Raw genomic sequence first — 67,017 nt, 5'->3', positions numbered from 1 at the left:
GTCTGCTGTTGAGTGAAATAAAAATTTTCGAAACCCTTTCTATTATTTAGATGTAATATTAGTGTACATTTAATTTGGATTAAAAGATAAATTTACATTTTATGTTTGCATGTGTATGTTTATAATTCATTTGCATGTAACGAACACCAGTTTCTTTTGTAACAAAATGTAAACTAATGGTTTGTAATGAATGTAATTAACTTTAAGATGATTTTCTTTCAATCTGCTGTTTGTTTCATCTAGTATTACCAAAGCTAAAGCATCAGAAACGTCAGAATAGAAATAATTTAGATAGGGAATAAAAGTATAACTAATGTAATCATGTCTAAGATTACTATAAGCGTCATTAAGTACAAACTATCAATATTTAAGAGTACTTTAAATCATCATTACATTTTTTAAACATTTTTTGTTTTTCAAATCATGTAATAAAACGTTTGTGCAGAACAAAATGTCACATGTTATGAACATGATTGTGGGTTAATCGTTTCTTAAATTTCTAAATGTTTATAAGAATGCTAAGAATAATTTAGTATTCACTTTAGTGTGTGTATTATCTCTACAATGCTAGTATAAATGACAATTATTGTATGACGAAGCATAGGTAGTGTTTATAGATGTAATATTTTCATACAAGGTCATGATCTGTCACGATCAACTTTAAGCAAGAACTGCTATAGTTAAGAAACAAATTTATTAAATTTAATTCAAATTGTCTACTATGTTTGTAATGGAAAGCTGACATGTTTATATTTCGCACAAATGACTTAAGTGACATTGAATGATTTGATTATCTAGACTTAATTAACTTTTAGATAACTTTCGATTTAATGTTATTAAGTACTCTAGTAGGATTAATCTAGAGGAGTTATTGTTATTCGAAATTTTATACAATTGTACGTTCATACTATCTTTTAACAGTAAATTGTTTGTAATATAGGGAAATTAAATAGCTTACAGAGAATTACAGCTTTTTATTTAAAAAAACTGTTTTCTCTCGGTATGAAAAGGTCTTATCGATTAGAATGCTGAACACAATCAAACGTTCTTTAATATTTCATAAGTACTACCGGGAATTTCAGCGATTCTAAACGATAAGGTTTTTTCATAAAGAGAGTTAATGATAAAAAATATTAAAATTACTAAAAAAACCACCTGGTGGGGGGTAGGGAGACTAATAATCGACAGCAGCGACGCCTGCTGTCCCGGGCTCTAACTAAAGCAAAAATAAAAATGAGAGTTGCGCATCTATCTCAAATATATTAAGTGTATAATCTATGACATGGATGCTTAAAAACGTACCTTAAACAAATCCTAGTGATTTATTTATTAGTAAATTGCAAAAAACAATGCATCCGCTACTCAATACCGTCGAAACAATTTTAATTTGATTGTTTAAAAAATTACTGCAAAATAGGAACTAACGGCGAAAATAAATTTCATTTTGAAGGTTAGGTGCGATATATATTGAGAAATGAATAGGGGTGGTCGGTGGAATCGTAAAAAGAGTGGAAGATTCAGTACAGGTGGTAGAGGTCGCGGCGGTCATGGATTCGATAGAGGAAATCGTAATTTTGTCAAGGGTGGCCCCCCAAACCAATGGAAAAAGATAAAAAGAGACATACCAGGTCCGAGGATTTCAGAATCAGAAATAGGAATTACAGAATATATAAGTGACCATAAAGGATTTATTGGTATTATTAAATGGCGGTAAGTTTTTTTTATGGTCGTAAAGTCTGGTCACCATATTTCACAGCACACTTGATAAAGGGATTCTTAATCTCATAGACTTTAACATATAAGTCGCAACAAATACTATATTGTTACAGTTGCATTTGAATTCTAATCTTGTCAAACTTTTGTGTTGATGCATTTTTTATTGATACATAGAAGTATAAGGCAGGATGGTTTCCCAGTCTGATGAGTTCATGATGATGCGCTAGTAAACTGAGTGTTTGCGCATGTATAAAACATAAATTATATCGTAACTAAAAAAGAACTTAACCATTTTCATGAATGTATTCACACCATAATGATATGATGTTACAGGTACTCTGACTTTCAAGTATCAGAAATCAATGAAGATGGTGTTATAGCGAAATTAACAGATCTTAAGCCACCTGAACCCCCAGAAGATGAAGTTATAGATGACGATGAAAGCCTCTTATTGAATAAATATAACTTGGAAATTCTTCCTATGGAGATATGGGATAAAATTAATGTTCTATCTTTAGGTAGTAAAACAACTACTGAAAGTGTTGAAGTAAGAGAAAAGTAGTTTTTTTTTTTTTCAATGATTACTTAATAATTAAAAATTTGCAGCTGAAGATAACTTTGTTTAGTAAAAATACTGAATTTTGCTTGAAGATTCAAGCAAAAAAGCAGGATTTTATGTTGATTTATAAAATAAAGAAATATTGAGGATTTCTTCCAGATTCCAGATTCAAACCACTTTGCGAAACACCAATTTTATAGATAACTATTGGAATATTGTTAGTGAATAATTTGTGGCTACAAAATTGATTGTTGTTTATTAAATATATATTTTTAAACAGTTGTTATCCATTTTGTGTAAAGTGGGTACTGGAGAATATTGCTGTTGATTCCAGAATGTGTAACAATCTAAAAACTTCATAAAAATAGTGTCCACTTCAGGATTTGTTCTAGTCAAAATTAAATCTCAATAAAATAACAATTACAGAGGATATGTACCGCCCGCCACCGCCTGCCACCGGAGTAGAGTTCATCCATACTACCTGGAGTCACTGCGGTCATCCACAGTGCATTTCCAGAGATCTCTTTTGCCATGTACCATCCGGCTATGGAATGAGCTCCCCTCCACGGTGTTTCCCGAGCGCTATGACATGTCCTTCTTCAAACGAGGCTTGTGGAGAGTATTAAGCGGTAGGCAGCGGCTTGGCTCTGCCCCTGGCATTGCTGAAATCCATGGGCGACGGTAACCACTCACCATCAGGTGGGCCGTATGCTCGTCTGCCTACAAGGGCAATAAAAAAAGAAAAAGAAATATATATATGTCAGCTGTCCCACATATTAATTAATTTCAACAGATGTACAATATTGAATTTTTAGATAGATGCAAATGATATATCAAAAGAAGAACGAACAAAAATGCATGATGCTGTAAAGAAGGCTTTTGGGGACAGTATTGTAAGCAGTACTGTCAATATAGATGGAAAAAAGTTCATGAGATTTGAAAAATACCGAAAAGGAGGTAATTTATGTTCTGGCTTAAATTTATATCATTCTTACAAACCAGATAAATTAAACTCATGTAGCATGTAAACGTTTGAAAGCAGAAAACTTCAAATTTTTAAACGTTTAATGCTAAAATAAGGTTCATACATCCTGCTTGTATAAAAGAATAACCTTAAATTTTGAAAACTGACATGATTTGTGAGGCTATAACTTGATGATACTATGTTTTACCTAATAGCTGTCACTAGTATTAATAATTAGTTCCATAGGACTATTTGCCAACAGTGAAGTAATAATACCTTAAGCAACATCACTTGGTTAAATTCCATTGTTTTTAGTATATGTCGACAGAAGGATAAAGTGGGTGTGGCCAGAAGAATATGTACATTTTATAGTACATAAAGAAAATTGTGACACAATGGAGGCTGCTGGCAAGATAGCTGCTAGGCTAAGACTCAAGTGAGTTAACGGTTTAGATAGTTACAACATACTACATACACATCTTAAAATGATGATGGATTGAATTTATTTGAAAGTAGCTTCATTTACAAGAATGTTGTTAAGAGTGAAATTTCAAGGGCTATGTTCTGTAATTAATTAAACAATCATAAGACAATGTACTAAAAATGAGTTTTTCATTCATTCATTTTCTACTTTGCTCTGTGCTTTCTTCAGCATATTGCTTAGCATGAGGTGGCTTGTTGGACCACTGATGTCATTATGTCTTGATGTAATATGTGTCTGTGGCCAATATCAGAAACAGTGCCTCAGTTTGTGTGTAAGCTTATAAATCATATATAATTATGTTCAGTTGATTTTGATTGATTATCAAAACAACAAATTAATTTAGCAATAAAATTAATCAGTTGGAAGGAAACATATTGCCAGATTTTTCAGTCACATAATGTTAGTTTGATTCCAGCGTGAAGCCCACGATGTTGGGATATGCCGGTACCAAGGATCGTCGCGCAAAGACGTCGCAGTGGTTTAGCATGCGCAAGGTGGATCCTCGCAAGATTGTGGCAGCGTGTCAGGATCTCAGAGAAATACACGTCGGGAACTTTACTTTCAGTCCTAAACACATTAAACTTGGCATGCTGAAGGGCAATAGGTAATGTTGATAATCGTTAGTTTTGCGTATAAAATTCCAAGGTGGTTTGCCTTACTGGCTCACTTTGTGATGTGACCCACCCATTCTGAACTAGTTAGTGATAGTACTAACGTGACCCGGGACAGGTTCCGCATCGCCATCCGCAACGTGGAGGACGGGGCGGGCGCGCGGGCGGCGTGCGAGCTGGTGTGCCGGCGCGGGTTCATCAACTACTTCGGCTTGCAGAGGTTCGGCACGCAGGCCGACATGCCCACCTACCACATCGGTCGGTTCTTGCTGCAAGGGGAGTACCAGAAGGTAATTTTATAAAGCGCCCTATACATCAACATGTGTACTTTTATAATCAGTTTATAAGAAAATCAAATCAAGAGCGTGCGACACCAACTTGTGGCAGTTTATTTGGTGATTAAACTCATTAGTGTTCAATTGTTTTATGCTTAATAATAAGTACTTTACAATAATTACTGGTGGTAAGACCTCTTGTTTGCACGGGTAGGCATCACCACCCTGCCTATTGCTGCTGTGAAGCAGTAATGTGTTTCGGTTTGAAGGATGAGACAGCCGTTGTAACTATATTGATAACTTAGAAATCATAACTCAAGATGGGTGGCGGCATTTACGTTGTGGATGTCTATGCGCTCCGGTAACTACTTAACACCAGATGAGCCATGAGCTCGTCCATCCATCTAAGCAATAAAAAAAAAGTAATTCATTTGACGGATACAACCTAGCTACGGATGCTTGTGGACTTCAATAATTTCAGGGCACAGTGGAGCTGCCATGATTCTTTGCACTTTGTTTTAAGAAACATATATCATAATGTACAGGAACAACCGGATATAGCTCATGATTCACCTAGTGTTAAGTTACCAACTTCCATAGTGAATGCTTTGAGACACAGGAAAAAAGTCAATATAAAATGGCTGTCCATATCTTTGGATCAAGATAATGACCTAAAGGCAACTTATATCTGCACCACCAGAAGTGAAGTTGATGAACTTGTGTGAATCCAGGCCATAGACGGCATCCTGTCCGTCCGCGAGGGGCCCCTGGAGCACGCGCTGCGGCTGTACGCGGAGGGCGCGGGGGCCGGGGGGGCCTGCGCCGCCGTGCCCGCCCGCGCCGCCGCGCTGCCCGAGGCGCGCCTGCTGCGGGCGCTCGCCGACACCCCCACCGACCTCGTCGCCGCGCTCGAGCGGGTACGTACGCACTCTGCAGGCGCCGCCCCCCCGCCCCGCGCCCCGCCCCGCGCCCGCCCGCGCCGCCGCGCTGCCCGAGGCGCGCCTGCTGCGGGCGCTCGCCGACACCCCCACCGACCTCGTCGCCGCGCTCGAGCGGGTACGTACGCACTCTGCAGGCGCCGCCCCCCCGCCCCGCGCCCCGCCCCGCGCCCGCCCGCGCCGCCGCGCTGCCCGAGGCGCGCCTGCTGCGGGCGCTCGCCGACACCCCCACCGACCTCGTCGCCGCGCTCGAGCGGGTACGTACGCACTCTGCAGGCGCCGCCCCCCCGCCCCGCGCCCCGCCCCGCGCCCGCCCGCGCCGCCGCGCTGCCCGAGGCGCGCCTGCTGCGGGCGCTCGCCGACACCCCCACCGACCTCGTCGCCGCGCTCGAGCGGGTACGTACGCACTCTGCAGGCGCCGCCCCCCCGCCCCGCGCCCCGCCCCGCGCCCGCCCGCGCCGCCGCGCTGCCCGAGGCGCGCCTGCTGCGGGCGCTCGCCGACACCCCCACCGACCTCGTCGCCGCGCTCGAGCGGGTACGTACGCACTCTGCAGGCGCCGCCCCCCCGCCCCGCGCCCCGCCCCGCGCCCGCCCGCGCCGCCGCGCTGCCCGAGGCGCGCCTGCTGCGGGCGCTCGCCGACACCCCCACCGACCTCGTCGCCGCGCTCGAGCGGGTACGTACGCACTCTGCAGGCGCCGCCCCCCCGCCCCGCGCCCCGCCCCGCGCCCGCCCGCGCCGCCGCGCTGCCCGAGGCGCGCCTGCTGCGGGCGCTCGCCGACACCCCCACCGACCTCGTCGCCGCGCTCGAGCGGGTACGTACGCACTCTGCAGGCGCCGCCCCCCCGCCCCGCGCCCCGCCCCGCGCCCGCCCGCGCCGCCGCGCTGCCCGAGGCGCGCCTGCTGCGGGCGCTCGCCGACACCCCCACCGACCTCGTCGCCGCGCTCGAGCGGGTACGTACGCACTCTGCAGGCGCCGCCCCCCCCGCCCCGCGCCCCGCCCCGCGCCCGCCCGCGCCGCCGCGCTGCCCGAGGCGCGCCTGCTGCGGGCGCTCGCCGACACCCCCACCGACCTCGTCGCCGCGCTCGAGCGGGTACGTACGCACTCTGCAGGCGCCGCCCCCCCGCCCCGCGCCCCGCCCCGCGCCCGCCCGCGCCGCCGCGCTGCCCGAGGCGCGCCTGCTGCGGGCGCTCGCCGACACCCCCACCGACCTCGTCGCCGCGCTCGAGCGGGTACGTACGCACTCTGCAGGCGCCGCCCCCCCGCCCCGCGCCCCGCCCCGCGCCCGCCCGCGCCGCCGCGCTGCCCGAGGCGCGCCTGCTGCGGGCGCTCGCCGACACCCCCACCGACCTCGTCGCCGCGCTCGAGCGGGTACGTACGCACTCTGCAGGCGCCGCCCCCCCGCCCCGCGCCCCGCCCCGCGCCGCCGCGCTGCCCGAGGCGCGCCTGCTGCGGGCGCTCGCCGACACCCCCACCGACCTCGTCGCCGCGCTCGAGCGGGTACGTACGCACTCTGCAGGCGCCGCCCCCCCGCCCCGCGCCCCGCCCCGCGCCCGCCCGCGCCGCCGCGCTGCCCGAGGCGCGCCTGCTGCGGGCGCTCGCCGACACCCCCACCGACCTCGTCGCCGCGCTCGAGCGGGTACGTACGCACTCTGCAGGCGCCGCCCCCCCGCCCCGCGCCCCGCCCCGCGCCCGCCCGCGCCGCCGCGCTGCCCGAGGCGCGCCTGCTGCGGGCGCTCGCCGACACCCCCACCGACCTCGTCGCCGCGCTCGAGCGGGTACGTACGCACTCTGCAGGCGCCGCCCCCCCGCCCCGCGCCCCGCCCCGCGCCCGCCCGCGCCGCCGCGCTGCCCGAGGCGCGCCTGCTGCGGGCGCTCGCCGACACCCCCACCGACCTCGTCGCCGCGCTCGAGCGGGTACGTACGCACTCTGCAGGCGCCGCCCCCCCGCCCCGCGCCCCGCCCCGCGCCCGCCCGCGCCGCCGCGCTGCCCGAGGCGCGCCTGCTGCGGGCGCTCGCCGACACCCCCACCGACCTCGTCGCCGCGCTCGAGCGGGTACGTACGCACTCTGCAGGCGCCGCCCCCCCGCCCCGCGCCCCGCCCCGCGCCCGCCCGCGCCGCCGCGCTGCCCGAGGCGCGCCTGCTGCGGGCGCTCGCCGACACCCCCACCGACCTCGTCGCCGCGCTCGAGCGGGTACGTACGCACTCTGCAGGCGCCGCCCCCCCGCCCCGCGCCCCGCCCCGCGCCCGCCCGCGCCGCCGCGCTGCCCGAGGCGCGCCTGCTGCGGGCGCTCGCCGACACCCCCACCGACCTCGTCGCCGCGCTCGAGCGGGTACGTACGCACTCTGCAGGCGCCGCCCCCCCCGCCCCGCGCCCCGCCCCGCGCCCGCCCGCGCCGCCGCGCTGCCCGAGGCGCGCCTGCTGCGGGCGCTCGCCGACACCCCCACCGACCTCGTCGCCGCGCTCGAGCGGGTACGTACGCACTCTGCAGGCGCCGCCCCCCCGCCCCGCGCCCCGCCCCGCGCCCGCCCGCGCCGCCGCGCTGCCCGAGGCGCGCCTGCTGCGGGCGCTCGCCGACACCCCCACCGACCTCGTCGCCGCGCTCGAGCGGGTACGTACGCACTCTGCAGGCGCCGCCCCCCCGCCCCGCGCCCCGCCCCGCGCCCGCCCGCGCCGCCGCGCTGCCCGAGGCGCGCCTGCTGCGGGCGCTCGCCGACACCCCCACCGACCTCGTCGCCGCGCTCGAGCGGGTACGTACGCACTCTGCAGGCGCCGCCCCCCCCGCCCCGCGCCCCGCCCCGCGCCCGCCCGCGCCGCCGCGCTGCCCGAGGCGCGCCTGCTGCGGGCGCTCGCCGACACCCCCACCGACCTCGTCGCCGCGCTCGAGCGGGTACGTACGCACTCTGCAGGCGCCGCCCCCCCCGCCCCGCGCCCCGCCCCGCGCCCGCCCGCGCCGCCGCGCTGCCCGAGGCGCGCCTGCTGCGGGCGCTCGCCGACACCCCCACCGACCTCGTCGCCGCGCTCGAGCGGGTACGTACGCACTCTGCAGGCGCCGCCCCCCCGCCCCGCGCCCCGCCCCGCGCCCGCCCGCGCCGCCGCGCTGCCCGAGGCGCGCCTGCTGCGGGCGCTCGCCGACACCCCCACCGACCTCGTCGCCGCGCTCGAGCGGGTACGTACGCACTCTGCAGGCGCCGCCCCCCCCGCCCCGCGCCCCGCCCCGCGCCCGCCCGCGCCGCCGCGCTGCCCGAGGCGCGCCTGCTGCGGGCGCTCGCCGACACCCCCACCGACCTCGTCGCCGCGCTCGAGCGGGTACGTACGCACTCTGCAGGCGCCGCCCCCCCGCCCCGCGCCCCGCCCCGCGCCCGCCCGCGCCGCCGCGCTGCCCGAGGCGCGCCTGCTGCGGGCGCTCGCCGACACCCCCACCGACCTCGTCGCCGCGCTCGAGCGGGTACGTACGCACTCTGCAGGCGCCGCCCCCCCGCCCCGCGCCCCGCGATGTGTGGGGCAACAGCGTTAGCAGCAGAGAGGCTGGCTTCGCTTCGTTACATGTCGTCACTACAAGGATGCTTGTTGGCACAGATCCCGCGCAACGCTCGGCTGCTGTACATCCACTCGTACCAGTCGTACGTGTGGAACCACGCGGCCTCGGAGCGCGTGCGGCGCCTGGGCCTGCGCCCCGCCGCCGGGGACCTGGTGCCGCGCACGGCCCCGCGCCCCGACGGTCAGTCTCCTAATAAAATGAGTGATTTCCAAATTTAGTAACTTTTTCAGTAAATTACATTGAAAAACAATGTTACAGACCTCTGCGACGACAACTTCCATTTAGAAGTAACCGAGGGCAACGAGGGGGATGCGGAGGACGCGGACCCGCCGCGGGGGGGCGGGGCACAACCTGGCGATCAAGCGAAAGATGAATCTTCCGAAAGCACAGTAGATATTCGAAAATTAGACGTCAAAGCTCTAACACAGGAAGATATAGATTCATCTCGTTACACCATCTTCGATGTCGTATTGCCGCTCCCGGGGTACAGCGTGGAGTACCCGGACAACATGAAGGGATATTATGAGGAATTCTTAGAAAAAGACGGATTGGACATCAAGTTGAAGAACCGTGTCAAGTGAGTGGCAAGCGATCCCTTCGCTGCTTCGCTTATCGAATATAACAGATTATTAACTGCCTTCCTGTCGTTTCTGCAATGTTTTTATAGTCAACACGACACCTCTACAGCTACCGAAAGCAATCCCGGCAAGATCAGTCGTTCCGATATATGTTTCAGCTATTTCATAATAGATGGCGTTGCACTTCTCGAACGTTCTCAATATTACTAGCTCTTTTGATATTTGTTTCTGCTGTTTGATGATAGATGGCGTTACTCTTAGCGGTGTAACAATATACTTGACTACGCTGAACTCCCGGCAGGACGTACAGCGCGCGCGGCGCCGTGCGGCGGCTGGTGCAGCGGCCGCACGCTGCCAGCTGGGCGCTGCACCGCTACTCGCGCGCCGACGCCGACCTGCTCGCCTCCGACCTGGACGAGCTGGCAGCGCGCGCGCCGCCCGCCCCGCAAGAAGGTTTGCATCATTCCCGCAGCGCCCACTGAAACCAGCTTACTCAAAAATTATAATAGTACTAGCTGACCCGGCAAACGTTGTGTTGCCTTAAATAAGATTTCTAGGGAAATTCTACTGAGAAAAAAAAACCTCACTTAACCACATAATACCTCATTATAAACAAAAAAAATATCCAAAAAATTAAAATAAAAAGTAAATGTTTGGGGTAGACCACCCTTTTCACTTAGGGGTATGAAAAATAGATAGTAGCCGATTCTCAGACCTACTGAACATACTATTGATACACAAATAAAACCAATAAAACATGGCTGAAAAATGTATAGTATTGTATAGCTCTCAAATATATTAAGTGTATAATCTATGATGTATAGTGAGTAAGTAAGACAGGAGACCGGCTTCGTTCTCATCCCTACTACGTGATGTTTGCTGGATGAGTGGTGACATCTGGCGGGGATAGCTGATCGATTGATAGTTGATCAGTAGTCGACCGGCGAGGGCGGGAGACCAAATTCAATTTAAAAAAATCATAATTAAAGGAACTTGAAATTATAAACTCTGAATAAGAATTTATCGTACTACAATTATAATATTTGATTGCCATCTTGCAACCTTATTGCGGATCTGTCCATAGAATAAAAAAAATGTTAATCGGGATGGAAAAATAGGGGTTGATCGTATAAGAGTGAAAATTGAGAGTAATATGATTTTTTTTATTTTAAGTCATGACAAAACAAAATAAAAAACTTGCCAAAAAAATTTAAGTTTATAATTAACAAATAAAAAATAGGGGTTGATCATAGAGGGATAAAAAATTATGAGTAACATCAGAATTTTTATTTTAATTCATGACAAAATAAAAATAAAAATGAAAATCTTGCCAAAAAAATTAAAGTTTATTAATAAATAAATAGCAAATAAAAAATAAGGGTTGATTGTAGAAATGTGAAAATTTAGGGTTGTATGTATTTTTGTATGTTGTATCATAAAAAAATAAAAACAAAAATTTTCGTCTAAAAAATAACAAATAAAATTTAGGGGTGGACCACCCTTAACATTTAGGGGGATGAAAAATAGATGTTGATCGATTCTCAACCCTGACCGATATGCACGTTAAGATTCACGAAAATCGGTCGAGCCGTTTCGGAGGAGTATGGCAACGAAAACTGTGACACGAGAATTTTATATATTAGAAATAAATCTACTAGAGAAATTGCAGCATAAAAGTATTGCTTAGATTTTTAAGACAGCGCCATCTATTGGATACCCGCTCGACACTAACCCCAAAGTATCACAAAGATATAAACGAATCGCTTAGACTATATATTACAGCGCCATCTGTCAGACAGATGATCAAACTCTCAAACTCATGTTGATAATTTAACTTATACTGCCATCTTTTGAAAATTTACAGAACTCACAGAACTTTTTGGCGGGAACACGAAGAGTGAAGTTGTGTGATTTGTTTTATTTTGTCTATTTAGTGTTTCTTCTGGTTTAAATGTGTAAAATAACGATGGTTTATTTACTGTTTAGTATCTATGAAAGTGCACAAATGTGGGAAAATGAAACAAAGACACTGAACGTAGCTTCTCGGGATCCTCCAAAAAGTCCACAGAAAAAATCTTAGTAAATGACCACCATTTTACTGACATTATATTTCATTTTATTTCATTCCAGTTGATTAATGTCTCAAATTAATCATCTTCATTTCATTTCATTTCACTCCATATAAAATAAGAATATAAATTAAAATAAGACATAACTTAAAGGTTAGTACTTAGTAGACAAGTTGTGTCAGCTTTAGAAAGCTTCCCACGTCGTAGCATTTAGAATTTTTAGTAGTTGCACTCCTGTCTGCCCAAGCATTGACCCGTCAGACGTCACACCCGTCTGATCGCAAGCAAAACTACAAGAACGTACTAAACACGTGTCGTAGATTTTGTCTCCAAGACCGGGTTAATTAACATTAAGTAAACCGTTGTGTGTGCAGGGTATAAGAAATAATTAGAAAGAAATTGAATAGTATTAGTTTTTTGTATATCCTGGCCACGTCCAAGGAGTATCTAACATTAACGATCATAAAATATTTTCTTTCGCAGATGGTAAATATGAAGCGTTATTACTGACAATGACATTGCCACCCAGTTGCTACGCCACAATGATGTTGCGCGAACTGATGAAGACGGACACCTCGTCGAGGGCTCAGGCCCTACTCTCTCATCCGCTGAAGAGGACGGCGTCCCCCGACCCTCCCGGGGCCGCGCAATGAACGTTACATAAATAATAAATGTTTTGTAATTAAATGCCTTATCATTACAATCTTGACAAATGTAAAGTGCGAGGGGACCTCAGCGAGCGTGCGGCGGACACCATGCTCACGGCAGCAGTAGGGTATCGGCAGCATGAACGTCTCGCGCCCACGGGCCTGCCCGGGCTGGTCGCTCGAGCAATCGGGTCCCCGGGCCACATTCCCGACGCACTCATACTGTCTATTCCAGTACTTAATCATATTTTTACTATACATAATATTTAATAATTTTGTTTACACTGCACGCAATGTAACACGAAGTAATCAGTAGGCAGGTGTGAGCTCAACGCCCTCACAATCTGGTTCGACGCACGCAACTGGCCGGGCTCGTCCACTTGTGATGTTTTTTTTATTGCGTAGATGGGTGGACGAGCTCACAGCCCACCCGGTGTTAAGTGATTACTGGAGCCCATAGACATCTACAACGTAAATGCGCCACCCACCTTGAGATATGAGTTCTAAGGTCTCAGTATAGTTACAACGGCTGTCTCCCCTTCGAACCGAAACGCATTACTGCTTCACGGCAGAAATAGGCAAGTGGTGGTACCTACCCGCGCGGACGGACCCACAAGAGGTCCTACCACCAGTAAAAAACGCAATAAAAGGATGTGTAGGATATCATTGTTTCTACCTTGATAATAGTTCTTTGTTCACTTCTGTTGTGGGCAAATAAAACGGCGCAATGTAGGGTACGGTTTATTTATATCCATTAGTGAGTAGTGTGGCGTGGCGCGCGTGCGCGGCGGCGTGCGCGCGCAGCTCGCCCGGCGTGGGGTAGGAGCGCGGGCACCACGCGCACTTGTGCGGCTTGCTCTGGGGACACACCCGCAGCTCAGTGGGGACACCCGCCACACCATCCCATACGTCCTCGTAGCAATTTATACTACCTGGAGCCACCGCGGTCATCCACAGTGCGTTTCCAGAGATCTTTTTTGCCACCTACCAACCGGCTTTGAAATGAGCTCCCCTCCACGGTGTTTCCCTAGCGCCATGACATATCCTTTCTTCAAACGAGCCTTGTGGAGAGTACTTAACGGTAGGCAGCAGATTGGCTCTGCCCCTGGCATTGCTGAAGTCCATGGGCGACGGTAACCACTCACCATCGGGTGGGCCGTATCCTCGTCTGCCTACCAGGACAATAAAAAAAAACACACACACACACTTGTATAACGGTCATAAATAAGTAATAATTGAGGCCTAAAGGATCGCCCGGTGTACTCGTACCAAGCGATGCCCTGATGTTCGAATCCCGCAAGCGGGTGCCAACTTTTGTAATGAAATACGTACTTGACAAATGTTGAAGGTATAATATCGTGTAATTTAAATCAAATGCGCAAAATTATAATTTGCGTAATTACTGGTGGTAGGACGTCTTGTGAGTCCGCGCGGGTAGGTACCACCACTCCGCCTATTTCTGTCGTGAAGCAGTAATGCGTTTCGGTTTGAAGGGCGGGCCAGCCGTCGTAACTACTGAAACCTTGGAAGTCATGTCTCAAGATGGGTGGCGGCATTTGCGTTGTGGATGTCTGTGGGCTCCGGTAACCACTTAACACCAGGTGGGCGATAAAGTCATCCACCCATTTAAGTAGGTAATAAAAAAAAACTTTAAAATAATGATTTTCTCTTCAAGCAAATGTGCCATCCAGTATGGTTTAATTTAAATGATTAGAGTCTGTATCGACATCAGCTGCAGAACTATGCACAGTTGGACTCTGTTCGGTCCACGGACCACACCCCATGACTCCCTGCTTACTACAAAGAGCTTACCTTGGTGTGCGTCATGCGATGATAGTAAAGGTTGGAACTGGCTGTAAAACATTTTCCACATTCCGGACACTTGTGAGGCTTTTCACCTGAAATTGTGCATTTTATGGCCTCATTAGATATACGAACAAACGGTCCAACTGGCATGGATATGAGCAAGGCCAAAGGGAAAGCCAAGCCGCTGACTACCATGTAGTATTTTTTTATTACCTAATTGTTTAGTCGGATCAACAAGTTCACGGCACATCCGGTGTTAAGTGGTTAACGGAGCTAATAAACAACAAGAAAAACGCCGCCACCTTGAGACGTGAATTCTAAGTCTGAGTTCACCCTTCAAACAAACATGAACACTCGTCTGTCTACAGCGGCAATATTTTGTTGATGGGTTTTGTTCATGACTAGTGGTAAATGTACCTACATCATCCCTCTCTCTGTCGTTACCGGGTATTGGATTCAGGAATGAAAGAAACTGTCGTTTATATTTTATTTTTATTACCCTTTTAAGCAGACGAGCATACGGCCCACCTGTGGTGAGTTACCGTCGCCCATGGGCTTCAGCAATGCCAGGGGCAGAGCCAAGCCGCTGCCTACCGTCGTGACGTCCATGTAACTGTGCTAACGTCAGGTTATATAGTGAAGCAATCGCATCTCACCAGTGTGTATCCTGCGGTGCGTGTTCAACGAGCTGGACGTGCTAAAGCCTTTGCTGCACACATTACAGATGTGTGGCTTTTCTCCTGAAACAAACGGGCAGCAGTTAATTGTGTGCTGCCTGCAATAGCACCGGCCCTCTCCTGTAGTCGGTGTCGCATAGGTCCACCAACGGAGCACGGTCGTGAGCGACTATTATTGGTGGTCAGGGCCTATTGTGGGACTGCCCGCGCCCTTACCAGCGAGAACGATTACAACCTTATCCAACATTTGCTTCTTAATTTTTTTGTTAAAATTTGTCGATATTTAAACTATCGTGTGATTAAACTTTTGCCTTAACAGTGTCGTTAATAATGTCCTTATCATGGTCTATTTAAGCATTTTTAACTATTGACTATTAAAACGTTTCGATTACAATGGTGTATTGATTCCGCAGTATATTCTATCTATTGTACTCATTACCTGTGTGTGTTCTCATGTGTCTTTTCAATAAGGAAGGCCTATCAAAGGTCTTGAAGCAAATGTGACAGGGCAATATGTTCTTGACACCACTCCTGTGGGACACAAACTGTTTGTCTCTCCCACAGACTGAGTGTGAGCTCTCAAATAATTTTACTAAATGACTGTTCAGTCCCGTCAGGAACTTGTAGTCCGTTAAATAGATTGCAGAGTTTTGCTGCTTTGATTTAGTTGATAAATCAAGAGGCTCCGTTTGGTTTTCCATTGTCATTGGGATTCTCAAGAAGTGTCTTGATTGTGAACAACGATTAATTCATTGGTCTAATCATTGCAAAATTTAAAGTAGGAACCGAACACGTTGCGACGATTGTTTAAAAAAAGTATTTTGCTATTGTTTTAGAATATTATTGGTCTCTTGTTGGTAACTAGAATTTCACTACTTATCAGGAAATACAAAACAACTTTTTTTAAAATAAGATGCCAATTCGTATGATTTTCACACGATTTTTCACAGGTAACTGCGTTAATTTTTCCGTACAGCCCTCTTAAATAGTAGGGGTTGAGGGGTACAAATGACACGGTTATATTTGGATTGTGTAACACGTTGAACACCGTTCAGTATTGTTGGCGAACGACAATCAGTTTTGTGAAGCATCGACCACTAATCGACGTGAATCGACTATTTTGGAGTTTACCTTGGAGCTACTGTTTCTGCTGAATGTGGTATCATAAGAATGTACACGTATAAGGTTTTTTTTTTGAAAAGTTTTATGATTAATGCTTTTATTGAAACTAAAACAACATTGTGTGTTACGAAAATGGCCTGACGGCATGATTGCTTTAAAGCAGCTTGTTGATACGCAGCTTGGCCTACCCTGGCAAACTTACAACTTGTCTTATCACCAGTACCTTAAATCATAATTAGAGGTAAGATATCAGGGAAGTAGTATCGATAGCTGTGAGAGTATGAGGTCATAACTTGGCGGAGATTAATATCCGGATAGACTATTATCACGAAAGCTAATAAATGGACAGAGTAGCCAATTAAATACTTATTTTTGGAATTTTGAAGACACTGCTACCATTAATTCAAACGATTGTTCTTGCCACATCCTCTTTTTAAGTACCGATGTTTTGTATTGAAGAAAACGTAATCGTCCATAGAGGTGACAGTGCAAATCGCTCCGATTCCCAAGCATTGTGCGGCAAATACCACAAAACGCCCGAAACGGGGGAAATCGACGCGATATTTATGTTTATTCAATGGAGCACGGACATTAGCAGCATGATTGACTGATCACAATAAATATTTTGTCAAAGGAATTTATTTTGAAGTATCTCGAACCAAGTTGGATATATTTCATGGAGTATTTTTTGAATCGATTTATAGTTAACGGCAACAACGGGGAGCTCTTCCACCGAGAGGATGCTTTTGTACAGCAGACGGTTCCAATGTTGTCGTTAGGTATTATATAATCGTATAAATGTAATAATATTTTAACATGTCGTTCCCATGATTCCGATGTTTACCAAATTACCTTTATTCGGTAACAGCTACATTCTTGTAAACTCACGGCCCACCTGGTGTTAGGTGGTTACCGGAGCCTATAGACATGTACAACGTAAATGTCGCCACCCACCTTGAGACAAGAGTTCTAAGGTCGAGTATAGTTACGATGGCTGCCCCACCCTTCAAACCAAAACGCATTACTGCTTCAGGGCAGAAATAGGCAGGGCGGTGGTACCTACACGTGCGGATTACTCAATACGAATGCACCGGGTCTCATATCCTTAAGGCTGCGACGTTTTCCGTAACGTGGTAGGTACCGCAGATTCTAGGATTATTTTTTATATTTTCAGGGCATATATAATGTATCATCTGTGAGATTATGACTAGTATTTTATAAAAGTACTCCATGGTTTTTCTTGAATGACAATTTAACATCGATTTCATTTCCGAAACCACGATGATTATTGAAGGCCCAGAAGAAGAGGGAAACATGACGAGAAGCAGGGCAGGTAGCATAGGTTTTACTTTCCAAAAATAATGACTCCATTACCAAAATTAAAATACGAAAGTACAGACAGCAATTAGGCTAAAAGTTCGCATGGTGACAAAACCAATATGCTTTGTATCAGCTCATTTCTCGGATCGAGGAAATGATGTGGCATTTTCATTATTTGTATGTGGTATTGTAATCCACAATATTATTATAAGGCGACACGTACTTTCAATACGAATTTGAATAATATTCAGGAAATATTCACACCTAAAGCGGTATTGTTAATATTTATTTACACTTCATGATTTACATAAAGAATACCTTATAAAAATACACTGAAAGCAATAAATTTTCAAAAAGCCCGTCTTAGTATTCAAATTCAAGTTCACGCAAAGAGCCATGGAACGGGCTATGTTAAGCATTTCTCTACGGGATAGGATGCGCGATACCGAAATCCTCAGAAGAATTGCTTTGACTGACATAGCCAAAGCGATTGTTCGGAGAAAATGGAAGTGGGCCGGCCATATATTATGCCGTCGCACTGATAATCGGTGGGGTACAAAAGTACTGAAATGGAGACCTCGTACTGGACGTCGTAATGTGGGCAGGCAACCAATGATGTAGGCCGACGAGCTGGTCGAAATAGCTGGTAGGGACTGGATGCGAAAGGCAACAAACCAAAGGAAATGGAGTGCATGTGAAGAGAACTAAACTCAGCATTGGGTGGACACGGGTATATACTACTTTTTCCCCTACCTATGCTGATAGTCTTGAGGCCGTTTCAGCTTCTCTTTGACGTGAAAGTGAGATCACGTGGCTCAAATTGGAGTGTTGCTAACACTAGCAAGAGCAGTGCTTCGCAGAATCTACCACCGGATCGGAAACGCGACCCACTGAGAAGATCCGGCGAGAAACTCAGTGGGCTGTCTGTGGGTTAATTTACTCGTCGAACCCTTCATCGCAAGCGACGGGTTCGGGAGGACGGTGGCCAATGCTCGAGGTACCTAAAAGCACCGTTAATGAATCAGAAGGATCCGTAATGACGTGATATACTACTGTGATCGCGAATACGACCTGGTTCTGTCGCGAATTGTAGTCAAAGTGCTATCCGCTTTACGTTCATTACTTTATACGTTATAGGCTGTGTTCGGTACAAGGTGGTGCTTACTTCGTTCCGTAACAGTTTAATTATGTTTTTCCATTAGCTATTGTTAGTTGTGTGCCGCATGCTTTTATACTGTAGGAAGTCAGTTTCATCTTTTTAATTTTAAACATGGTTTTAATTATTTTTATCGTTGTAACTTTATGCTTTTTTGCAGAAATACATCATAAATGTATTTCTGTAAAAAATATATAAATATTATACCCGTATTTTATTTTATATTCGCATATCTGCTTGGACAACAAAATATAATCCATTAAATAAGCACCAAAACCAAGGTGAGTCGGAATATGTTAATTAATTTTAATTGGCTTTTTGTTTCTATTATTTGTTATATTATTATACTATGTTAGTTGGCTGTTGGTTCTCCTTGTATTATATAAATAAATAATGAAATAAATAAATTTTACATAAGAGACCAGTACCCTATTAAATCCTCAATTTCCATCGTACAATAAGATATTCAAATGCGGCTTAGCATTAAGAAAAGAATTTTGTACCGGTAACGCTGTGTTAACGAAACATTACCCTAACAAAGGTAAAAATAAATAAAAAAGAAAAGTAAGACAAGTCTTCTTTAACGAAAGGAGCAGCGAATCCGATTTGCGAGTACATTTGAATAAGTCGGAGGAACTCGGGCGTCTTTGTGTTCTTAAATTTAGGGAAATCTTATTTACTTCCTACACAACTTTTCTTTTAAGTTTAGTGTGGAACGCTTCGTGAAATGCAGTCGTATTTACCTGGAAAAGCACTAGCGAAGACGCTTTTAATGGCTCCACAACTTTTCTTCCTAGTTTCGATCGCATCTATTCGCTAGAATTGATTTTGTTTATCACGCGCAACCATTTTATTAGTTAACGTAATTTACAAATGGAGTTATCTCATCACCTTCCATTTTATCATTAATAGCAAAAAAACAATTTAAGCTGTATGTATGTAATGTGTAGTTGAAAATGAAAATATTTATATACATATCTAAAATTCTGGTTATCCTGGTCATGATATTAGGCCAAAATAATAAAGATATTGCGTTGTTTTTGGTCCTTGAAACGTCTGCAAATTTTCCTTGACTTAAACTCTTGTTGAAATATTCCTATAGGTAGGTAGATAGATACAGGTCAAATGACCAAAATATGAAAAACTTTCGTATTGTCAGAAATAATCCGTTTGGAGTTTCTGGATTTACGAGCATACCACCCAGTGGTCTGTTTGGTATATTGCATGGAAAATTCTGTTTCGTCTTTTACCGTCACGCCACCGATTTTCCCCCAATCTATTGGCTGGTATCCTAAGGGGCTATTCCAGCTATGCCCGGACGGGTAGATGATCTCACGGGCTCAACCTGAGAGACTTTGCCAATACTAGCCCCAGCAAGAGTCACCGATGATCGGTACTTACGACCATTCCTTTTCATGTCATTATTACGAATTTTATTATTATTTATGATTTCATGTTATTAGGACCATACGATCGATCTCCCGGTTACTAACGTGGCTGTAATAATAATTACAGGATTTAAAAATGTTCAACAGTCCATTCGACTCATGAAGGATGAACTTGTAAGATTGTTCCGCATCGTTGGCAACATAAAATGCAGTTAAATATAATTATATTTTTCAGACACGCAAGAAACTTTGCCCCAAAATAGGATATTCTGTACTACGGGTACCAGAGACTGATACTTACTTATATATATTTAAATATTATGACGATATTTACAGGTTACAGATAATAATCCCCCAGACAAAGAACAAATAAACCTGTTCACCGCCATGATGTTTGTGGGAATTGAATCTCTTGGCGAAACAGTCAGGAGCGCTAACTTGTGCAACATCGAATCAGTCAAAGCTGCGGCTTTGCGCGCAAAAAGCGGCTTGCACACGCTATTATTTAATGCGTCCTTACTCCTTATTTTCGCATTTGATGAGTTCCCGTTATTTAGGCGTGTGACAAGCGTCGCGGCGTCGTTACGTAATAGTGCGTGTAATATAGCCTCGCGTATTTTAAATTAAACCTGTCAAATTTATGCATGACTAGCGGACCCGACAGACGTTGTCCTGCAAAAATTCATTCAAGTCGATTCAGCCGCTTAGTTGTAGTATAGATAAATAACCTAGATACCGACCGCAGCGCCATCTACCGAGCTGATTTGTGAATCTATACCATCCAGGGCGCCACCCAAACGCATACAAAAAAAATTGTTCAAATCGGTCCAGCCGCTTAGGAAGAGTTCAGTGACAAACACACGCACAGAAGAAATTTTTTTTTTTATTGCCTTGGTACGCAGACGGGCATACGGCCCACCTGATGGTGAGTGGTTACCGTCGCCCATGGACTTCAGCAATGCCAGGGGCAGAGCCAAGCCGCTGCCTACCGCTTATATAATATAAAGTTATATAATATAAATTAAATTAAAAAATTTTTTAATAAAATTATTAATAAAATTTTTAACAAAAATTTTTTAATAAAATTAAAAAAAATTATATAATATAAATATAAAGATTAGTCATGTTAATGGGAGTGGCACAAGTAGCTACCACAATCCTACCTATATCTGTCGTGAAGCAGTCGATGCCTTTAGGTTTCAAGGGCTACAGAACCGCTAAAACAAAGAAATGAGATTTTCAACCTTTCGTGTTGGGAGATTTAAGTTGTGGGTTCCAATGACCAATTAAATCAGATGGGCTGATAGCTTAATTCGTTATTTTGGCAATAAAAACAATCGCTTCGAACACACAATACTGTACATTATAGACCTTGCCTTAAGTATTATAATAAAAGTAAAAAGAACCTTAACTTTGTAAGGTGCATGAAAATATACTTAAGAGTATGATAAAGATAACAAAGTAAGAAATAAAATACAGTTTCTCACAATATTTCGCGAAATTACTCTCAGTATCGATCTGGCTCGTCGGCTGATGCATAAATGCATTAGTCTGAAGGTAGGCACCTCACAGTATCCATGTCTCAATTCAGAAGCGATAGCGGAAGCGGCAACGAGTGTATTTAAAAATATATATAGGTAACTATGCGCTTTGATCAAACGTTTGAAACATATAATAAGAAACTGTCAAACTACAATAAAGGACATATAAAAATATTATACTTATGAATTTTATTATTTCACTGATCGTTTATAAATAAATGTCCAAGGTAGTTTTGAAACTTCATTTTTATGAGTGTGGTTTCACCGTATGACGAAATTTAATATTCTAATTCTAAATAATATTTTCAAGCAAAATTTTGTAGTTAAAATCTGGAAAAAAATCAATATCAATTTGCTACAATAGTGTAACATTTTTTAGAATTATATTTAGTAAAATTTTTTTTTTTGTTTAGATGGGTGGACGAATTCACAGCCCACCTGATGTTAGGTGGTCACTGGAGCCCATAGACATCCACAACGTAAATGCGCCACCCACCTTGAGAATAAGTTCTAAGGTCTCAAGTATAGTTAAAGTAAAATCTCCATTCGCTTTCAACAACGACCATACGCAATCCGCTTCGTCCGCCCTAAATTTATTCTTAATAAAGCGCGGAGAGGCCGCTCGATGTATTTTTTGATATCTCTCGCTTTGTCGAGACCCTCTACTGTTTTTACTCGGGCTGTTTGGGTAAGTGGTAACCACTTGATAGATCTATAGGGAGTAAACTGACCCGACGATATTTTAAGATTCAATTCGGGGGCAGTTTGGTTTTATTTTATTGCTTCAAAGGAAGGCTGCTTGCGTTTTGATAGATTTCGATAGGCTATTCTAAGTTATTCGAGAATATTCCAATGGGGTGATCAGGGACAGAAACTCTTAAAATCATTGGAATATTACCGTGCCGTGCGCATGTCGTGGACCAATCACTCAGTTATTGCCACTAATATGTCGATATCTAACGATGGTGACTAAACATATTCTTAGAAATTTTTGTTCAAGGCTAAATCCATCTTAAGCTGGACTACCTTCCTTAGATAGATCTTCTAAGCCATTTCGGGGCAGAGCTCGTTTCCGTTGTTTTACTATCTGAGGAGTTTTTTTTAACGATTTTACCTTAGTAATCGTTTAGCATATGTAATGTTGTCACCTTTCTCCTCTCCCCCTACGGACTGGAGCTATTAGGATATGTCCCGCTCTTGTGTGTGTTAATGCAATCAAATATCTCTCGTAGAATCATATTACTATGGTCGCCACGCTCAATGTATTGACGACTGATTGTTCAGGAAGAATATAACATAAAAACGGCTAAGTGGTATAAAGTAGTCACTAGAGTCCGTACATATCCTAATATGAATGTGGCATTCATCCACAACGAGGTTTGGTTGGATCGCACACGCTTTAGTGTCAGTTGTTATATGGTGGTGGTAGGGTATGGTTGCGGTGCGCCGTGTGGTTGGTGATTATTAGCCATACCCGATCCGGTGGACCGAATGGTAAACAGTCAACGTCGCCCTCTCGATCCATTAACGGTGCTTTTAGGTACCTCAAGCACCGGTCTCCATCCCCACCGAACCCGTCGCTTGCGATGAAGGGCTCGACGTGTACCGACGTGACCCATAGACACAGCCCACTGAGTTTCTCGCCGGATCTGCTCAGTAGGTTGCTTGTCCGATCCGGTGTAGATTCTGCAAAGCACTGCTATTGCTAGGGCCAGTGTTAGCAACTCCTCCGGTTTGAGCCCCATGAGCTCACCTACACGTTAGGGTGAAGCTGAAATAGCCTCTCAAGGCTATCAGCAAAGGTAGGGAAAAAAGAAAAAGAAAATTATTAGCTAAATAACAGAAGCTAACTTTTTATTGTTGTAGATGAGCGACGGATCTCAGAGCCTACCTTATTTTAGACAGTATAGACTCTGTGGACAGTATAAATGCCGTTGCCTACCTTAGGATATAAAATCGAAGTCATAATTAAAATAGGCAAGTGGGCTACTTGTGCCGGCTAGCAATCTATCACGAATAAAACTCTCCGATCCGAATAGACTCCGATCTCATGTCTTAAGATGGATGATGAGATGGGTGTCCTTGAACTGTGGTAACAATTGTATACCAGGTTAGCCGGAGCTGGTTTATCCTTATGTACTAATAAATTTGGACTTTTTCTTCATTTCACTTCACAATTTCAAACAGGAACAGGTTGTATTAGTATTACAAGAACTTGTTTTAACGGAATTCAAATTTATCAGGATTCTTCTGTGAGGCGATACTGGTCCTAGTCTGCAGTAAATCGAGACTCAGCCTTCAGATTCTACGTTTGGGGTTCCATCCAAGGGTTCTGGTGGCTCTAGCAGGCTGATGAGGTAGTCATGATGAATGGCATAGGACCAAGAGCTGTGGTAATCGGATTTGTGATTAAGTAAGTTTATCGCACTGTTGATGTAAGTGTGAAGGTTGCAGGTTTTCCATAGCAAGTCATTAATTTGGAGGAAATGGGGGAATTTCGTTAGACAGCGGCATGTCTTTGCCTCCGGCATTGCTGTTGTCCATGAGCGACTTTAAGCACTTACTATCACATGGTCCGTATGTTCCTTTGTCTATTGGGGTAATAAAAATAAATAAATAAATGACAGAAGGCACTGAGCGAGCTACGTTGCTCGGTAGGCTGTTGCCGACGGCTCCAATGCTGTTGATCGGATCTTGTATCTAGTCAAACAAATCTTGAATTTATCGTCAGTGCGATTTGGGTTACCTACTGCTACTGGCGCCTAAATGTCCTGTATTTAGAAATACACATTGGGAAATTTGGATTTTTTGATATCATATTTGATCGTTTCATGAATAGAAGTATGCTAATCATGTTTACAATAACAATGGAGACGTTAAGTTATCCATAGAAAACAGAAGTCTGGTAGTTGTGTTTTTGCAACTGATTCAATTGTTATAAAATACTTCTACATGGGGATTCCTATCCGATGGACGGAAATCTATTTAGGTTTCATTTTGTGAGACCTAATTTCATTAAATTCAATTCTAATCTGTAAAACTTTGACAACAGAAGCCAGAAGTTTTGAACTACTTACAAAAATACTTGCAAGCGGTTTCGAGTGTGATTTTTTAGTCTTTTTTTTTGAGATTTAATTTGTGTCTAGTTTAGGAATACTCGAATTTTTAATACTAAAAGAAACGTTATCCTAAAGTTCGTCTGCACATATTTTTAAAATTAACAATGTTCAATTTGTAAAGTTGAAATTGAACATACAACTTTATGTCTCTAATGACAAGAAATAACAAAGACGAGTTGAGCTTTAATTAATCTTATTGTAGCCCTCCAGAAAATACAGCAAAAACAAAGACAATAATTCTCTGAAGTAGATGCCATAAAGTGAGGATATCTCCAAGGAGGGTGGGCGTGCCGAGGGGCGTGGGGAGCCAGGAGGCGACAAAAACAGCACAAACGACGCCCACTTACTCTAAATTACTTCAGCTTCACCGCAACACAGTCTTAACCAACAAAAGGCAGATACGACCTTCTTGCCACATCAGCTGGTTCTATCCATTACACTGTCACGAAAAAGGCGTAAGTCACAAAAACTTTTAGGTGGTTTTTTGGTTGTATTAACATAAATGGCTCCAGCAGAAGACCATAATGGACCGGTCTATAGTTTATGTAGGTTTGGTCCTCATTCCGTATACAATTTTCTTATTTTAATGAGGGGAAATGTTGGGTTTTCCTTAACTTTATTTTCGTAGTTGATTTTATTTGAAAATTGTATAGATTATATCTTTTTATTGGGTTAATTTGTTAAGTACAGATATTATTATACCAGTCTATTGAATTACTATATATCAAGCGTGAAATATTTGGAAGAAAATTCCCGCTTCCCTAAGAGCAGATGTTGTTTTTAGTTCTGAGAACCCATAGACAGAGCCCACTAAATTTCTCGCCGGATTTTCTCAGTGGGTCGCGATTCCAATCCGGTGGTGCATTCTTCGAAGCACTGCTCTTGCTAGGGCCAGTGTTAGCAACGTCCTCAGGTTGGAGCCCCTTGAGCTCACGGCACCAGAGTATTAAGCGGTAGGCAGCGGCTTGGCTCTGCCCCTGGCATTCCTGAAGTCCATGGGCGACGGTAACCACTCACCATCAGGTGGGCCGTATGCTCGTCTGAAGGAAATAAAAAAAAGTCCTAGGTTTTCCAAAGTTTCATCTTTCGATGCTAAGTTGCGGATTAAAATGTTGATATGTAGTAAAAAAATATCGTAAGAAAATTCCATTATTTTAAATTTATTTAGGCGTATTGAATTTGATTTTTAACGCAATGAATATTACGGCTTTATATAATCTCAGAATGATAAAAAGACATGGTATTTTAGATTGTTTCTAATTTACATCGCGAAATTGGTTTATTAAATTTAAATTTAGCTTAAGCTTAGGTAGAAAATTTAATGTATAATATGAATGGAAAAGTGCTTCGGAATAAGTTTTGTTCTTGAAAAAAACTTAAGTGTTAAACTATCTTCTGCTGTTTACGAACCGTCGGGGTACACCGGTTCCTCGCGGGCTGGGTGGGCTGCGACCGACGACGCCTCAACTTCTAGCTGACACAGGTGCTTACTGACCACAGTTGTTTCGGCCCGTACCTATAGCATGTCGCTGGTTGAAAACCGAAGGCACAGTGCCACTAGTGCGACGACCGCGACGACACCCACGAACATACATACATTGGCGAGCTGTTCTGGATTTCGGGAATAACGCACCGACCCCGTCGCAGTCGTGGAAGAGGACCTGTCACCGATTAACCTGGCTGCGATGCCCGGCAACGATGCGTCCTGGCAGGCAATACTTGACTTCTGCGAGTTTATCATCTCGCAGAAGAAGTCAGCGGAGAGAAGGAGAGTTCTTCCCTCTCCGCACCGACTGTCGCTGTCGAGCCGAGGGTCAGAGGAGACAGTACGTGTGTATGCTCCGGCCTAATGTAGACGGCCTCGTCTCCACGGTGAAGGTCACGGGGTGAGCAAATAAAATAGCATTGAGCGACACAAAAAAAGGCGTCAATGTAATGACTGCCTAACAGAGTGAACAATTAAAATCGTTTTTAGCTAAAAGCTACGCCAGTGATTATCAAAACCATATATTTGGAATTACAGCGTGCAAGGTTAATATTGTTTCCGATATGAACTCCAAGGTGGCATCAGACGAAGAACAATATAAAGTTTTCTGCCCATGAAAGCGTATCACATGCTAGCTGGATGTAACATTTTCATTATGGTTTGGCGACAAAAAACCTTCTCTTCGTGAAGGAACAAAACGTAATTCTTTCAATTTGATCATGTTTATTTAAATGAGGTTTGTATTACAGAGTGGCTGTGAGCGGGAGGTAAGTGGGGGCTGGGGGGGCGCGTCTTAATATGTACGAGAACATTCTTATTATCTTGCCCTATACACATATCCATTATACCACGAGATGAAAACGTAGAAAAGCTTCGCTTGAATATTTACATATAATTTATTATTACATATTGCCGATTGATCCTACTACGGTAGTGGACTATAAGTTTTGAGATAAAAAAAAACATAGTTTTGTTTCCCTTTTGGAATAATGATCCCGATTTAATTCTAAATGATACTGCAAATTCAACTCACAGCAAAAACTACAACGGCCAGAGTATGTAGATCCTAGTGTATAGGAAGCCATCAACAAATAATTAACAAATAAAGAATTAGTAATGAAGGTTGAAAATATATACAACAAAGTAATGGAAAAACATCAAAGCTACTCACTGCGTTGGTGCAGCGACTAGAATTAGATCTTCGTGTCCCACACTAAAAACTAGATGAAGCTAGATGAAATCGTTTTTCTTTTTATCGATTGATGGGCGATATATTAGGCGTTTAGTAGCTTTGGACTATTAAATTTTAACTGAATTTTAATATTATATTAATCATTTTAACTAAATATTCGGGAATTGCTAAAAAAATATCATTGACATATTATTTCTTTCGGAACTCCAAATGTTAATAATGATTGGCCCTACCCGTCGAACTAGAACACATTGTCGTAGAAATATACTAATGGCGGGACTTATTAATCTGTCGGGGCTACAAGGAAACATGATTAAAAAACCCATAAGCCGTGTAAATCATAAACAGTTTTTCTTGATATCAATGGAAACACCCTCCTCGTTCATCGCTCGGTACTTTTTTCCAATTTCACCGTCGGCGACGTGTCGGGAAATATTCTCTTTTGATTTATTTTTTAATTCGCAGTCTCATTTCAATTTATGAACGACGGTATGACTCTGTAAAGGCATTTGTACCTGTCTCTTGTACTTTACATGGTAATGCGCCCTCTAATCGAGTTATACGAGCGTTTTAAAAAGTGCTTAAATTTTGTTTGTTGAGAATTTTAAAGTTTATTAGATTTAGTAGACATTTTATTTTATCAATGTGGGTAGGAATGCTAAATTGATTTCTAGGTATTCCTTTAATCCATTTGGTTGGATAGAGGGTTCATATTTATCTTTAATTAAAAAAAAAAGGTGGTAGGACGTCTTGTGAGTCCACGACGGTAGGTACCACCACCCCGCCTATTTTTATATCGTGTAACAGTGATATGTTTCGGTTTGAAGGGTGGGGCAGCTGTTGTATTGTACTGAGACATTACTTACAACTCATATCTCAAGGTAGATGGCGGCATTTACGTTGTAGATGTCTATGGGCTCCAGTAACCACTTAACACCACGTGGGCCGTGAGCTCGTTCACCCATTTAAGCAATAAAAAAAAGAATTATATAATAAAATTTATAGTAATTTCATAGTATTTGTTATTATGTGTTTTACAATGGTTGTGATAGAAATAGACGTGAATAATCGTACAATTATAGATACAAAACTTATTGATAATGGTATTGATGCTCTCCGTTATCCTAGAACAAATAGTATTCAATGCTGCGCGCAAATTTAACTCAATCAGAGCCAGGAAGTAAGCCAAAAGCTAGGAGATGCCACACCTCTAGTTTCTACTCCATTAGGATTGATACAACTGTCGTTAGGGCATAATGTGCGTAAGAGTAGGTAGGTACCGCCATCCTGCCCATCTCCGTCCCGAAGCATTGATGCATCCTGTTTTAAAATGATTAACAGCCGTTACACAAAACAATTGAGACTTCGACCTCAAAGAGGGTAGGCAGATGGTTAACGGTTCATGGTTCACGTTCGTGTGATATCTATGGAATCTGGTAACCACTCAAAAATGGATGCGTCGTGAGCACATAAATCCAAGTATGCGAATAAAAAAATATTAAATGCAAAATTTTACAAAAAAAATGTTTTCTTTTACAGTTTCGTAATATAAAAGCTTTTGTAAAAAGGTAAGTTTAGAAAAATATTTAGGTAGGACAAGATGGTGCGAGCTTTGGCAAAAAGCTCGTAAAGTAACAGATGATCTTCATTTAAATATTTTCGGGGGACAGCCGAGGACCGAACTCGTGGAAAAACAAGTCCGAACCACACGGTGTTATTATTTTATTAATAAATATATTTTGATAAATTTTTTGTGCTTTATTTTTTTAATGCCTTTTTAGACAGACCAGCATATAAATAATAAATATAAATAAATAAATAAATATAAATATTTACTAACAATCACGCCACGTTAACTAGTCCCGTGCTAAGTTCGTAAAGAACTTGTGTTACAAGTACCAGATAACGGAAATAAATATAATATTTTTATTATACACATACATATATTTAATATACACCCATAACCCTGGAAAGACATTTATATTTCTCATACAAATATCTTCCCTTGGCGGGATTCGAACCCGCGACCCCCTTGTGTAGTGACCATGTCACTTACCACTACACCAGACAGCCGTTATACATATGAATGATGATGAGTGGTTACCGTCGCCCATGGACTTCAGCAATGCTAGGGGCAGAGCCAGGCCGCTACAAATAGATATAATTATAAAAAGAATAAAGCAATCTCACTAAATTACTTGAATACCTCGACTAACCATCAGTAGACGCTCATCTCGTCGAGGGACCAGAATGGTCACGAAATGAGTGAAGATAAGGCTTTCGTTCTCACCCCCATCACGCTCGCCACTGGAGCAAACTCCCTTCCTACCCAGAGCCACTGCGTTCTCCCAGAGTGTGCTTCTACTTATATTTTTTGCCGTCCGTGTCTGGAATGAACTCCCCTCTACGGTGTGTCTTTAGTGCTAAAGCATGTCCTTCTTCAAGCGAGAGGTTTGCGGAGAGTATTCAAGTGTAGGCAACGGTTTGGCTGTGCCACTGGCATTGCTGACGCTCATGGGCCACGATAACTACTGGTCATTGGGTGGCTCGTCTGCATACAAGGGCAACAATAAGAGCGCAGTCTTTTTTTGATGAAACCGATACTTAAAACGCGTGGTATTCGAAGCCTATAAACATTGTTGCAGCGAAATAAAATACAATAAGGGCGCTCGTGCACGAGTCTCTGATATATAAAAAAAAATAACACGAGGAAAGATCGTCCAGTGTGTTCAGTGCAAATGAGATACGGTTCAGAGTCAATATCGCGGGATCAAAGGCGCCGGCACGAGACACTTAGGGGCGATATTAGCGCCTCTACAGCACCCAGTAATGTTTACTCAATACTCAAATCCTACAATCTAAATAATGTCAGTTTTATTAACATTAAATATAGTTTATTTTATCAAATAATGTGAGACTTCTTGAAAGAATTGGCATTATCTATATGTTAATACGTGAAGCAAAAACTTTTTACCCCTTTTTACGAAAATTGCGCGGACGGAGGAGTATGAAATTTCACTTGTATTTGACACACACACACATACTCTGTTTATTGTCAAACTTTTGTTATTGCTTAAAGCTTATAGTCAAATTGAGAAAGGTTAAAATTATAGTCTAATTTCGACTACTGCGGGAACACTAGTGTATATAATTATACTTGGTTATCCAAATCTATGCTTTAGTCTAGTGTTCGGGCTTAATGTTATTTGCTTTTTTTGGTCTCCTTTTACGATGAACAAAGGGGAAGGGGAGTCCGAAGAGAAATAAACTACTATATTCTGGGCGGGTAAATAAAACTGGTATTTTAAGAAAAAAATGTATTTAAAAATAATATGAAAAAGTAAGGTTTTAAACTTATACGTAACAAAAACACTCTCAGAATATAAACTTAAATTAAAACAACAACAAAAGATAAAGGTTTCGCTCTTATATACTGGATTTGCTGACTGTTGCGAATGAAAATTACATTTTAATTAAAAAATAAACAGTAAAACTACAATTAAGTCTTAAATGCTAAACGTTTGACAAGGAATGCTAACTTATTATCGCGTAGATCTTGATATTTAACTTGCTCCCAGAACAAGAATTCAAAACAAAAAAACATTCTAAAGTAACGGAAAAGTATTGGCGATGAGTTTACAAGTGAACTTACTCGCGACTCTGCCAGCCATGCCTAAAACTAAGATCGATTGACATATCACTATGAACTTAACTTAAACTACATGCAAATATACCGCTATAAAGATGTTATATGTAACTAAAGAGGTTGTCAATGCGTGCAATGTTTAAAAGTTCGACGAATGACGCGATGGGAATTTTTAACACGACGTCGTTTGATGAATGGCCATAGGATAGGAGATTAATAAACAACTATAATAATATCATCAAGTCATATTGTTAGTTGTCTTAACATTTATTTACGTTAATTCGTCATTTACCACATAATCCAGAGTTCAAAATCTGAAAATAGAAATGGCAATATTAAAATAAGATTGTGCAGAAATTAAGTGGTGAATGTAATATTTATTTATAAGTGAGAAAGTTTCTAAGAACAGGCCACACGGGTTTTGATTGACTGCCGTGACTATAGAATCAGTATAGCATGCGATCGGCAGCGGATCTATTGTAGTCTCTCTTACGGCACTGTCCTCAAACCGAGAAGTACTTTAGAATATTTTACTGGTGGTAGGACCTCTTGTGAGTCAACGGGGGCAGGTACCACCGCCCTGCCTATTTCTGCCGTTAAGCAGTAATGCGATTCGGTTTGAAGGGCGGGGCAGCCGTTGTAACTATACTGAGATCTTAGAACTTGCAGATCATCCACTCGTCTACCAAGCAATAAATAAATGGATATAGTCACAAAAATGTCTTACAAAGTCCCCCATTATGGATATGCGCGTTTGTCTGGTCGCGAGTCGTCGAGGCGAGTCACGTCAGTAGCGCGGCCAGTCCAGAGGCCGAGCGACGTCGCTGGACGCCGCCGGCCGTCGCACCGGGCCCACGCGACCCCAGCCACTATGGAAATGACAAATGTTATGATTAGAATTATACTCTGGTGGTAGGACCTCTAAGTCCGCACGGGTAGGTATCACCGCCCCCACTATTTCTGTCGTGAAGCTGTAATGCGTTTCGGTTTGAAGGGTGGGGCAACCGTTAGATGCCTATGGGCTCCAGTGACCACTTAACACCAGTTGGGCTGTGAGCTTGTCCACGCATTTAAGCAATAAGAAAAAAAAATATTAAAAATTTCATCATCATCATCTCAGCCTGTCCACTGTCCACTGCTGAACGTAGGCCTCTCCAACTGATGTCCAGCGCGGCCGGTCCGTTGGCACCTGCATCCAACGTGACCCAGCGATCACCAGGTCGTAGATCCATCTGATAGGTGACCGTCCCACAGGCCATCATACAATTTAGCTGGATTGATTACTGGTTGGCTAACAGAGCCAGAGTAGTCTTGATAGTCTTAACTATGTAAGTAATGGCTCAAAGTAGGTTCAAAGTATCGATCGCAGCTCCAATAAAGGATATTGCTTTTAAAATAAATAAATAAAAATTAAAAAATATAATATTTGTATGCGTGGCTTAGAAAATAACCTAATATCTTTGAGAGGGTAGACAGCTATTAAAATGCGGCTAAAACATTCACCAGAGAATAGACAGCGTGGCGTTGTTCTTCGAATAATATAACGTACTGCGATTGCCAGGTGTCTACTGCTGGTAGATTGTATTGATAAACCGCTCGAGTAGGTACAAACATTTTCCAGTTTCTGTTGCAAAGTACTCTCGCATTCCGGTTTAAAAGGTCATACAATACAATTGAGACTTCGACCAGACATGTCACTAGTCCTGTTCGAGGTACTCGTATTGTAATGACCATGAGCCATGAGTTGCCACTTTACATCATGAGGGCCGCCGAGATAATTCTTCGGCACGGCTTCTACACATGCACAGCTTAAAACCTTTCAAACAGTATGCACGCGCGTCACATATCAGAGAAAAGGCTACCTACAATAATTTATATGTTATGCAAGATAAGTTACTTGAATTAAATTTAAAAAGACGACAACATCTTGCACCATTTTCTAGAAAGTTCCTTTGGCACGATGATTTCTTTGAGAACTTTTAAGTTTTATTCAAAATATTTTCATTACACTTATCGAAGTATACACACACACTGTACCTAACGTAAATCGAACACAAAGACAATTTATTATTGAACCTGCTCGCTTGAAAAAAATAATACGGACGGTATAAACTTCACTCCTAAAATGCTCGATCTTTTCCGTAGGTGGGGTGGGTATTATTTAGTGTATAATGTGTTTAGTGAAATCATAAGAAAATAATTGTAATGCATAGAAAGAAAATAAAGTAAGGACTCACCATGTTGGGGCGGTCGCGTTGCACGCGGGTACCCTGGCACACTGCGGAAACAACAAAAATTAATTAATTAAAGATGAATCATATAAAATTATCCTGCCAACAATAGCTGACCAGTCCACCCGATAGTAATTAGTCACCAATGTTTGTGGATATTGGGAATGTCTGAGGAACATTATAAGGCTTACAGAGAAGAGAAACAGCTTGGCTTTTTATCACCACATATAATCAGATGGACTCTCATTGATAGTCTTTGACGAGGATGATTCTAGAATGATGTAATGTAATTGCAGAAACAAACTTTGAGGGTAGGAGAATAAATTTGTTAGGTTCGAATAGCAGAACGCACGATTGTAATAAATAATTAAAATTTCGTATTTGTGGTTTACGGTGGGTGCAAAAATATCAAAAGTACTCGGTTTCTAGAACATTCGAGCAACTTCGCCCTCATTACATAAATATGTAAAAACAAAATCACACGATAGTACATTACACCTAATACACTTTTAGTACGTATCCGATAAATATATGCAATAAACTATAGCAATAAACTATGAATATCTTAATGACATCTTATTATAAAACATAATTTAATGAATATTTTTAAAAGCGGCATAATGTAGTTAACCAAAACGAAAGAATAAAAATATATACAGCAGAATAAAAAAACATTTTTTTCAGCAATCAGAAATTTAGAGAGTACCATATAAATTGAAGAGGATATTAGTAATAATAAAGTTTACTCACGTCCCGCTGCGCTGCCCGAGTGCGCAAAATGAACGCGCACTTTTTAATTTATACACAACAATCGCGCTGGACGCATAAGGCGGTCAATAGAAATTAGTAATCTCTACTCGAGAGTCATTATAGTAGTATCGTATTAATAGTCTTTCTTTTCATAGGTATTTATAATAACAAAATTTATCATACTCATTCAAGCCAGGCTGTTTGGAGTTGCTGCTAATTCTAGCCTTTAACTTGTCCCACTAGAAGTATCTTCATACAAATTGCCTACCGAAGTTGTTGTCTTGTCTATTTAGAAGCAAAGCAATCATCAGCTCCATCAAATGCTTTATTATAAAGCAATTGAGGCTTCAATAACAAGGCTTTTTTATTGCCCTTGTAGGCACATGAGAATACGGCTCACCTGATGGTGAGGGGTTACCGTTGCCCATGGGCTGCAGCAATGCCGGGGCAGAACCAAACCGCTGTCTACCGGTAAGGCTGGCAACGACATCTACGCTGTGATGGGTATGGGCTCCGGTAACCGCTTAAAACCAGGTGAGTCATGAGCACTAACTATAGGTAGGAATATGATTGCATCTCTGATATATACTGTACCAATGACCGACCGTAGCAGTAATATCATTAAACAATGAAAACAAATATGTAAAAAATGTAACTTTGAAAGTTTCATAATTACTTCTGTTTGAAAGGTTGCCTGCAAGAACCTCCTTAAAAGTACATTTAAAACTATTTTTTCAGTGTATTCTATCTCGCATTTATTGTTTTTATTTTAGTTTAACTGCCGTTTCGAATAGTCTACAGTTTCTTGGTCGCGGATGATTGAGCTGTAAGACATTTGACGAACACGACACTAAATACTGTCCACGGCTCGCAAACACCGAAGAAAACATCTTAAAGTGTTACTGTTTCTTTATTCTGTACAAGGAGCATCGCTGCTCACGTATGATCATATGCAAATTTATGGTCAGGTCCAAACACAAATATAATTATAATCTAAGTTTTTTTTAAATTATAATGTCAACAAGTATTGGCTCATATATTGCACGAACGAATATCGAAAAAATCACGTAGATTGGCCTAACTATTCCGCAAAAGACAAATTAACAGACTGCTGTAACAAAAATATTAAGAATCAAAACTTAATTTCACATTGGTAATTTGAAGTTAAAAAAACATGGAAAGACAAACCCACTAACTAGCTATTTAATATAAATCTTAATGACATCGATTCAACGAATTGTTTAAGCGAACTTGAAATAAATCATTAAATTAATTAAAACAAAGTTATGAATTTTATTTGCCACTTTTTTAAGATTACATTCTAATGTAAGCCTACCCGAAATTGAAATCAATCGCTAATTTATATTAAACGTTTTTTATTACGACAAGACGAAAACCAAAGTCTTAAAGAATGAACACGTGTCCCTTATTTAAGATTAACATTAAATGACTGGTGGTAGGACCTCTTGTGAGTCCGCGCGGGTAGGTACCACCACCCTGCCTATTTCTGCCGTGGAGCAGTAATGCGTTTCGGTTTGAAGGGTGGGGCAGCCGTTGTAACTATAGTTGAGACCTTAGAACTTATATCTCAAGGTGGGTAGCGCATTTACGTTGTAGATGTCTATGGGCTCCAGTAACACCAGGTAGGCTGTGAGCTCGTCCACCCATCTAAGCAATAACAAAAAAAAAAAAACATTAAATGAGTTTACGTGTTGGTTCTAATCTTATATTTGATATTGATTGAAGTGAATATAAAAATATCATTTAAAAACCGGCCTTGTATTTTACAAAATTACCCTCTCCGATGTCAATGTTGATGGTAGATGGACAAAATTGTTCATGTTATTACTATGTACCTACTCATTTAAAAATATATTGCGATGATGCTAACAATAAAACATTTATTTCAGAACTAGCGACCCGCCCTCGCTTCGCTTCGGAAACATTAAAACACACATGAAACAAAAAAAAAAAAAAAAAGTAGCCTATGCTCATCAGGGACAATGTCAGCTTCTAATGGAAAAAGAATTTTTCAAATCGGTCCAGTAGTTTCGGAGCCTATTCGAAACAAACAAACAAACAAATCTTTCCTCTTTATAATATTATTATAGTATAGACAACTAAAATGTTCTATATGTATTTTTTAATGGGTGAACGTGCTACGGCCTACTTAGTCCTAAGTGGCTGCCGGAGCCTATATGTACCACAACCCGCATGCCGCCCCACACTTTAAGACTTAAGGTCTTTGGTTCAATTCCATTATTGTAATTACGTAAACTAAAACTTTGGTGGGTTTGATTTTTATTACCCGATGTTCCTTCATCGTGGAAGTGAATCGTGAACATTTGTTAAGTACGTATTTCATTAGAAAAAAATTGTAACCGCCGGTTGAAATTGAACATCGTCATAGCCGTATCGCTGGATACGAGTACACCGGACATTTTATTCTTTACAAGCTACACAACGGATATTGTGAAATGAGCATTTGATTAAGCTCTAAATGTATTTATTCAGTACATGAAACCTGCATTATGTAATCTGTAGCGTTACATAAACAATTCCGCCATTTAGGATGGCGGAGCTCCAGTAAATTTAATAACCCGGGAGAGCTTGTCAAAGACAAATGTCCACCCCACACCCCGGGACAATATTACGTAAGTTTCTTAAAATATAAAAGACAATTTTCAGGTTGGGCGGGACGTTGGGCGGAGTCGGATCACGCCCAGCCCGGTGGGCGGCTGCTGGTTCTGTTTGAATAACTTTCCCACGGATAATTCCTTTGAAGCAGTTTTACTTCTCCACGATCTATGTTTTATATATGTATAAAATCGATAAATGTGGTTCTCTGCGGGCTACTACGAATATATTCGCATGTAGTGGATTGCACTAAGTATTGATACCGTAGCTGGTCAAATTGTATGTGATATTTCTAGAGGATACTTTTCATTAGTAGCAGAGCGTATTATGAGAAAGAGAGCATGAAGATATTATCAGGCACGTTTTGAGGCAGAAATATCTAGTAGTCGTGCACTCCGTTCTGTAAGGTAGTACAACCGTAATGTAATAATTGATCCTTCTTCTGCATAGACGCATTGTTGATGGCTTGGAGGTCTTAATAACAGTACAAACATGGAGGACCGAATTCAAGGACTTAGCTGGAAGGGAGGGGAGGGAGGGAGATCACCTTTCGTGATATAATTTTTTTTTCAGAATCTGTACATATTTTCATCAAAGTGTGAAGTGCTTACTATCCGGAAAGTATTTATTTATAAAACAACATTCCATATGTATCTACAATCGTAATTTGGTTCAGAGGCGACGCAATCATAATTTCTGTAAAAGTATTCCCTAACCAAATTAATCAATAGATTCTTGTACTTTTTAGGTCCCGCTCTTTACAATAAAATTAAAACACCTTAATATTATATCCCCTAAACAAGAAGAAATACAAATCTTCTATCTTTGATTGATTGCAAATTTTAAACTTTATAAGGACACTGAAACTGTATTAAATTTACTTTAAATATTTTTGGTTACACCCACATACATCCTCTTACATTCACTCATGCACACACTGAGTACACACAGAGGGTAAATTAACACATTATTAGAACACCTAAACAACAAAGCTAAAACGCTCGCCATTTTCCTCGATCTATCAAAGGCGTTTGACACTGTATCTGTACCTATATTGCTGAGTAAACTGGAAGTCATTGGTATCAGGGGACACTCACTCAAAATATTTCAAAGCTATCTGTCTAACCGCTCACAAATAGTCACCATTGATAATACCACCAGTGAAGAAGCGTCTGTCACTTACGGTGTCCCGCAAGGCAGTGTCCTTGGGCCTACCCTATTTCTTCTGTACATAAGCGAGCTTTGCTTGTTAAAAATTAAAAATACAAATATCGTTACATACGCTGATGACACAGCTGTAGTTGTTCATGGTGATAACTGGATAGAGACGCGTTTATGTGCAGAGGAAGCGCTGGCGACAGTATCTGATTGGCTTAAAACTAACTTGTTGACCCTTAATATGGAAAAAACTAGATTTGTTACCTTCTCTCCGAGGAATGTATCGCAGCCACCGCTTTCCTTTTCCTTGACTGTTCATCAATGCCATTCAGAAACGAACACACATGATCTTTGTCCAAAAATTTCACGAACTAATGCTGTAAAATATCTTGGTCTAAAAATTGACGGCACCCTATCTTGGCAAGAGCATATAAATGATTTGGTTGGAAAAGTACGAAAGCTTATCTTTGTCTTTCGGAAGCTAAGAACATCAAGCGATCTCCACATACTGAAAATGGTTTATTATGCTTTGGCACACTCTGTCATAACCTATTGCATTGTCGTTTGGGGAGGCTGTAGGAAAGGATTATTACTTAGATTGGAAAGAGCACAGAGAGCCGTGCTTAAAGTAATATCTAAAAAACCAATAAGGTTTCCAACGGAGGAATTGTATGATATCTGCAAAGTGCCTCGAGTTAGACAATCTTTTATTAGGAGCACATTGTTACGTAAACATTTGGAACTCGTTTTTGACCCTAATATCTGTTCGCAAACTCGTCGTCAGGGCAGAGTGTGCAAAATCTATGTAGCAAATTATAATGTAGTCAGGTCTCACTATAGGTATTTAAGCTCTATTCTGTACAACAAGATAAATAAATTACTAAATATTTACCCACTTATTTCTAAAGAAGTTAAAATTATCATTGATAGATGGCTTTTCTCCCTTACATACGAAGATATGGAAGAATTACTGGAGTAGATTACACATTTTGGTAATGAGCAATTTATATATTAGGTATTAACACGCATCTACACATACACTCAGACATACACCCACACACACACACACACACACGCACACACACACACACACACACGCACGCACACATACACACACACACACACACACACACACACACACACACATACACTAATAAAATTGTACTTCTAGATTTTGAAATAATATTGTATTGATTTGATAATTGTATTTAAAATTAATTATTATAATGTGTTTATGAAATATTTAAATTTATATGTTATTGTTCGTTGTGTGTAGGGGTTGGCGTTGTTATCTGCAACACAGTCTATGACTACAGCAGATAACATCGTTTCAATATTTGTTATTATGATTAAAATTGTATGTTTTTGTAATAAATAAATAAATAAATTAATTTCATTATTACACTTTTGTTAATCGGTTTAATTTTTGTCTAGTAATTTTGAACTTTTATGTAAGTACCTAAAGCTGTTGTGTTCTTTGTAGGAGGAGCACTTCTGCTTTAGATACAAGTTTTATCACCTAGTTCAAGGACAGATGAAAATTATGATCGTGTTTCTACTTCTATTCTAACAATAAATAAATTACTGGAGGAGGACCGAGCTCCGCTCGGCTTTTTTTTTGATAAATTGTGCTTTTTAGAAATTATATTTAAATACTAATTGCATATTGATAAAATGACGAAATATGAATAATATTTCTCGATTTTACCGAGAGAATAAAAAAAAAATGAACAGGCTATTTAAAGAAAAAATCAAAAATTATCGATAAAGTTGATTATTTAAAACACGAATAAAACAACATTTTTTGAAAATAAATCGTAGTTAGATCGATTTATCGCCCCCGAAATCCCCTGTATACAAAATTTTATGAAAATCGTTGGAGCCGTTTCCGAGATTCAGATTATAAATATAATTTATATACAAGAATTGCTCGGTTAACAGTATTAGATAAAATCATTTTAGAAACAAAATTGTATTCATGTGTAGTTCAATTTTTTTTACATTGGTGGCCTATGAATGGATTACTGAATGGAGTTCCGAAGTACTTAAATGATACCACAGGCGTAATAACGAGAACGCTACTCTTTCGACACAGGTCGGTGTTCAGTTGTGCATAATGCCAACTATTTTTTTAAAGGACCTGCCCTTGACGTTAAGTCCCGGCGTAGTCGCATCGCTTAGTACGAAAAAACCCACTGTTGTATTAAACATGTCTTGTCCAATTCACTAAATCCACTCTCAGTGCTTTTAGGTCCCTCGGATCCGGCCAATCACCGTACTCGTCGAAATCGTTGGTTGGGATGAAAAGTTCGAAACTCACTCATAGACACAGCCCACTGAGTTTTTTTTTTATAGCTTAGATGGGTAGTCGAGCTCACGGCCCATCTGGTGTTTACGTGGTTACTGAAGCCCATAGACATCTACAATGTAAATGCACCACCCACCTTGAGATATAAGTTCTAAAGTCTCAGTATAGTTACAACGGTTGCCCCACCCTTCAAACCGAAACGTATTACTGCTTCACGGCAAAAATAGGCAGGATGGTGGTACCTACCCGTGCGGACTCATGCGCGGTCCTACCACCAGTAATAAGCCGGTAATAATAATAAGTAGCCAGTAATAAGTAATAAGCCGGTTCTTCTCAGTGGGTCGTAATTTCGATCCGGTGCTAGATTCTACGAAGCATTGCTAGGGCTCTAGTGTTAGCAAATTCTCTCAGGTTCATCCCGTGAGCTTACTCACCCGTCCATGCGCCAGCTAAAATAATCCCTTAGGCTACCGGCAAATAGATAGGGAAAATATATTTAAAAAAAAGCCGTACCTGCACCTACCTAAGAAAGACAGATAGATAGGTATATTTTTTAATGCATTGAAACAAATAGTTTGGAAACTTTAAGTCTTCATTATGACAAAAAATTACGTCTAATACAATCTGTTTGTGTCGTTTCTGGTTTATTTAAGACATTTTGTGATAAAGAACGTACTAAAACTAACCTCATACTGTCACGTTTCATTAAATGTTTTTGAACATATTAGGTATATGAATCTTAAATGCGTATCTTCATTCGAAAACCGAATGCGTTTAATAACTGCAAAATTATATTGTTGAACACAAAAACGTGTGTATAGCTTTGTAGCTTTCGTGAAAGCAGAGCTTTTATCAAATTACCCATTTTAAGGGTAAAATAAAAGCCGAACAAATTAATGGGCTCGCTTCAAGCTGAAACAATGCAAGGGACCTCAAGAATGCTAATTTTTAACAACTAAACATTTTCGGTACGGAAAGTATCTAATGTATACACTTCAGTGCAAGTAAAGGGAACACCTCTATAACAAATATAATTATGTTGTTCATAATTTTGAGATAAAAACTAATCAAATTACTAATTTAATGATTCTTGTTATTGAAATTCTTGATTTGTATAGTTAAACGTTAAGTCATAAATCACTATCTTGATAATGGGAATTACATTGTTACTTGCTACACAAAATCCCAGTTACGTATGAGAAAGTGTTGGTTCATTGTAATTATTGTCAAATCGAATTTAATCAATTACATAATAATTGTTATCGGGATTCAAATTCATTTAAACTGTATTGCCTCTGCTATTTACAAACTAGGCTAAAAGTGGCAAGGGCTTCATTTGACAGGACGACCCTTTTTGTGGTTGCACACATACAGTACATAGTACTTGAATAGCTAATGTTTGTTTTTTTCTTATTGCTTTGATGGGTGGACGAGATTACGCTCCACCTGGTGTTAAGTGGTTACCGGAGGATGTACAACGTAAATGCTGCCATTCACCTTGAGACTTCAGTTCTAAAGTCTCCGTTTTTGCAGTACAACGGTTGGACCCATCCTTCAAACCCAAGCGCATTACTGCTTCACGGCAGACTCTAATTAATCGCTGTACTCTTGCCATTGTCAATATTCCTGAGCGATGGGAGCCAATCATAATCAGGTGTACCATAGGCCAATATACACACCTTCAATGCCTATTATATTTTGAACAAAAGGTCAGCCGCTCCTCGCCTAAATTTATCTTTTAAAAGACAAATTTCTCATTATATAACTCCATAGTTCATAGCTATAAATTTAATATTTCTATTCTCATCCACCAAATTAGTCTCAAGTGTACAAAATTTTACCCCTCGAACGCTTAACTAAATAGAAAAATAAAAAGCAACAGACAAAAGAAAAGTAAGTGCATCAGGAAACGGGGAAAAAAAGGACAATCTCCACCCAGTTCCTGTTTTTTGTTTCAGAAACACACATATTTTATTTACTAAGTGGCTATTTTGAATAAAAATGCGGTTTCCTTAGCGTTGGGGCCGTTAAAAAGTACAAAATTGTACACTCTCTCTCTTTTTAGATTTATGTCATTCAGCGTCGCCCGTTACGCGGCTCCGGCAGGTTTCGTTCGAATTACACCGTGAAATACTTCTACAAGTATCTCTGCTTGTGTAGATATTACTAGATTTATTTACGTAAAGTATCTGTTCACCGTCAACTGTGTACACAAGACTGACCGCTTATATTTAGATGGTTTTGGTTTAGTTAGTTTATCGATATTAAAAACCTAGTCACAGTCTATATTTTGGTGTGGCATTTGTTGACAAAACTAGGCAAAAACATCTTAATTATTATCTGCCGCCAAACATTACTGAGTTCAGGCTATAGGAGCAGGAAACTGTATAGTCCTCAATATAAGACAATTGTTTGTGACAAGGGCAATAGAAAAGTGTGATATCACGGCTGGCACACAATTCAGTACCAGTTAGACCCGGTAACCATTTAGCACTGCGTGGGCCGAAAGATCTGCAACTGATCAAAGCTCGTAGAAAATTTCTGGGTAATAGACATTATTTCTTTTTTTTTTGTTCTTTGTCCCAGAAGGATAACCTGGATGTTACTACGTGCAGCTAAAGCTAGATAGGCCAGCCACTATACCAACACAATGAAGACTTCTATCTAACATCTCAAGATGAATAACGCCACCAAAAAAATACACTTAAAAGTCCAGTAAGAAGTTATGAAGAGCTTGTCCATCAATCAGAGCCTTTAAAATGTGGTCCCGGTGAGATTCCTTACTTGAGAGTCGTGATCGAGAAGTCGCTACTCGATAATAACGCTCTCTGCAAACAGACGATCCAATGATCACGAGCTAACTACTGATATTTGACATACGGGTGGTTACATTGTTTTATATAATTGGATTTTAAAAATTATTTCAATTTACTCCACTTTTAATCGCCTAGTTGATCAAGTGGTTAGTGGTGGTACCTAGTCTTACTGGTGATAGGACATCTTGTGAGTCCGCGCGGGTAGGTACCACCACCCTGCCTATTTTTTCCGTAAAGCAGTAATGCGTTTCAGTTCGAAGACTGGGCAGTCGCTGTAACTATGCTTGAGGCCTTAGAATTTATATCTCGAAGTGGGTGGCGCATTTACGTTGTAGATATCTATGGGCTCTAGTAACCACTTAACACCAGGTGGTCTGTGAGCCCGTCCACCAATCTAAGCAATAAATAAAATAAAATAAAAAACCTTACTATCCGGATTTGGAATGAGCTTCCCTCTACGGTTTTTCCCGAATGCTGTGACGTTATCCCCTTCTTCAAACGACGCTTGTGAAGAATGCTTAACGGTAGGCAGCAGCTTAGCTCTGCCCATGGCATCGCTGGCGTCCATGGGCTATGGTAACCACTCAGGATCAGTTGAGACGTATGCTCGTCTGCCTCCCAGGGCAATAAAGAAAAATAAAGACACGGTGTGATAAGGACCACCTTCCAGCTATTGCAGTATACCCTTCAAATCGAAACGCATTACTGCTTCACGGCAGAAATAGGCAGGGTGGTGGTTCCTACCCGCGCGGACTCACAAGAGGTCCTGCCACTACTAATAGCAATAGCAAGTGGCAAAAACGTGGTACGTTCTTATAATCTTTAGTTATAATTCGAATTAATGGATGTAAGAAAAACTTGCAGTAAGACAATTCGCAAACCCCCTGTACGTGTTAATGACCGTGGGATCCACTCGTCGGGAGCGGTCGATCACTGGCTCGAGGCGCGGCGCCACACCACACTTGCGATTTATTCGTTCAACTGAATTATCTGTCGTAAAGCCCCAGTAAAGGAGTAGGTAGTGTGGCTTGTTGTCGTTCTATACGTAACTAACAGTTTTAGCTTATCGAGGTCTATATTACTTCTCTATCAATTATTCAATTGTCGATCAAAAGACCAAAAAATAGGTTATTGCTCTCATCGTCATTTATGATTGTTAGGTATTTTCTGAAAATTATACCAAAGTCAGATAATACCTAGCAAATAATAGGTCGTGGAAATGCACTGTCGAAGGAGTATTATTAACTATATTTATTATTTAACTATAGTGAGAACTTAGAACTCATATCTCATGGTGTGTGGCAAATTTACGTTGTAGATGTCTATGGGCTCCAGTAACCACTTAACACCAGGTGGGCTGTGAGCTCATCCACCCATCTAAGGAAAAAAAACATAAAATTTTGTTTTTAGGTATGCATTTTTACTTGTTTCAGATATTTGAAGGCACTTTGTCACTTTAAACAATTGAAAACGAAAAAATATTTAATTTTATCGTATCTCTATTAATATTAGTCACAGAAACTTAACCCTAAATATGCCGGTGACTATTTTCGTGGCACGTTAGCTCTGCATCTGCGGATATGCGCTAGTGCGGAAAATGACATGTCAGGCGCGTGACATATCCCAGTGACGTCATGTTAACACGAGTCAGGTATTGCAGGCGACGTTCCGGAAATATTGAATTATAGTTCAGATTTTAAATATTTGACTAGAGATTCACGGCTGATATTTACGCTAATATTCATATATTAAAGCAAGTTCTACTTTTCTAAATACTTTCACTAAAATTCACTCACTCCATAATAACTTTATTTTCTAAACTAAAGTTTATTTAAATTATAATAAAACGTATTAAATTTTAAGCTTCAACATTGTAATTTTACAAGTCCCTCGCTTCAAAACAGAATAAAGGATAAAACTTTGTAGATTCGATGCAAAAATATTCAAAACAGCCGTGTTTTGGCGGCCATATTACCGTGAGACAACGCGACACGCACGCCGCCTAGTGGACGGGACCACACATCGCGCTGACAGCAACCGCAAAATGGCCGACGAGACGCACTCAACCCGCGCATTAACACCGACTATCACCCGCGATAAGCACTGCACCTTCACAACTACAGTAAAACATTCATTTACATAAAGTATTACTCATAAAGATTCACTGTACCAAACTTCACCAACGTTCGCGACATCAAATTAATTCAATAAAAACAAACTGATACTACGAATAGTATTATTTAAATGCGAATGAATAGATAATTACGTGTGACGTTACTAATTATCGCGGAGATATGTCGCGCCCGACAGCAAGTCGTCGAATGAAAACCTCCAGCATGTTGATACTGAATTTTATACTCCATCCCAGTCAGCAGAGCCTCCAAGTTTGCCTCCTTCAAATTCGTTATGCATACAGCACCAAGGGCTGTTGAATACCGTTCGCGTTTATTTATGAACAGGCAAACTTCTGGTGGCTGGTGGCACGAATACGTCAGGAGCCGCCTCCCCGACCGGTCGCCGCCGCACACGCCGGCCACAATGCATGCGATCGGTAAAAAGGGATCTTTATGTATTCACAAGTTTCGGCTCATCTGCAAGTCGTATTATGGAGCTAATTAACAACTTAATACGGACAGTTCAGGGGCGCCGCGTCTGCGCACAGACAGGGCCGGCCCGTGATCAAGGACGACGCCGTCATTATTTCTAACATAAAACGTTTACAAGTTCGCGGGAGCATCGACTGCGTCGCGAACGATTGCGACTTTGCAATTGTAAGGAGCTTTCAGAAATTCCGCCCCGCCCGACACCCCCATCACAAAGTATAATGATATCGTCGCCGGCGTTATTATGGGAGTCGTCATAAATATTTCATAGAGCGAGGGCCGTAATGACCGAGTGACCGTCGATCGCCGCTGGACGCCGATACACGTCGGATATCTTACATCGGATATCATTACACGGAGCTCGACCCTAAGTCCGCGCCGAGCCCCTCGCCATAACGCGCTGTTTTTGTTTCTTAATGCATTGTTATTGACCAGTCATTGATTCCGTCGCTGATTTACTGTCACGATATGACGCGGCACGTATTTGGATGATGATTTTGTGGTATGGTTGATGGTCGAGTCCATTTAAACCATCTGTTGTTTTAAGCGCTGTGAATACATTAAATGTGATATTGGATTTAAGTAAGCTAAAGCTTCCCATACCATACGTACCTACCTGTTTCTGTGAAAGTATAAATATTATCATAGTAATAAAAACCTTATTATATAGCCCTGACTTGGTTCCGTTAATCTCATTCCAATGGGATATTTGTATAACTCTAATGTAAACTTCAAGAAGGTGTCTGGTAAAGAGTACGTGCCTGAGTGAGGGCGGCTAATTACCAGTTCCTGTCCTCGACCAGACCGCCGCGTCCTTTGATCAGCGCGCTTTGATCGGTCACCGACACTACCCGGGTAAGCTGGCGAGGTAAGCGGACAAATGCGACGTTTTCAAACCGAAATTGTACAATGTATTTGATGGAAATGTTGGAAAGTGTTTGGCAGACACTAAAACATCGATTCCCGATACCAAATTATCAGTCAAATTTATTATATAATTTAATAAAATTATAAATGGCAAATGAGTATGATAAACACCAAACATGTTATTAGTGATGTAGCTGTAGATATGTTTTCGAAGGAGACCTGTATACTAAGTTTTCGTTGCAAGCAGTCATAAGTTGGTAAATACATATCATCATCACCATTCTCCTGCCCTTCTCCCAGTCACTTGGGGTCGATGCAACATGTTTTCTCCTTCCGTACTCCTCTATCATATATCATTGCTTCGCTCACTCCCCTCTTACACATATTATCGTCTTTCTCACAATCCATCCATTTCTTCTTAGGTCTACCTCTTCCTCTATATCCTTCCACATTCATAGTTAACACTCTATTACCAATCTCATTTTCATTTCGTCTCATCACATGTCCATACCAACCCAAATACGCACTTCTCAATTTCTCTGTCACAGGTATCATTTTCAGACTTCCTCTAACATATTCATTCCGTGTTCTATGCATTCTCGTTACTCCACACATCCATCGCAACATTCGCATCTCTGCTGCGTACAAGTTGGTAAATACATTATTACATATTATTGTAAAACAGCTTTATATAAAACGGTCCTTACAATTTTGTACCCGCTTGTATGACGTCCGTCTCATTCGCTAGTGCAGCTCGGAGACATCCACCGATCTCCTTTGACGGAACGTGTTACCCATCCCGTATTCAAATTCAAAAACAAAACTCTGAACTCTGTCTCGATTCCTGAAAACATTATTCAGCAGTGGATTTGAATAATGATTTTGTTTTAGTCCCTCGTCTTGCAACTAATGTATGCGCCGAGTATGAACTTGGTAACGTGATTTTTGGACTTAAGCGGTCTCCAGAAACTTAATTTCGGAGGACGCTTTTGAGTTTATGCAAGATCGCACGGTCTGCGTCGGAAAATGTGATTTATTTTGTTGTAAAATACGTTGGAAAGTTTGTAATTCAAATGAAGGGTTTATGTGCAATTTGAATAAATATCAAGGGAACGTAAAATTTTGTTTTGCGCTATTACTCTTTTTACGTAATTTATTTCTGTTTTTAAAGATGTGTAAGTTAGATAAAATTCTTAGAAAAATTATCAAAATATTACTATGCAATATAATTTAATAAGATAGATTAGATTACAAATTATATGATACGTAAACCGATCATAAAGATTCATTTTTATTTAACTGGATTGATAGGTGAATAAGCTCTCGGCGCATCTGCTTACCGTAGGTGATACACATCGCTACGTGAGTACTGTCACTCAACTTGAGTATGAGCTCAAAGTTTCTCTTGTATTTGATTACGTAAAGTTGGGCAGGGTGGCTATCATATCCAGTAGCGTGCAAATGGAGAGGCCTATGTCGTCGTGGAAGTTGTTTTTCAACACTTGTTAAATATGTATATCGAAGTCTATGTTAAATATGTATATTTACTGGTGGTAGGACCTCTTGTGAGTCCACGCGGGTAGGTACCACCAACCCACCTATTTCTGTCGTGAAGCAGTATTGCGTTTCGGTTTGAAGGGTGGGGCAGTCCTTGTACTATGAGACCATAGAACTCATATCTCAATATAGGTGGTGGCATTTACGTTGTGTATGTCTATGAGCTCCGGTAACCACCATCATGTGGGACGTGAACTTATGCAATAAAAAATAAATTCAAAAGTTGACACCTAGTGGGCCGTTTAGGGTGGGTGGCGCACTTGCATTGTACATGTTTTATTGCTTACTTATTCGTAAATGTTTGGTAAGTACGTATTTTATTAGAAAATTTGGCTTAAATGACTGCGGGATTCGAACATCGGCACAGTTGTATTGCTCGAAAGGAATGCACAGATCGTCTGGTCTTTTAGGCCACGACGACCTTATGCAGAAAATCAGTCAACAGTTCATATCATAAAGGGCAGGTGCTTAACCTTTTCTTTATGAGAATAGTTTAGCGTTGATCTCGTGCAACTTTACAAATATTCATGTATTTGATAAATCAATTTATCAGGCGATTCAAAAACGAAGTGTCATTTTACTGTTTGATTGTTTCAAAATGAATCAAAATTTATCAATGTCAATACACCAATAATTCTTGCCAAAGCTATTAAAATAAAATTATAATTTTTCAAACCGATTGGTCTCATTCTGTTTACAAAAATGAGAGCTTCCTTTTTCTAACTGGGCTCGAGGACGAAAGTACTCAATGATACGTAACGGCTTGGCGGTATCTTCGACACTAGTGATGTTCATGAGAGATCACGAATACTCACCATCAGTTGTTCTTTTGTCAACAGACGCAATGTTTATGAGCGTTAAGCGCAGAAGAATAAGTGTACAATACAGATTCTGACTCAGTCTTGTATCAGTTTATCTTGATTCTTTCTCTGCAACAAGATTCGCAATAAAAATGTTAATGTGAATACAAATGTTAATGTTCTGGGAGCCGAGATTAATGGGCGCAACTTGCTACAAGGCGACGCTTTTGTTTATTCGGAGATGGAAAATTGAATTGCTTGTTTTTATTTATTGAAGATAAACGGCCTTATGGTATACCTCATATTAAGTGGCGACCGTTGCCGATACTGGTGGTATGACCTCTTGTGAGTCCGCACGAGTAGGTACCACCACCCTGCCTATTTCTGCCGTGAAGCAGTATTGCGTTTCGGTTTGAAGGGTGGGGCAGCCGTCGTAACTATACTGAGACCTTAGAACTTATATCTCAAGGTGGGTGGCCCATTTACGTCGTAGATGTCTATGGGCTCCAGTAACCACTTAACACCAGATGGGCTGTGAGCTCGTCCAACCGTCTAAGTAATAAAAAAATAAAAAATATAAAAAGGGATACATCGGCGATATGAGCGCATCCCAACTAAGGGGTTCTTTATACTTTTGTTCATCACCGGAAACAGCTATGCAACTCTGAGTACCTCCAGTTACTGCTTCTTTATTCATTCTCCTTCTCTTCCGATTAAATTATCCTCCATCTCGAAGTAGCCAACGGTTTGATACTGAGGCATATTGTCAGTCAATTGGGTTACACTGATGGACTTAAATCTGTTATAAAGTATTGGCACATTTTGTGAAGATAGATTTGTGTAGAATAGCCATTTGACAATAGTCGAATCTCATTTCCAATGAGTACCAAAGCTTCGAAAACGAATTTTCAATGTTATGAGAAGAAATCCAATCTAATTTTTCCATCGATATAGGTATTTCTAACGAAAGAATACCTACCCTAAATTTGGTGAGGAATCGCTTTTATTATCTTATTGTATTTTACATAATATTTTCAAGAAAAACTTCTCCCCTTGTTTATCGTATGGTGATGGATGCCCACGAAATTGCTACTACCAAGTCATCTGGTACTTGCTTATCTACTTTGAAGAAGATGCAACTAAAGGCAGACAAGCGTATGGCCTACTCATTAGTGAGTGGCTGTCGTCACTGCCCAAAATTTAAATTTTGAATTTTCAATTTCTTTGTGATGGCGATGCAGTTGTTCCATTAATTGTTTTACCAGCTGCAACAAGCCCGCACAAACATTTCTGCTGCGGAGATGTTATACGTTTTTAAGGGTTAGTCACTTAGCACAGCAACCAATTAGCTCTAGGTGTGTCCTCAATTCGTTTGAATCCAATAAAAACCTTTCTGCAATCAGGCATCTCGCCTTTAGACAAAAATAGCCATATTTAATTACAAATATTTTCAGCATCATTTTATATCTATAGCGCGTCATCTGCGCGGAGCCAGCGGTGAGGAAATGATGGATTTCGTCTCGAAAATACGATGAAATTATTCAAATTAATGCGCCGGGGAGCGCCCTGTACCGTTGTTTTGTTTTACTTTGTTTTTCAACGGAAAATCCTAGTTATTTCGTTTATGCAGATGACTGAGTTGAAAAATTGGTTTTTATTAAAATTATGTATTTTGATTTTATTATTCAGACATCTGTAGCGTATTTATATCATTCGTTCAATTCATTGATAATGTTTAAGATCTAGAAACTTGGTCCAAAGTCTAAATTATGAACTTTCATTTCGCCTTTTTTTTTGGATCGGGGTCCGAATGGTGCGCAGATATTGGGAGAGGACCGCGGGCCCAAATATGCTTTTTGGCCCTACCCACCAAACGACTTCCCTTGCATACACTCACTCGACGTCCGATCTTCGTTCTGGGTCAAAATCCGGGCAGAATGGGGGGTTCCCGTGGTCAACACTACAACCAGACCCGCGGTGCCACCCTGAGGACGCCCGACCGACGGCAATGCGGTACGATGGTCCGTGAGGCGACTCGGGCGATGCTGCTGGTGTTCCAGAAAACTCCGCTGGGTCAGAACCAGCCTGCCGGGTCGGAACGCAATTCACTGTCGACCGGGTTGCTTTTTCACAGTACGTCCAGCAACGACGGTAGCGCGGACCGCAGCCGCCGCCGTGTCATACAACCCTCTTGGTCTCAGTGCGCTAGAGTGACTAAGCTGTCTAAACTGTGAAGTTAAAATTCAAAATAGAAAAAATATGTTTTTGCGTTGAGGGTCGAATGAAGTCACGGCCCACTAGGTGTCAACTTTTATTATTATTTTTTATTGCTTAGATGGGTGGACGAGCTCACAGCCCACCTGGTGTTAAGTGGTTACTGGAGCCCACAGACATCCACAACGTAAATGCGCATACCCACCCTGAGATATAAGTTCTAAGGTCTCAAGTATAGTTACAACGGCTGCCCCACCCTTCAAACCGAAACGCATTACTGCTTAACGGTAGAAATAGGCAGGGTGGTGGTACCCACCCGCGCGAACTCACAAGAGGTCCTACCACCAATGATCCTACCACCAGTAATTACGCAATTTATAGTTTTGCGGGATTCATTTTTATTACACGATGTTATTCCTTCGCAGTGGAAGTTAATCGTGACCATTTGTTAAGTACGTATTTCATTAGAAAAATTGGTACTTGCCAGCGGGATTCGATCACCGGTGCATCGCTAGATACAAATGTAACGGACGTCTTAACCTATAGACCACGATGACTTTTAACTTCTGAAATCTGTTATATTTTTTGAGTTCTTTCGCCTATAATTCATAACTTAGGAGCATAATTTTATCACTTTAACACACCATTTATTTAAGTTAAGTTAAGTAAGTAGTTTGATGATTTTGGGCATAAAAATGTTTCATAATTCAAAATGTTGCCCATTGAGCCAAAAAAGAGTATTTAAGTTTTCCCAGCCAGTCTCACTCTTCAGATCAGGACGAACGAGGCTTCAATATTTAGGATTAACCGTGAAAATGAATGGAAACACGGAATGGATTTCCGTTCAGAGCCGCGTTAGTTTTAATGGTTGTGTATAAAGACATTCTGGTCAAAATAACCAAGCAAAGTGTAATTCTCGATGAAATTTATCTCCAACTGTAACTGCTAAGTCTCTGGGATTTGTCATTAAACATGCAAAACCCCCGAACATCTGCGAGACAGAGTTTCAGTTCATTTAGTCGCTAAAATGTATATAAAAAGTTAAGGTTGCTCCCTCCCCGAGTGTTCCTAAGACTTACTTTGAATAAAGTTGACTGTTCACGACACGATAACAAAAAAAAATGAATTTAGTTTCATGAGCATAGCATGTAAACTAGTCTTTAATATCTTCTGGGTTTGCTCTACTGTGTTAATTTGTTATTGGAACCATAAAAACACCGTGATAAACATCAAGAACATAATATACTGGATTCTTTCATCACTATAGTAGAAGCTGTTTATTTCCAGGCAAGTATATGGGATATTTAATCGCATCGCAACATCGGCAATACTTCAAAAGCATATCTAAGGCGCTTGCTATAAGAAGGCGCTTTTAAAACGCCCCATCTATAAACAGCCTTAAGGAATATTTTTTGTTGAATAATGCGAATGTTATGGCCCGGAATATGGTTCATTTGGCGCGTGGAAACTTCTCGAAAGTGCGTCAGGAAATCATATTCATATTTTTTCCGTTTCAATTGTTCAAACGACAAAGATTTGAATAAAATGCTGTGACCATTTTTTTACTTTTTTTTTTAAATTGAAACGTTATGTAATCTACATTAAAGCATAAATGGTGGCGTTTCGATGTAACTTTTCGATACTTTGATACGATTCTCTGGAAGCAATCATGCATGTTCTGTTTATCGCAATATCGGTGGTTATCGCAATGCAGTTGAAACAGCGGCGGCATTAAGTTGTTTGGACGGTGAACTATATATAACAGAACGTGAAGTCTTCACACTCATTTTACGGTTACAAAAGCCGTCTAAACTAATGACGAAAGGTCCTTACTTTGGCTTATTAAATCTATCTATCTACTAGTCTTGAAAGGAACTGTAAACTTTAGATCATAGTCCCATCAACGTATGTGACGTGCGAACAGCTTAATGAAATTGCTGTTTTGTAACGAGGTTCCTTATGGGACGATGCGGAGGGGTACTCTAACCGGGAAAAAAACGTCCGTAACGTAAGATTTTTATTAGTAATGCACACAGTGTACGACTTAACTTTGTAATAACGTACAAAAAATAACATATTTTTTTATCATTCATTGACCACGATCTCAGAGCGTTCGTTTGCGCAATACACTAACTCTTATGCAAACAACCGTGAATGAAGTGTACCACAATAATTTCGCACGTTACCGAATGACCGTGGGTTGTTGTGAAACCTCCAGTTTTATTTTCTTTTTACCTCGTAGAACTTAAAATTAATATTTTTATAATAAGGAACTTCGTTCCTATCCGATGTCCCACGACACCACACATCTTTTTTATTTATAAATGCGATGATAGCATCGTAGCGCGACTATTTATTGAAATAGACAAGTGATTAACTGAAAGTTTAAAACTCCGTTAAAACGTACACAATGCAGCGCCAGACTTCCAGAGACTGTTCACTAAAATTCAACAAACCACATTATTCTGTGTAAAATGGCTGCGACGCAACGAACCGGAGGTTGCAAGATCTAATTTCTTTCAACAGTGTTTCCATGATAGACTGTTTATATTTATTTGCAAAAATAAATTTGTTTCAATATTTGCGACAGATAGAGTCGTGGTGAGTGATTTGACGTACGTTTATTTTATCCAGATCGTATCTTCAAATAATTTGTACTTTGAGTGCTTAGGCGATATTGCTCAGTAGATCATAGCATATTATATCTTAGGCATAAAACTGGGCATTTCAAATTGCTCACGTAATGATGTCTATGAGCTCCAGAAACCACTTAAGCCGAATTGGACCCTGGGTCCGTTTACATTGTATGTTCCATGGGGGGTGCTCTGAGGAATTGTTTGAGATGATACCATCATCTCGGTTTTACCATCGTACGTCCCGCGACCGGAGTAGAGATCATCCATACTACCTGGCCACGTACCATCCGTCTTTGGAATGAGCTCCCCTCCACGGTGTTTCCTGAGCGCTATGATTTATCCTTCTTCAAACGAGGCTTGGGAGAGTACTTAACGGTAAGCAGTGGCTTAACTCTGCCCTGGCATTTCTGAAGTCCATGGGTGACGGTAACCACTCACTATCATGAGGGCCGTATGCTCATCTGCCTACACGGGCAATAAAAAATATACCTATTCAATAAATAATTATAATTACTTTCTCCTTAAATCAATGTATTATACCAGCTGCTATGAAAATCCATTTTACTATACCAAGGTAAAGTACTTTATGATATGACGTATGTAATGAAAGATGAATTAATTGGACTTAAGCTATCTATACTAATATTATAAAGAGGAAAGATTTGTTTGTTTGTTTGTTTCGAATAGGCTCCGAAACTACTGGACCGATTTGAAAAATTCTTTTTCCATTAGAAGCCGACATTGTCCCTGATGAACATAGGCTACTTTTTTTTTTTTTTTTGGTTACATGTGTGTTTTAATGTTTCCGAAGCGAAGCGAGGGCGGGTCGCTAGTATCTAATAAAATGATGGATCTAAGTGATTAAAAGAGTCCGAAAACTTTAATTTTAATATATTCGTAATATTTAATTAGAGTACAAGTCTATAAAAGACATTATTTAAAAATCTATTATTAAAATATATGGTACACTCGTTTTGAAATCTGGCAACACAGTCTACCCTCGTTGTTCAAAGAAAACTTACCTCAAAATTAATATTTCTTTCATTAAAACGCTGTAATATTTTCGTCTGTTGCATGCATAAGTAATGTCTATGAATAAGAAACGCGCAAAGCAAAAATTTCACTTCGAACAAGCCCCTGATTGAGCTCAGATATTGTTGAGTTGAGTTCCAGAGCTGAGTATTTGAGTTCGTAATCAGGGTTGCCAGTGTCAATATTTGAGTTTTACATTGGATTTAGGGAGGTCAAAATTCTCTAAAATTTCCAATTTGCAATTAACATTAACATTTGGCTTTACAAAAAAACATCTTTTCCGAAAAATTTAATAATAAAGTGCTAAACTCCGAATATTATGTATACATGATATATAATATTAATAGAATAAAGATCGCATTTCATATAGAATCACAATGATTGCAAAAATTATTCGAAATTATTCATCCATCAAAATAATCATCTAGTGATTAAATTCCAGTAGCAAACTTTTATTACTACAATGACTTATATCACTTATTCATAGAAGACGAAGTAGATATGCTGCTTGCGAAGATCACACTGAACGCGTGGCGATCCCCTGAAATTAACTCTAAGCTTACGGCACAGATTTCGGCTGACTCCGTTGTCTAATAGTATTTTTATTGTGTCCAATTTTATATTTTTAATGACCAAAATTTGTCAGCACATCGTGTGCCTTTAGCTACTCAATAAACAATTAAAACTCAACACAGAAAGTAATATTATCAACACATCGACAAATGAAACAACACTTACATCACAACGTTCAACTCTAATGAAATAAAATTTGAATATAAAAAAGTAATATTTTCAGCAACACTTCAATTATTTAAAACTTTAAATCATTTTAAATTCTTGACAAAGGAAACAACAAAGTTTCAACTATAGTTTTTTATTGAGGATACCCATAGTCATGAATGTCTATCAAATGTATTAACTAAACTGCTTAAAATGTTTTCATTGTTTTGGAATATTTATAAAATGTCTTTAGTAGATCCTATTATGTGCGTAGGAACATATTTTCTGAGTACCTCTTAAGTGCTTAGAATTCAAGGCTTGACTTGGCTTCAGAGAGGGCGCCTCATGTATTACGTGACACTTCACCATATGAGGTCTAACACGGTGTTGAACTGGTCATATACATATATATCACAGTTTGGAACTTCTACCAAGCGTGTATGCCATTACTAGTGATTTTCGGTCAGAGGCTTAAATTATGGATATGACTTATGAGATATATTCACGTGGGCTTATGTTATGCGTATAAATATGTTATTTGTAGACTGGGTGATAACAGGAATTAATTAATCCTCAATGCGTTGATTCACTTGAAAGAATCAATGAATGAAAGAATGCCAATAACTGCATTTGTCGCCACTTGTTTAATCCACATTTTTACGGCTTCATTACAATATATTTTTAAGATTTTACATGGAAGCAAATACAGGTAAAGGGTAATTACTCATTTACGTAAATTGATTCACTCGTCAATGAACTTTAGTCATTACATTTTAAAGCTGTAAATAAATTTAAATTTGCTACCAAGAATATTTATAGAAATATTTTGGTATTCTTGTACTATAAAGTTTTAAAAGCAAAATAGTGATTATTATGCACTCAAGTGTACAATGGGAGTGAACGCAACCAGGTGTTACCGCGTTTCAGTCTGCGGTTGATGTTGGCACCATTCTTCACAAAAAAATGTACACAGTGCAATTTTATCAGTCAAACTTTGCCGCTGTGGAAGTTTTATACAAATTGTGCTGTGATTTCTAAATTACGTTTATCACTGGTGGTAGGACCTCTTGGGAGTCCGCACGGGTAGGTACCACCACCCCGCCTATTTCTGCCGTGAAGCAGTAATGCCTTTCGGTTCGAAGAATGGGGTAGCCGTTGTAACTATACTGAGACCTTAGAACTTATATCTCGAGGTGGGTGGCGCGTTTATGTTGTAGATGTCTATGGGCTCCAGTAACCACTTAACACCAGGTGGGCTGTGAGCTCGTCCAGCCATCTAAGCAATAAAAAAATATATATTTTAGTTTAAATTAAGTTGCCTTAATATTTCCTTAATTATTATATTGTCTACTTGTCCATTGTTGGATATAATATGTTTTATTTCAAAACGAGCCTTGGTGATAGATTCGCTATGACTCATCACATTGTGCTTAGAAGACTTATACTGTTCGACGGAACTAGTGGTATACCAAAAACGATCGAGACATGTGATTGTTTTAATAAACTTTTGGCTATTTCTACCATGAAGCATTTAGTTTTTATGGGCATCCTTTTACCTAAACAATTTGAACGTAGACATCTACTCTGAGATAGGTAGGTTTTCTGCTGTGGAGGGCCGATCCCATGTTAGTTTTTTTTTAGTGCTTAGATGGGTGGGTGAGCTCACAGCCCACCTGGTATTAACTGGTTACTGGAGCCCATAGACATCTGCAACGTAAATGCGCCACCCACCTTGAGATATAAGTTATAAAGTCTCAAGTATAGTTACCACGGCTGCGCCACCCTTCAAACCGAAACGCATTACTGCTTCACGACAGAAATAGGCAGGGTCCACCACCCTAACGTAATAACAACCACGTAAATAACAACCTTGAAATATTTACACATAACGTTCCTCATATCATCACTGCCCTCCTATAATATAACTAAATAAAAAAGATAGTAATTATTTAAAATCGTTTATTAAGTGAAAAAATCTCAAAACTGGTATAAAGATTCATCATAAACAGCAATCATAACACTAAAAATTACAAAAAAAACTTACAGGTTCATGTATCAATTAGAACATTGCAGGACGCAGACGCGGACGAAGATAATAAAACTTATTTTTTTTTATAATTCTTCTTCTCAGTCGTTCACTCCTGGCGGAGTGGTCGTGGTTACGTAAGTCTTAATATTTGGTTGCGGCTTTTGAGAGGCTTCTCCATCTCTCTCTATTTGTGGCGGTACGTGTACACTCAGTAAGGGAACACTTCGTAGAAAACTTAACCAAGTCTGTCCACCTTGTGGGTGATCGGCCGCGAGAGCGTTGACCGTCTACTCTTCCTTGAACCACTAAACGTTCCAATGATCTTTCATTACGAATGATATGTCCAAACATATTAAGGATTCGCAATTGCACAATCGACGAAAGCCTTTGTTTGATTTGGAGCTCTTTGAGGATGGATACATTAGTGCGGTGAGCAGTCCATTTTACCCTCAGCAAGCGTCTCCAGCACCACATCTCAAGGGCGTCAATCTTTTTACGACATTTTTGATGGATCGTCCATGTTTCTGCTCCATATAGGAAAATAGGAAATATTAAGCACCTCATTAAGCGAACTTTGGTGTTTTTAGTTATACGGCGATCTTTCCATATTTTTGTGAGCTTTTCCACGGCTGATCGTGTCACGGCACAACGTCTTTTAATCTCTTCTTCGCAACTTCCAGTATTTGTGATTGTGGATCCCAGGTAGATGTAACTCTGGACAACTTCGCAGTTTGCTATTTCGTGTAAATCAGATCGATTGTTATTCTTACGATCCACCACCATCACTTTAGTTTTATCGCGGTTTATGGCAAGGCCAAAGTCGGAACTAGTTATTTCCAGAAGCGAAAGAAACCGTTCTACGTCGGCTTGTGACGTTGCAAAAAGAGTAGTATCGTCTGCATATCTAAGGTTTGATATCAGTCGACCTCCAATTGAAACACCTTTGTCCCAGTTTTCTAAAACCATCCGCATTATGTATTCGGTGTAGATATTAAACAAAAGAGGGGAGAGAATACATCCCTGTCGAACACCAGCTTGAGTCTTAAAATTTTCGGAATCTATTCCATCCACGCGAACAGCAGCTGTGCCGTCTTCATAAAGTCTCTTAATGAGATAAACTAGATGTTCTGGTACTCCCATTATTATTAGTACTTCCCACAGCTTCCACCACTTAACGGTGTCAAAAGCTTTGCGGAAATCCACAAAACAAATAAACAGCGGTTTATTGAACTCACGCGCTTTTTCTATGATTTGTCTTAGGTTGAGAATTTGTTCGCGTGTTCCTTTTCCTTTCACAAATCCGGCTTGTTCTTCTGCGATCTCCCGACCCACATATGCCTGTAGTCTCTTATTTAGAATAGAAAGAAGGACCTTGCTCGCGTGGGATATCAGAGATATTAGGCGGAAATTATTACACTTTTTAGTCGACCCTTTTTTATGCAGTGGAATGAACAAGGAATGTGACCAATCCTTAGGCCACTCTCCCGTATTCCATATTTGCAGACAAATTGAGTGTAAGGTATCTACACCAATATCCCCCATCATCTTAAATATCTCTATGGGAATTTCATCAACCCCTGTAGCCTTGCCACATTTGAGGTGTTTTATAGCGGCCTCTACTTCCACTCTCAATATAGACGGTTCTTGTTCTGTGGGCATTGCGTACTTAGATTCAGGGATCAGTAATCTTTGCTTATCTAAAAACAAGGATTTGCAGTATTCCTCCCATACCCTGACAATCAGCTTAATTTCTGTAACAGTGTTACCAGCAGAGTTCTCTATTGCCCAGGACTTTGGCTTGAATTGTTTTGTAATCGTTCTTATTTTTATGTGAAGATCCCTTGTCTCGAGTTTCTGAGCGTGCCGTTCGAGTTCTGTGCAAATAGTGTTGAGCTCCATATTGCGATCTCTCCGACAAGCAGTTTGTATTTCAGAACTTAGCAGATTTAGTTTTTCCATGCTAGCTCCAGATGCTTTTTCCTTGCGCCGCTTTTCTACGAGTTTCCAAGTGCTCCACGACATCCAATGCTGGCGTTTTGCAACCCCTAGCCTGGGCTGGGAGATCTTAACTGCGTCCTTAATTATTGTTTTGGCTGATTGCCAAAGTGACTCCGACTCACCATCGTGGATGGCATTCGTCGAGGTACCTTTTACATTTTGCAGAGTTTCATAAAAGGCCTCTCTGTCTACAATTTCAATACGTCTTGATATTTTTTTGGTAGTGCAGTTGCGCAGTTTAAGTTTCAGGCCACATATCAACAGTTCATGATCAGAGAGACAATCTGCTCCGGGCAATGTGTGCGCGTTACATATCGAGCTTCTCCATCTAGTTCTGATCATAACGTAATCGATCTGGTTACGGTGTTTGCCGTCAGGGCTGGTCCACGTATATAGGCGCCTTGGATGTTGTTTAAAAACGGTGTTCATTATAGTGAGGTTGTTATCGGCGGCGAATTGAATTAAGCGTTCGCCCCTGTCATTACGTGTACCCAGACCATATAGCCCTACTATGTGGTGCAGGCCAGATTCATTTTTTGTGCTACCTACCTTCGCATTGAAATCTCCCAAGACAATCAGAGGCTCTCTCTTTGGGACTTGATCCATGCAAGTTTCTAGTTCATTATAGAAAGTTTCCATGATATCATCATCAGCTGTCGATGTGGGTGCATAAATTTGGACTATATTTATTGGAACTGGTGAAGCATCAATTTTTATAGACATAATTCTCTCATTAACAGGGTTGTAGCCCAGGACAGAATTATTCCACAGTTTTGGTATAGCAATAGCCACACCGCCAAATTTTTTATAATAACAACATTAAAATCAGCAGTCTCAAAGTTTTTTTTATTGCTTAGATGGGTGGACGAGCTCACAGCCCACCTGGTGTTAAGTGATTACTGGAGCCCATAGACATCTACAACGTAAATGCGCCACCCACCTTGAGATATAAGTTCTAAGATCTCAGTATAGTTACAACGGCTGCCCCACCCTTCAAACCGAAACGCATTACTGCTTCACGACAGAAATAGGCGGGGTGGTGGTACCTACCCGTGCGGACTCACAAGAGGTCCTAGCACCAGTAATTACGCAAATTATAATTTTCTAGATTTCTGTTAAAAATAAAATATATTCTTAGTGCACTAAAACTTATTTCCACTGTAGGTAGAGCTACATTTTTAAGGTCGCGCGTGTGCGGGAGAGTCCTCTCACTATAAGCTATGTGCATAAATTGAGTGAAGAGTCCGCCACCTTTGTGCCTCGTCGAGACTCAACCAAGACTTGACGCATAGGATTTATTGACTCATGCTTAGGTGGCGGCAGGGATGTTGTAAGGAATTATAGCGGATTTCGAATAAGATGGCTACGTAGCACCTGGTATACTCGCTGGCTTAGTGGCTGACGGTAAAAATAGTTGAATGTCAGTGCAAGTTATTATAATAATGTGTAAATGTCAATGTTTATTGTAAAAAACAATATTCAGAAATCCGGAGGCATGCAAAATCCAAAACATGATATCGTTTGAAACTGATGTCATCACTGAAATATTTTCGCTCCGATTTTTTTTTTATGTAGTAACAACTCAGCTTCAAAGAATTTCGAAGTCTTAAAATAATTAATATAATTTAAAAAAGTGGTTAATGCAGATCAGTAAATTACGATGAGATTGAAATGTGTTCTCCAATAATAACTTGTGCGTTAGCGTAACTTTTTTATTTCTATTGCTTAGACGGTTGGACGAGCCAACACCAGGTGGGACGGTTGGACGGCCCACCTGGTGTTAAGTGGTTGCCGGAGCCCATAGACATGTACAACGTAAATGCCGCCACCCACCCGGAGAATTAAGTTCTAACATCTCAGTATAGTTACAACGGCTGCCCCGCCCTTCCAACCGAAACGCATTACTGCTTCACGACAGAAATAGGCAGGGTAATGGTTGCTATCCGTGCGGACTCACAAGACATCCTACCACCAGTAATTACGCAAATTATATTTTTTCGGGTTTGATTTTTATTACATGATGCATATCAACTAAATAGCAATGAAAAATTTGTTTTAAATGATTTTATTTCTGAATTGTTCAGCCACGTATACTTTTCCATTGATTATTTGTCCCCTTTCTATGACTCCATTTATACAATTGATAGTGAGATCTATACTGAACTATTCTTTAAAACGTTAAAATTACATTTTTAATTTATAAAAATCAAGGAATTCCTACCAATGAATACGATTCCTACCAATGGAATTCCTACCAGTGGGTAGGAATAGATGCGATTGAACATTGATCACGTCAAGAATAATATTCTCAAGGCTAAAAAGGAAATTACCTGCATTAGTTTGAGAATTCAAGTTTGCAAGTCTGATTAGATGTTAATCTGTTGACAGAATATCAAAAGTAAACTGTATGGCCAAATAGCAAATTAAGTTACAACCATAAATGCGGTCCCCCTAATTTGTAACATTTTGTCGCTTGTCTACAATAAGACAAAGAATAAAAAAGATAAAAACAAAGTAATATTAACAACATTTTTAGAAAACAAATAGATAATACTAAAATGTATTAATTAACCGGAGAGCTTTCATTTGAATTCATCATTATTTTTTTAGAATATTCGTCATTGATAACGCACGACGAGGATGATTAAGCTGCTGTTTGTCCGTAAGAATTCAAATAATTTTCCTTCGAAAAAATCCAAAACATCAAAGGAATTAAATTCTAATGCAACTTCTCCTATAAATACGAAATATTCATATTAAAATACTATTAAACACGAGAAGAAAAATTCGCAATATAATTCACAACTCTCGAAACTTTTATGGCGTGAGAAAAAAACTGAGGTGAGCTTTCGAGTGCGATATTAAAATGTTTCATGTAAATTGAGATCTTTCTTCGAACCATATCCGACGAAGTTGAAGATTTATTCATGACAGCTTTTAGTTTTAATATCTGGCTAGCTTAAAAAAAACCTTTTTATAGAAAGAGTTCTAAATTTAAAAATAAAGGCTAAATTTAAACCGACTATCAAAATCTGCATAAAATAAGTAGTTATTGCGGATCTTAGATTATGGCATATTTAATTGTTAACAACAAATAGCAATTTTCGATGGTATTTTTATATATAATTAATGTCTCTTGGAGCGAGACCTTTAACCGATTTCAACGTTGCATTTTTTAAGTATCTAATTCTACGTGTGGTTCTAAAAATCTAATAGTACTGTAATAAGCTTTTTGAACATCAGAATTAAATGATCAATCAATAATGATTCATTCATAATCAAACGATGATTATAAATGAATCAGGATTTAATGAGATGTATCTCTGTTAATTTTAACAGTACAAAATCTGGCCAGGCCATGATCCATGGCTCCAAGCTAAAATAATTGTATTCTGTGTAATGAAAGAAGTATTATAATAGTACAAGACAAGAACTAGTGAGCTAGCTCAGAACCTAAATATTTTTTGTCATGAGCAAAATTGGCTTTGACTAGGAATTTAACACTGGCCTCCTAGTATAGTAGTCAGCCTCACTGGCCGCTAATACTCGTATGATGTAACAATTATTGTAACTAAATTATTAATCTCCTAGTTTATCTACCAAATGGTTTATTTATTTAATTTCAGTAACAGAGAAAATAAAAGGATTAAAATAAACGTCCGAGATATTCCCGGTGTTGAAATATCTCAGTTTTAGTTGGTATTTTCGGGTAAGTTAACAGCTGTCCAAGGGAACGGGTTCAGTATGAAAATGAGAGCCGGGGATTAATAGGTAAGGTTTTTAATAAAACTCAACCGCTCATGAAACACTCAAGGGTCGATTGCAGGGCTGTAATCAAGTGTTTTAAATAAAAAACCACAAAATAAAGTAAATTACGATTTTGACACACTTTAGGACTTTGGTTTAATTAAAAGAGCTGCGATAGATATAGGCTATATATTTATCGGTCGTTGTGATAGTGAACACGAGGATGATATCCTAGTACTATTATTTTGTTCGCGGACACCGTGATGAGTTAATATGCCCCACGTGACCCTACCGTCATGAATAATATGAAAGCTCGTATTATTATCATGGTATTAAAAGTTTAAGCTGCTAGGCCTGCTATGGAAAATATACGTATATAAATATAAACACTAAGAGAAGGACATAATAACATTATGACTACTGTTATGAAAAGGAAACTGAATTTACGGGTTGACTAAATTCGGCCCACTGTACATAAGCCGTCTCGTCGGCTGTTTGTTTTGATTGTATTAATTAAAAGAGATTCCCTCAAACTTTAACTAAGATTAACACCTCTTCTTTTCTTTCATTAACGGGACGTTCCATATTCATGTCTCCGGCCTCACCCCAACAGGTATTTACATATTTTTGATTTAGTCTTCTGTCTAAGCTGTGATCTTGTTCTTTTCTAACAACTTTTATTAAGTTCAGTAATTTTAAGAGCTTCCTAAACCGTCAAATAATTTTATAAATTCTGCACGAAATATGGTAATTAAGAGAAGAACATAATATTATAACTACTGTTATTTGATCTGAAAAACATCAACTTAGTGCGCAAATTCTCGGTAGGTATGTAGTTTCCTGGGAGCAATGACGTTTGGTAATTGCTAAGTTTCTTTAAGTCAAATTGAAACAAAACCAGTTATTTTTGTGATTCTCCATAAGTGAGGTGAAATTATGAACATAGAATATTTGAGAAGATAGAGTATTATATCAGGTCCACAACTAAGTTCTAGTTCTTTTTTCTATGGAAATGCAGCTTTATTGTGAAAAAATACTTCCAAATACCAAAGTTTTTTTTTATTGTCCTTGTATGCAGAGGAGCACACGGCCCACCTGATGTTGATGGTTACCGTCACTCATGGACTTCAGCAATGCCAGAGGCAGAGCCAAGCCGCTGCCCACCGCTTAATACTCTCCACAAGCCTCGTTTGAAGAAAGCCATGTCATAGCGCTCGGGAAACACCGTGGAGGGGAGCTCATTCCATAGCCGGATAGTGCGTGGCGAAAAATACCTCTGCAAACGCACTTTGGATGACCGCAGTGGCTCCAAGTATTGTCTATTACTAGCCATATCTCCGTCTTATATTTCTGAAAAAGGTCGGATGCCCTGACGGTAGAAGATTACGTTTTTTGAGGCTATCCACGAATTAAGCCATGCTTTGATGTCAGTGTGTGAGCGGAACTGCTGATCGGTCAGGCCTTGAGTCATAGAACTCAACAAATAATAATCGGTCCGTGAAAAATATGGAAGGTAAGGTAAAACATCCCAATTGATCGTTTCCAAGTAGGTTTTAAGGGGTTTGACAACATGAGGCCGAGCGCAGTACTGCAGGAGATTCACTAGACCGTACTTCTGGTTGTATTATGAGTGATTTTCGCACAGTGCTCGGCTTAATCGTATTAAGTTCGATACCGTTCCCCAGTGATGGTTTTCGTTCTGTTCCAAGAGCTCATAACAAATAAGGCCAATCTGGTCCCACAAAATTCACAGTCTAAACCTCGCAGTGTGAATATCCGGCCGAACTGACGGGATTTTAGATTTTTTAAATCTAGGACCACTCAGCGTTTCCAGATATCTTTTATACCACGTACCGTCCGGCTCTGAATGATTCCCTCCACAGTATTTCCTGAGCGCTATGTCTTTCTTCAAACGAGGTTTGTGGAGGGTACTCAACGGTAGTCAGCGGCTTGACTGTATTCCTGGTGTTGCTGACGTCCATGAGTGAGCCACCAACCGGCGAGCCGTACGCTCGTCTGTCTATAAGAGCAAAAGAAAATCATAAAAAAGTCTCCAAGATTGTTTTCTTGAGGTTGCTCTATTGAATAAAAAAACTTTATCACCTGTCATGATGCGATGAAGAGAGCTTATCACTTCGTACCACTGGAGTAGTTGATCACTGGCAAAAATCGACGAAAAAAGAATCACTAACTAATAGTCCTTTATATTACAACAAAAGAGCGTAAAATAACGAAGCGAATAAAATGAATTCAGTGAAGTTTTTCACAGCGAATAAGGAAGACATAAAAAATAATATTATTTTCATTTGAGCCAGACTTGCGGGTTGATACATAAGATATTCCGCTCGGTTTCGCCCCCGACATGATCAAGTCATAAACGCGTTTCGACCCACAATAAAACCTTATTATACGTCTTTTGTATGCAATTAAATTGAATACGCACCGAGAACGCACGTGGAACTCAGCATATACTAGGTTAACTATGATTTGTGTGCAATTGAGACAATCTCAAAATCTTTTTTGGTTCAGATTTCACGTTTCGTCACACTTCCGGAGGGATTCTTGTCTTTGCTTTGTTGTCAAGGCTCCGGCATGACGTTCTACCAACAGTATTAGAAGACAAGTAAGTGCTTGACTGTAAATATCCTGGCATCGTTTATAGGTCCAGGCGAAGGTCATCACTCACTTCAATGCTAGATTGGTGCCTGACGGGGATATGAGTGGGTATATACCTGATGGTGAGTGGTAACCATTGCTCATGATCGTTAGCAATGCCAGAAGCATATCCAAGCTTCAGCCTATCACAAACTTTAAGTTAAAGTTTAGTAAAATTATGAAAAGTTTGATGTTTAGTGGGGGGGACATGAGTACGTTATGCTGCCACCAATTCTGACTTGAATTCGTCGGTAAAAAGTATGTCCATTTATGAAAAATTATCACGGTCGCCCTACCACCCACACAGTTCACACTCGTGTGTTTGTTAGAGGTCTTCAACTGAAGATATCTTCAGTTGTTTGTACGTGCGCAGACCTGGGAATCTTAGGTCCGTTTATACTACACCGTCTATTGAATTATTTATGAAATAAACTTGACTACTATCCCTCGGTTATTGTTCATATTTTGAAAACTAATCGATTTTAAGAGGTACTCGATTATATTGAAATAACGCTTCATTTCTAAAACAAAAAAAACTGTTTTATCTCAAAATTCATAACAACTAACCAGTCATCTTTGACTACGAAACTATTTCTTGGAAATTGTAAATGAAATGTTACCGGTGGTAGGACTTCTTGTGAGTCCGCGCGGGTAGGTACCACCAGCCTGCCGTGCAGCAGTAATGCGTTTCGGTTTGAAGGGTAGGGCAGCCGTTGTAACTATACTTGAGAGCTTAGAACTTATATCTCAAGGTGGGTGACGCATTTACGCTGTAGATGTCTATGGGCTCCAGTAACCACTTAACACCAGGTGGGCTGTGAGCCCATCCAACCATCTAAGCAATAAAAAAAATAAAAAAATAAAAATAGAAAGTATTAATCAATTTTACGACTCGCGAATACCTAAGAGATAAATTGTAAGAATGCTAAAATAAATTGTCAGTTTCTTTTTAGCTTTGAAATTATTTTATTTTATATGAAATTTATTTAAGCGACAGTTATGTTTCTAACGAATCTCTGTCATGGGATCATCACGATTAATAGTGAAATTTATAAATATGTCAGCTGAATCAAAGCTGGATCTCGTAGTGCAATAGTCATAGCCACTAACCACTGTTATAGTGAAGGTCTACCTATAGAATCTGAAACTAACATAAGTTAAGTGAACAATGAAAATATACTTGGGAATAAATTAATTGAAAGCCTATTGAAATCAATCTACCGCAAGAAACGAAAATAATAATTACAATCCAACACGAGGTAAAATTAATTCCATCTCAGAACGATCGAAAACAAAGCGACGACTTTCTGAAATCAAATAAAAAAAAAGAAAGAAAAAATAAGCGAGTCTTTGGGAAGCTCTCTCTCGATTCCCGTTTTATCCTACTTGACTCCTAATGTGTTGAATTCATACATGAACAATC

At 40.9% G+C, this 67,017-nt stretch overlaps 3 long non-coding RNA genes across 6 annotated transcripts in view; 1 reads left to right on the top strand and 2 right to left on the bottom strand.

The window, feature by feature from the left end:
* LOC134201015 (uncharacterized) overlaps positions 1-964 on the top strand; it is a 2,915-nt gene extending 1,951 nt beyond the window's left edge. The window contains exon 3 of the long non-coding RNA XR_009976167.1: positions 1-964. This exon is cut by the window's left edge and continues 542 nt beyond it. This is a non-coding gene — a long non-coding RNA (uncharacterized LOC134201015).
* Positions 965-13,444: 12,480 nt separating this feature from the next.
* LOC119630250 (uncharacterized) lies at positions 13,445-21,429 on the bottom strand. Its single transcript, XR_009976172.1, has 3 exons — positions 21,340-21,429; positions 14,846-14,929; positions 13,445-14,281 (listed from the first exon to the last, which is right to left on the bottom strand). It is a non-coding gene; the product is annotated as an uncharacterized LOC119630250 (long non-coding RNA).
* A 9,063-nt stretch (positions 21,430-30,492) lies between these two features.
* Positions 30,493-45,068, bottom strand: LOC101746179 (uncharacterized). Of its 4 annotated transcripts, XR_005246022.2 has the most exons (5): positions 45,003-45,054; positions 44,712-44,853; positions 33,074-33,114; positions 31,564-31,705; positions 30,493-31,150 (listed from the first exon to the last, which is right to left on the bottom strand). It is a non-coding gene; the product is annotated as an uncharacterized LOC101746179 (long non-coding RNA). The 4 variants fall into 4 exon arrangements; XR_009976166.1 differs by having other exon boundaries at positions 44,712-45,068; XR_001139531.4 differs by lacking the exons at positions 44,712-44,853; positions 45,003-45,054 and adding an exon at positions 33,818-33,896.
* Between the last annotated feature and the right edge of the window lie 21,949 nt (positions 45,069-67,017).

The sequence above is a fragment of the Bombyx mori genome, chromosome 22, assembly GCF_030269925.1.
Source record: "Bombyx mori chromosome 22, ASM3026992v2".
Lineage (NCBI taxonomy): Eukaryota > Metazoa > Arthropoda > Insecta > Lepidoptera > Bombycidae > Bombyx > Bombyx mori.
Note: the sequence above shows the minus strand (reverse complement) of the source record. Positions and strands in the feature narration are given on the sequence as shown.